The following is a 72,089-nucleotide window of genomic DNA, read 5'->3' as shown; positions in this document are numbered from 1 at the left end:
ACATGATTTGTGATTTCAAAATAATTTTGACGGCTCACGTGTTCTTGTCAATTTTGGATGAAGCTGGACCTGTTGCAAAATCCTTGCAAACCAAGAATTTGGATTTTCTTACTGCGTGGAATATGGTTGAGCACCTAAAAACCCAAATAACTTAGCTTGATTTTCAAAAAATTGTTGAAAAGGCTACGAAATTTGCGAATATTTCTAACTATAACCTCAACTACTATGAGTTGCCAGATTAAATTTTAGTGGCAAATGAGCTAAAGGTTCGACGTATTTAACAGAAGAAAAAAACAACATGATGAAATATGCTATGATGAGAAGCTTGACAACTCAATTGATCTCTACAGGGTAGAAGTATTTCGCGATATACAATATCAGCTTCAAATGAGCTTAAAAGAGAGTTTCGCAAATAATAGAAAATTAATCACTACTTGGACCCTCGATACTTTTCGCACATACAAGTTTCAGGTATAGCACATGAAGCACTTTCGAAAATTGATAAAGTTCTTTTAGAAAAAGAGCTTCTTTCCTTTACAGCTATATATCAAGATTTAAAAGGCACCGTTAATTCTAGAGTTCAAGTGGTTTACGCAGAACACGGTGAAGGTGACTGGGACGGTGATAACAGTTCCGTGGTTTACCTGGACCTTGAAGATGAACAGTTATCTAAAACACCAACTTTTAAACGGCAACCTGTGCTTTTGGTAGCTACTTCTACAACATTGGCTTATATGCTGCTACCACTTACTTTACCAGTACAATTGAATTGACTCTTGGGATTATGAATTAAAAGAACTTATAACTAAGTGAATAAAAATCAATATTTATTTACCAACTTAACAGGTTAATATTGAGAACGAATTTTTCGCGCTCATACTCCGATCGTTCTTGTAAACGTTCTGTTTTACTCTCCTATTGCAAAACCCTTATATTTTTTCCACGAAAAAGGGGAGCCCAAGATAGCACAGTTACTACGCCATTCCTAAGGAGGGGCTCCTTTTATAGGTAGGTCCGTACAATGGGCCGTTTCTAGGTCAACAGCTCATCCCTTCTCAGAAATTTTCCTTCGAAATTTCCACGGCTAATTTTATCTGCCTTGGACATTCTTTCCCGGTTCCAAGTATTTGTAAAGGAAAAAAAATTATAACAAAATCTCCAAATACAAAACCGTACCAACCTATAAAATTAGATGTAACACCATGTGGACATTGTTTACTATGACGCAATCAACATTCACTGCAATGGACATAACTGGGTAGGGCCTTGAATTAGCCATCCAAATATACTTTCCGTGGCTCCAACAGCGTCGTGTAAATGCTGAAAGTTTCCCGTAACTACTTGGCAGTAGAAGTCCAATCCAATTAGAACTGATACCTGCATGTCCTGGAATTTATCGGGGGACGTGTCGTCCGCTAACCTTAAGCCTTTTTCACCCATTATTTGGCGAATTTCTCTTAAAGGGACGCACATGATTCCTTGATTAATATCTTCGACTTAGAAAGCGTCGCACGTGAAGTAACTTCCGTCTTGCGCAAGTAACTTGAGATTGATCGAAAGGATTCCTCCGAATTGGTGGATCCTCCTGAGAGTGTCCTTCTTCGTAACGCAATGGTTTTCTTTAGTAGACGTTGAGCTTTGGTCTTGACTTCAATAATACGGTCCATATAATCCTCCGCTTCTTTGATAGTCTTTGAAACTTCCTTTAGGGGTACGACCTCTTCGATCTCTTTATCCACTTCACTTAATGAACTTTCTTTTCGTTCTTATAGCGCCAATAACCTCTCAATTTCCCTTCTATCAACCGGTAATTTATAAAATTAGGATTTTAATTTCGTAATAAATTCATCCCCTATTTCCCGCAACGCGTCCCTTTTCTCCGTCTTCCTTTGTAAAGCCTCCATTCCGATTTTATTCGCTCCTTCGTTTACTATCGCGAGTCTTTCCAATTCAGATGCAACTTGATTGTTTTTAACTCATTTTTGAAATTGCGTTTGAGAATCTGAAGTAAGCTAGGTTAAAAAGAAATTTCACTTGCTTCACCAGAACTGTTAGAATTGAATACAGTTATTTAATCGACTTAGCTTTAAAAATTATTCAATCGAATTAAAGTGAAACTATTAAATGTAATTAAAAAATTAATTGCATGAGGATCAAAAGATGATTAAGTTTAAAAAATTTCATAAATGTATATTTTCGCAAAAACAGTTTAAAAAATAAACGGTTTTCTTTTGGAATATTTCGATCCTATTTTGAACACACTTATTCGATCCTAAAATGTTCGGTCTTTTCTAGATATGACTTTTCCAATTCCGATTCAAATTATTTGTCGTAAAAAAATCCAATCTTAATGCAATCTCTAAAAATTACTCTTAACTTGATTTTATGTTAACCGTTTCTATTTTCCGAAATGACGGGTTTTTCGGCATTTATCTCCAACAGCCCCTGTGGGGAAGAACGTCAAAGCTCTAATCAAGGCGGCACATTTTCCATCGCAATTGAATCGTTGTCTTTTAAATGCTAAGCTATAATCATTTTACTCGTTTATTTTTCTGAACATTTAAAATACTTAAACCCCGAATTCTTTTCCATTTTGGATCGTCTTCACATTCCCAAGGTGAAACATCTTAAGTGATATAAAAAAGTAGGAATTATTCCATGTTTGCTACGCTTGTTGCCATTTTAACTAAGAAAAATAATTATCCCTTAATAAAATCTAGGAATATGAAAACTCGGTACCCTGGAATAGAAAAGTGTATTCCCCCCATACGAGCTCCCCTCTCTCTCTACGGCGAGCCAGAATCGCGGACATACGAGTTTAGCACCACCTTTTCTACATGTTTTAAAAAATTCGTCTGCTAGTTTTCGAATATTAAAATTCATTGTCTATTCTTACTAAAAACACGGGACTAGAAAAACTAGCAGACGAAAAGCCGATTAAAAGTGTAAAGCTTCTACGATAGATGGCGATACTTGTTATGTCCGTGAATTTTTTACTGACCCGCCTAAAACGGGAGACGACCACTCCAGGTTTACTTGAATCGTCCTAGATAAAATGACCTATTTTATCCACATATGATTTTTGACGTAGTTGATCAAGAAATACCTGTAATTTGGCCAGAAACTTCAAGTTAAAATTCTCAAGTTCCTCCGCAATGAAACAAAGATATGTCGTCCGCCCAGTCACAACGTCTTAATGTTTCAGCCCATGACCGTCGTGAAATCAAATTATGGGCAAGGTCTAAATTTTTCCGCCAATCAAATCAGAAATATGGACAAGTTCCATATAGGGGCGGCACCAGGAGATTTTTAGGTGTAGGCTAATAATGTTTCTCAATTGTGGGCCCCTGTTCCTCAATTGCGGGCCCCTGTTCCTCAATTGTACCCCTTCCAATATATTGACTAAATATATAAAAACTTCGAACTAATTTCACGAAAATCATAATTTTTGATCCGTTGTTGTTAACAGAATTTACAAAAATAAAACCTGCCTACTTACTCGCCACATTAAAATCTTAAGGATTTGTACAACTAATTTTGCGACAGTTGTGCATGGCAATCAGCCAATGTTAATAAGTTCGAAAGCGGTACGCTGTCTTCTAACTTGAAACTGACGACGGAAGAATTCTAAATTTAGAAAGCTCCGGATTTGTGAAATCAAAAAGGTAATTTAAAGATTGTAGGTTTAATCGATTAGAATTTTTAGTATTTCGTTTTTTGTCGGGTAATTTCTTATTACAGTACTAACTATCATTTTAATTTGGGGCCCTAAAAATCGACTTGAGTTCGGGGCCCCCTCAAGTAGATTCTTGGGCCCCTAAGTGAAAACAAACGTAGCCTCTAGCCTGTCTCGCATACCCCTGGTTCTATATGGGTCTGTCCATAAACGTTGTTCAAAAAAAGCCCGCATATCACGCCACTTGACCTCAAATAAGCTAGACATTGCATGGCTTATATTTTAATGAGACGTAATTTTAAATTCTAACAAAGATCTTAAACAAATAAAATAGCACTTACAACTCATTAGTTTCAATGCGGAGGACCTTGAGAATAATAACCCTAAAGTTCTAAGCCAGATTTCATATTTTTCCTGAATACTCAATAAAATAGACTTTAAAATATTGCAAAGTGTTCCAGGGGTCTCAGTGCTTTCATTATTATATTATAATACATTGTATGGTGTATTGAGCCATGATTTGTAAAAATATTTCCACATATTTTCTTTGAGTTTATTCTAAAATTTTGGGTCTCTAGAACACATTGATGGGGTAAATAGATTCAAAATACGGCATCGCCACTCAATGTCAAAATAAAGTTTAATGAGAATTATTATCATTCTTTAAACATAATTACATTATTGAGTTTTAGAAAAATATATTTTACAAAATGTGTATAATGTAATAAATGTAAGTAACGGGGCCCTTATTGTCTACTTACATCCACAAAAATAAAATGTTCGAAAATATTTTAATGGAAAAGTTATATTCAACAAGTTGGCAAGCCAAAATATACCTCTCCTCGGAAGAATTGTCCCTAGTGGCATTAATTTATCGAGATAACCCTTAAAGATATATCTCCGCAATTTAGAGTTACTTGTTAAAAATGTTAAAAATGTTGTCCCAGTTCTATCCCGCCCGGTATAAATTTTTAATTATAATAATTGAGACGAAACGACCAATTTTAATTTATTCAGAATATCATAAGTTAAGTAGTTACAACAGTGAGTTAGACGTACTATAACAATGCACAATTGAATTAAACCCTTTTTACAGTACACGTTTGTCAGGTGAATATAATACAAAGCTTTTAATGAAAGAAATAGCTACAGAGGGTATTATAACGACCGTTCGCTTTTTGGTTTATAATTTTAACGGAATAGGGCCGATTTTAATTAAACGATAGTTTATCGAAATTTTGTTAAAAGAATATTCCCTAAGGTCGCGCGATAAATTTACGAGAATAATTTCCCGTCGCCATTATATCGAAAATTTAGTTGATTCGGGATTGCCAGAATATTGTTGGCGAGTGATTAGAAATAAAATGGCAACCAGAATTATGCAAAATTATGTTTATTTTTATTCAGAACAGTCCAGATTTAACTTTCATCGATAACCCAACAATATATATCCCTCCTACGTAATTGTGCAGAACTGGTACTCAAGTGTCCAAGAGTAGATCGTGATTGAAAAATAAACCAAAACACACTTACACTTAAGTAAATATCATAAATTATACTGGGTAATTTTAACTTTATTCAAACTACCTTACTATAAACTCTTGTCTTAATTAACAGCTAAGAGCTGTTCGCTACTAATATCTTCCAATCTACTTAATTAGCCTCACAGGTTGAGTTGATAATTTCAAGGGTATAATTAGGTTATTCCAAATCAAAAAATAAAAACAATAAATTTTATCTTACAGCTGACTGGAGTTAGTTCACAATTACTTTAACACTTTCAGTCTTAAACACGCACTGTTCATACACTTAGTCCATACGCTCACGTTCCAAACGCAAAACACTATTTAACTCTTTCCTTGACCGAAGACCGAACATACTAATTAAAACCGCAAAGTTACCTCATGACTTTTGACCGACACCAGGACCCCGTCCTGTAGTAGTTCGTCTGACCGCCAAGAACTAAGAAAGACTAATCTTTCATTTTGACGGCAACGGCTTTATATACGTTTATTGGATGTTTTTTAGAACCGTCAAGATTTTACTAAAGTTCGAAAAATTGAAAAGATTATATTTTTTACCCGGTTTGATTGATAGTTCTCCACACGGTGGCGCTATATTATTACTTTTATATAGTTTCCGCGGGAGTTTTGAATAATTATCCTTTTTCTAAGTGTTATTAAAAGGTAAAAAACCCGCCTTATCATGATGGTTTCTTTACTTTTTACATTCCTAAAGGAAGTCAATGGCTCGGCGGTAAACTATCTGCATTGTGACAATGCGACCCGAGTTCAATTCCTGAACACGATTAAATAAAGTAAAATACTCAGATATTTAATTAAATATAATGTTAATATAATTTTTAAATATTTAATTAAATATTAGATTAATATAATTTATAAATATTTCATTAAATATAAGATTAATATAATTTATAAATATTTAATTAAATCTAAGATTAATATAATATATAACTATTTAATTAAATATAAGATTAATATAATTTATAAATATTTCATTAAATATAAGATTAACATAATTTATAAATATTTCATTAAATATAAGATTAATATAATTTATAAATATTTCATTAAATATAAGATTAATATAATTTATAAATATTTAAAATGATGTAGAATAAATTATAGTACCTAACGTTATAACTTTGTAAATGTCATTCGCGAAAGCTGTTTTTTAGAAAAACACCGTAACTTAACAAGCGTTGGTGGCTGAGTGGTTAGAGTAAATCGAACCCGGGTTCGATTCCCGGCCGGCGTCAATAATTCGCAACTTGATACTAAGACGAATACCGTGAACAATTGGTGGAAACCCTGCCATTGGACGTTGAGAGGTTGCATAACACTCAGCATGCGGTCCGTCCCAAAGTCAGTTAGAAAAAGTTGGAGAGAAAACGCCCATACAAACATAACAGACTCAACATCCACAACCATCATAACACGAACTCAACATGTGCAACCATCAAAACACAAACACGACAAACTCAACATTCACAACCGTAATAACACGAACTCAACATTCACAACCTACGCATAAACATTACAAAAACGTAATACACCAAACCGTCACGACGGTGAGCGAAAAAACACCATCCAAACCGAACCGCAAATGTATCCGTTAACGCTCACCGTCACACGGTGGTTTTGCCAACCCTTCGAGAAGCTGCGCACGCAATGATTAACCTTTGCACGAATAAAGCGAACGCGTTCGCAGGACAGACACACAGACGGACAGACAGACAGACGGACAGACACGGTGATTGTATAACCCCTCCTAGGGGACTTTGTACGGAAACTGGTGACAGTGCGAGGGTTTGAGGGGTAGTGAGGATTGGTAGAAATTTAGTTCAATTAATATGGTTAAGTGCCTCTTTCAGCAAATTAATCAAACTCTGGGTTTTGCTAAATGGTTCAAAGCTTTGATAAAATATCGAGGTGGGGCTAATGAGTTTCTTTGTTTTATTAGATACTGAGGCTAATACTTTGATACGCCACAATTGGAGACCAAGATGAAGGTACACACCAATTTCCACGCAAATCGAATAAGTAGTTTTTGATCTATAGTGGTGTGCAAGAATAAGAAAGAAGACGATGCATTTTTTTTTTACATTTGGCTTTCTTTGACTGTTTCCTACTATTAGCATATAGATCCCAGAATGATAGTGTTTATAAATGTTAGTCGTGTGCGTGTCGCCTTTCCATTGGTATATCACCTGTCTCGCTACTATGAGCAGTTGAGGAGTTACCAGGGGCGGTTGTAAGTATGGTCTTTATGGGCTGCAGCCCAGATCCACGATTAATCAAAAGGGCCCCTTCGCAGTCAAAAATAATAAAAGTTTAAATTTAAAATTAAAAAAGTAAAAAAAAAAACAGTTTTTACACAAAATGGCGAAAGAGTTGCCCCAACACCCCCAAACTTGGGACTTGGAGTAGGCCCCATACAGTTTAAGCCCCGGCCTCCAAAGTTAATGGTCCGCTCCTGGGAGTTCCAATGGGGTGAATCGGCCGTTAGTTGCTTCGGGTAAGTAAAGTTCTTTCTCGGAAGCTAGTCACCTTCCCGGACCTTGCTATAGGGACCATCGTTTCCTTTGATTCCTAAATCTTATTATGCTTTAGTTTTAGTTTTCAAACATGTTTATTAATTATTATGATTAAAATGCTGAAAGAATAATGCCGTTTTTGAAAATATTTAGCATTTAATATAGTTTTAATGTATGCGACAATTTTGATTTAAAAAAACCTTGTTTAATATACATTAGAAATGTTAAATATAGAGTGGTTTAAGACATTATCAAATGCTTCCGGTTCAGAATTTTTTTATTTAATTTGATTGGATAATATGATACCATACTTTTGTTTTAGAAAATGTTTAAATGGAAATGGACTTTTAATAAGTCGACTATTTTGTATAATTCAATATAAGCTTCGTTGCATCAGTTTAAAAAATGTGTAGATATTACGTAGTTTTGACGTACAGTAGGTGTCCAAATTGAAATCTTTAGGATTTTCCACGTGCTTTAAATGTGTTACAAATATTCTTTCTCAGAAAATGTAAAGTAATTAAAACAATTTTTAAACACGCAACAATATTTCAGGTTCATGCTTTTACATAACTCAATAAAATCATATACCAATTTAAGCATAATTTTTGGGGAGTTCGTATAAAAGCGACAAATCACTTTACAACAACATAATAAAATAGGTACGTAAAATTGTGCCTATGCGGCGTCAAAAGAAGATTGCAAATATGCTCATAGTCGGACTAGTTTTATTAAACACATTTATCTGCAATCCATGAAAAACATTCGAACACTAGCGCTGGGTATCTGTTTGGTGCGTACTTCCCTCTTGTTGATTTCAATGGAATATCGATGTGCAATTTCTACGAACAAGACGATGATTGAGAGCGCCGTTCCGCAGAACCAGACTTGGAAAATGGGCATCAGGAAGGACATTTCGATGGGTTCCGAAACAACATTCGAGCCCATTCGATTCTTTCGGTTGAATTGAAATTCAAAGTGTATGTCACAAGGTCTTCTTTGTTGGGTTTCTACAAATCTCAAAGCCCTGAAAAACACAAAGACATTCTAGGCAATAGTGGACTTATGGCTAAAGTTATAAGTTATAGGCCTTTTTTATCGTATTTTCCGGCAAAAAATAATGAGAAGGTTTTCATTCCGCTCTGAAATATTTCCGTTTTAAAACACTTTTCCGTTCCGAAACTATTTAAAACTATGCCTATTTTGCTCCGACATTTAGCCTTTTAAATACACCCTACCGATCCCGTCCCAATATTTAACCCTTTTTCTACACCCTTACGGGAATGTAATTGTGCTTTGATAAATGCTTAATCAGTTTATAAATCATTCTTACAATATCTATATCCTAATGTATAAAAGGTTATGTCAAATTTCCTTTTTTGGTTTCCGATTTGCTTCCTGTTTTAAAACCTATTAAACATAAATTAGTAAGTTATTACATAAACTGAGGGGCTCGACTATATCTAGTTCTCAGACTTAATAACTACAATTTCAACTAAGACGAATTATAATTATAAATTATTTATAAAAAAACCTTATTGTAGATTACATGGTGAAGGAAGCGAACTGATTTGAAATTCCCACGACAAAGCGTTTTGTACATCACAACAATAAAACTGTACGTTCATAAAAACCATTTCAGAAAAGAAATTTATTTCGTAAAATAAATAGATAAAATGTCTAATGACGTTTGTAAACAATGAGTTTTAATTCGCAACATTGCGAGACCTTTACATAGTTGAAATTGACAAGAAAATGACTTTCTTAAACGCGCATGTAACTTTTTTTATAACACGTACTCTTTCAGCGGTACAAAGCCGTTGAGCTAAATCCCGGTAATTGAATTTTGTAAAATGGTCAGAGAGTTTAGGACCCGAAGTTTTGAAAAGCGTTCTGAAGTTTGGGTTACTTAATTTACACAAATTAATGCAGGAAATAATATACTTAAAAAATGTAGGGGTCGATTGGCTACTGCAAATATTTTTGTGTCTTAGGTCTTATTATAAATTTTCAAATAAAAACGATTTGAATAAACTTGTCCGTCTGGCGTTTCACGTGACCTTTGATAACTCTTCGCTAGAGGGAGATTTTCTTTATCTGATGACGTCACTCGGTGAAAAACTTCCTGTAAATCACCTCTTAAAGAGCCTTCAAATTCGGAATAAAAAATCCCGGTACTTTTGTAATTTCCGCGTAGATTAAAAAACAGAAACTTCACAGTAATTTAGATTTACACCAAATTTTGTGCTATTGGAAAAACTTTTCTTGAAAACAAGAAGGCGACAACGATGCCAAAACGTGGTTCCAATATTTTCCCCTTTAGCAAATTAGAGTCGGGCCAACGTCGGCAAAAGGTACTAGGAATTAGGATCGAAATGTCCTAGGGGTAAAAGGGTCAGCCGACCGTCGGCCGCCTACAAAACGTCGACTCTTTACCGTCTTTTTATAGACCTAAGAACCGACTCCGAAACGACGTCATCCCGACTTAGAATGTACTGTATAATTACGTCGAAACGAGTTACTTTTTGACATTTTAAGTGACTGAAAATGACGAAATAAAACCGTAAATATAGCTATATAAAAAGCTATATACATGTATGTAGTTGGTCAAGTCCCATGAACGGGAGTGAAACAATGAGTTTATTTCCGTCAATCGGAAAGCTCTTGAATCTAGAGTACAGAGTTCTAGAATTTCTTGAGGCTTAGTCAAAGTAACCAATAAATCTTAGCCTAACATATTTAGCTATACGAATGTTACCTACTTGCGCTGAAAATTTATAATAAGGAACCAATCTCAGATTGAATATATAATCTTTTTCGAAAAAATATAATACAGAAAGGAACATCAAAAGTCAAAATTTCAGCCAGAGATTCCAACAGTAGACCGGTTTTGCCCTTTTGGGGCTCATCAGTACTGCGTAGGAACTCTTGCTATCCTCGGAAAGCTGCCGATATCAGTAAAACTAATAAACAATCAGAGTGCCCTATATGTGAGCAGTCCAGTGCAATTTATAGTGAAATTCTTCACCAATTATTGCATGGCGGTCGCTATTCAGCAGACATCTTTTACGCTCGGGCTTCCGTTGAAATCCAACGTTAAGATAGTTATATCAAAAGTCAACGGAAGCCCGAGCTCTAAAAAACATAAAAAAACTCAAAAGCTCAACAATGCTTTAATGTTAAAAAGGACAGATCCGAAATGCTTGATTGCACTATGCTCTAAAAGAGGCTAATACTTAATCAAGCTCTAACCTTTCAAACAAGTGGGTTAGGAACTATACTGCGCTGCAAGTAGAAAGGCTTAAGTGCTAGCTTTGTTGTGCTTCTTGATATGACAAGGATACAATTCAAACTTTGCTAGTAATCGAAACGAGGAGCTCAAGGTTTTTTATTTTGCGGTTATAAAACTTTGCTTCGCTTTATTTTATAGGGAACTAATAATCAATTTCAATAACCCAACAGCCACATATTAAGAAGCTTGATTTTCATCTGTTAAGCAGGTGATTTTATTTTATTAAACACTAAGCACCAACTAAGCAGAAGATAATTTAGCAGGTAAGTAAATTTCTCGTTATGACCGCTAGGTGACACTCTGTTAACTGAAAATTATAATTTCAATTCCATAGCAAAAGAATCCGCGGAATTGTTGTACTCGATGAAAAACATAACAAGTTGGCAAGCCAAAATATACCTCTCCTCGGAAGAATTGTCCCTAGCGGTATTAATTTTTCGAGATGACTTTTAAAGATATATCTCCGCAATTCCGAGTTATTTACTAAAAACGTAAATCCGGTTCAATCCCGCCCAGTATAAAATTTTAATTATAATTAAAATAATTGAGACGAAACAACCGAGTATAATTTATTCAGAATATTATAAATTAAGTAGTTACAACAGCGAGTTAGACGTACTAAATCAATGCACAATTGAATTTAACCCTATTTACGGTACAAGTTTATCAGTTAAATATAATACGAAGCCAATTTTAATGAAATAAATATCTACAGAGGGTATTTGTATTTTTCTCGCTTACGAAATACTTGCCGCATCTTTAACGCTCATTTTATTTCAAATTAAACATCTTAATCAGTCGAGAAAACGTTTAAAATAAATAACGAAGTAATGACGACCCAGTTAAAAACCAGACCAACATAAGTGTAAGCGCACGATGTATACAACTCGATAAAAATATACGACTGAAAAAACTAAATAAAATTCAAATAAAACGAAATATATTTAAAATTAAAAAAACTGATCTTAATAAAACGTAAAAATACCCTCCACATCATGCACATTCGAAATACGCAGAATTAACGTTATACTATATCCAGTTTAAAATATTAGAGTATCAAAAAATAAAAATAACGAATATAAAAATACACAATAACAACCCAATCAATCAGACTTCAGAAACAAAACTCATAGAAAAATATTATAACGCAGTCAAGCAATCAGACTTCAGAATCAAAATAATTCATAGAAAATTATTATAACGCAGTCAAGCAATAAATTAGTTCAAATATTTAGAAATCAAGCAATAGAAAATATAATATCAAGAAGCGCAACACCTTACCATTCACAAGTAGGATTTTTCACGTTATTATAATGAAACCGGATAAGCTTTTGGGCATGACTTATGCTCTGAAAGGTTCCTCTAAGACTGGACGATTTTGCGGGAAAAAGGAAATAAACTTAAAAAATAGTAGATACAAATATAAGACAGAAAAAACCAACAATACCAAAGATTAGACAAAAAAGAGCGTAATCAGGATCAGTTAAAAAACACAACAAAAAAGCGTATCCGAAAAAAGATTTCTTTTTAAAATTTCATACGTAAAAAATGTAGACTTTAAAAACCATTAATATACTCTTCCGAGAAGCTGAGTTTATATTTTTCGAAGAAGAGTAACATGTATCAGTGGTTCTGTGGTAGAACAATCGCCTGTCACGCAGGAGGGCTCGGGTTCGAAACCTGGGCTGCGCTTTCGTTTTTAATCAACAGAGAATACGCTACATTAGCATTACTTCGATGCAATAATTCAAATGGAACAAAAATTTCGTTCTATTTAGTAACAACCAAAATTTAATACTCTGTTAATTTGTAATGAACGCTTCCGATAAAGCTGAGGGTCTAATTTTCGATTAAACGTAATAAGTGTCGGTGGTTCTGTGGTAGAACGTCCGCCTGTCAAACAGGAGGTCTCGGGTTCAAATCCCGCCTGATGCGATCGCAAATTGATACTAAAACGAATACCGTAAACAATTGGTGGAAACCCTGCCATTTGGACGTTGAGACGTTTATCGTAACCCTCAGCACTCGTTTCGTCCCTAAAAGTCAATAAGAAGAATTTGGAGAGCAAAGACGCATATGCAAATTCAACATACACAACCGCCATTACACAAACTCAACACTCACAACCGCCATAACAAACAAACTCCACATTCCTACACTACACATAAACATTGCAACAAATTCCCATTACCACTGAGCCGAAACCGAAACGACTAAACCGCACCCTACGCAACCGCAACTTTACCCGTTAACGCTCACCGTCAGACCGTGGTTTTGCCAACCTTTAACAACGATTTCACGACTATGGGACTTTGCCTCCGGTAACGCGTTCGCACACACACACAGACAAACAGACACACACACAGACACGATGATTGTAAAACCCCTCCTAGGGGACTTTGTCCCCTCGGAGAGGTACAAATTACGTTTTGCCGTTGGTATGTCCAGGATATTCTTATACTACACTTGATTTTTGAATCCTATTTCAGCAAATGGTAAAGTTTTTTAAGACCAACATAGACTAACATAAAACATGATAATGAATTAAAGGTATCAGATAGCCAGATAGTTTTAATGTTATCATTTGCATCCGTTCACCACAGCGAAATCCCAACCAAAACTATTCTCTCTACGCGCCACGGTCAATGGCTCTTTTTTCAGAGCCCTCAGAAATAATTAAAAATAGGAACCTGTCCGAGCAAATCGTTTAAAGCTTACTATTTAAGTCGGTTTTCAATAAAATTCGCTAGAATAATTTTGTGTTTAAATGGAGCTATAACCAACGAAGTAAGAAAAAACATTTTTTTTCTGTACTTAGTGTTCGACTTTCGAAAGCGGTTTACATATTCATTGTGTTTTTTAAATTGATAATAATCAGTTAAGAAACCAATTTTATTGATAATTTGAGCCTATCGCCACGGTGTTTTAACCAGACATCGCTTACCTTTGAATTATGAGTTTCACCGGTTTTTTCAGTTTATCGAAGCTGAAGGGTGGACGTGGATTTTGTGGAGAGTGTAGCAAGACCTTTGTTCGTGATATTCTGAGAATCCGAATATTTCACTGTTACGCTCTAATTTTAACTTAATTTCCTCTTTCATTATTAAATCACATTTTGAATAGTCCAAATTTATACAAAAGTGTCATACTCAAGATAATTACGTTTAAAGTGCCACACCGGCATTTAAAAAAATCTATAGTGAAGGTGTCTATTTCAAACCCTGGTGGAACGCTTTAACATTAGGCTCTATAACACTTTCAATCTGATAAATGGAAGTCGGCCAAGCTTTTAATGACATTTCGTCAAGTTCTCTGGATAGTTCTGTATGTAACAAATTACCTTTTACTTCCATTTGCACTTAAATAGGCTCAACCGTAAAACTTTGTCCATTAGAAAGTGAAAGAAATTAGATACACTCGGGTTATTCGGTTTAAATGCCAATCTCGCCCAACCTTTTCTAGTCGCTTCAGTAACGATGCTAAATGCTAAAACGAATAAGTTTTCAGATTTAATATAGCCGAAAAATAACTTTCCACATTGAAACCAACACATTTTAGGCAGAGCTTCCATCGCGACTAAATCCTCGATATTTAATAATCAATTTAAAAATTATTTTGAGTGATCGCTTCATCATCAGAGTTTAAGTTGGTAAAATAAAATGTTAGAAATAGACGTGTCAAACAACGTTAGTATCGTAATATTAACTCAGAACGGTTTGACAAGTACGGTTGAAAGTGAATACAATGCTCCTTAACTAAATGATTCTTAAACATATTCTAAATTTAGTAATTCTAAGTTTTCAAATACCATTGAAATTGTGATCAGGCCAAATTAAAATTAATTTTCTTGATAACGATTTATTAAATTAATATATGTAATAGTATCACAAATGCCATTGTAGTAACTTGTTAAACAGCTCAACCTCTGTTGGGATTGGATAAGAAAATAGAGTTGATCCAAACTGATTTGGTAAAGTGAAGAGGTTTCAACAGAAGTCGTATAATCGTATAAATTGTATTTTTTTTTTACCATAGTTAAAACTCTACTAAAACTATTAGACATAATTTATGACAGATACTTTACAATAAGTTTTTTTAAATCATTGGAAAATATTTTATATTTTCGCAAGTGTTCGGGTCGGAACCCCTTTTTAAGTGGCTAGTCAGATGGTACATTTCTTCTGCACCTTAGGCGCCTTGTGATTATGGAGCCCAATTTGCATCCCTCTTAATATCTAATCCAAAATATTTTTCTCCGCACTTATTTTTTCCGGAAAATTAACAACTCTAGTTCCTACACTCACCGGATATTTTACCATTATGAAATAAAAAGTCTAGCCCAAGCAATTCCACCTAGCCGAGGTTCACTCGCAACGTGGATTCCTTATCTTCGTATTCTATAACTTTATAGCATGAAGGCATAAAGTAGCTTTGTTTCAAATTTTTTAATTTGGGTATTGTTGAAATGTTAAAATTAGGCTTTATTTCTTATCTATAGGTATGATTTATCACGAAAGTATGGTTACTTTTTTTTAAATTGCAATTACGCAAAAATATATAAATTTTAAATTTAATGAGATGATTTGTTTGGAGGTTAACATAAAACATAGAAGCGGAAACTTCATACTAATCATTTCATTAAAATTTACAAATTAATACACGTTATTGTGTTATATAAATAAATCTTGGGACTATGAAATTAACAAAATTATTTTTCAAAATTTATCGAAACAAGTACGTAGTTTAATTTTCGGGAGACAAGGTTCTATGATTTAAAAGCTGTGTGTTTAATTATACATAAAACTCGCCTCGATACTCCTAACGTCCCCGGTTAAAGTACCAGTGACTGCTATTCTCTTTAACTTTACAATAATTCTTCCTTAACAATTTCGTACCCTTCCACAACCCCTTTTCCTTTACAACCACATTAGCTTCGTTCTCGGCTGCCAACTGCTCTAAATCCCCCCCGAGGCTTTCGCCTTCCAGTTCGTCTATGCGCGATTCCAGTTTCTCGATGTGACGGTAAGTTTCCTTGAGGAGCCTATTGCGCTTGGTTTCCACGTACCACATAGCCTTACGCGACTCCTGCTCCAACTCCTCTTGGTGATCCCTTTTCATCTCTTTAATTTGGGCGTTCGGCTGAGTCTTGGCGCCTTCAAGACGGTCCACTTCTCGAGCGATCTCATCTCGTTCTTCACTCAGAACCCCGATGTTTTTTTGCATCTCGCCGATTCTTTTACGAAGTTGTTCCACTTCTTCCTCCTTTTCCCGTAGTTTCCTCAAGAACTTCTCCTTCAACTATTCCAGATTACGGTTCTTCTCATTAACGCTTTGGCACAGTTTCGTCTGGATTTTTGAAATAAAGTGAAACGTCGCCCGAAACTTTCTTTCAATTTTCTCCACGTCCTTTCGCTTTTCTTCAGAATTCAGTCCAACGGCTTCTTCGATTAAACACTGAAATTCCGCAAAATGTCCTTCGTTCGATGCTTTCCATACAGCCGCGTGAATGTCCGCTCCATTTTCTTTCAGGAGTTTTACTATATCCAAATTTCCCTCTCTCTGGGCGACGTATAACGGAGTGGTTTTGTTAACGTCCGCCCCGTGTTTAATTAGTAGCTTTACAATTCGCGAATTTCCGTTCTTAGTCGCGACCCACAACGAGGTAAAATCACCTTCTTTTACAGTCCCATTAACGTCCGCTCCTTTTTCGAGTAGTAGTTTGACCAACCTAAAATACCCATTACTAGAAGCAAATAATAACGGCGTGAATTCTTTTTGAAACCTGGGCAGTCTTAGGTGCATTTCTGGGAAACATCTAGTTCGAACAGGCGATACTCGTGGTTTACTTTCAAACGATGACCTATTTACGTCAGCCCCATTTTGAATCAGTAGCCTGACCACTTGCGTTTTGACAAGGCACGTATTAACGGCATCTCGCCCCATTCCGTAGGCTGATTCACGTCGGCAACGTGTTCAATTAAAAGCTTTAGGATTTCGAATTCGGGATATAAAACTTCAAGGTACAAATTCGAGATAATATGAATTTGAGGGAAAAATCTTGTTGACGTCGACTCCGTCGTCGATCACACACAGATAAATATTGCACTAAAATATACAGCAAGTCGCGGTCAGCATAGATGCCAGCAACCAAATGTTAATTTTACTAATGGCTCTGGCTGTTAAATATAAAACCGACTTTACTGTGTGTATATAGCACTTGTTGTTATTCATATTGCATGAGCTGTTGCTCCCTCCATATGAGCATCCTCCTTGATCTCGTCGATATCTGACAAGTCAATAGCCTTAAGGTCCTCTGCGAGAGTTTCCTCTCCAGATTCCCCAATGGCTAGAATCTCGTCTTCCATCTTCGAGAACTCAGATTGTTCCATAATCGGCTAAGAGCCCTCCAGGTTGGTCGGGCCCTTCGAGCTGCCCGTGCTTGGATCAAAGAGTATCTTAAAGAAACCCCTGTCCAAGTCGGTTTCAGCTCTAAAACCTGCTTCCCTGAAAGTAATGACCCACCAGCAAAAAATTACTTCTGGTTAAACTGCTTCCCCAACCACTCTGCAGTAGACACATCCTTACACAGGTAGTGTACTGCGCCTCCATCCAGCTTAAAACTCCAGAATCGAGGTAGACGATCCCCCAAGGGTATGCCATCTATCCTCTCTAGAATCCTTCGCTGGATGGTGCCCATCTCTTCTTCAGAGATGGTTTTCATGGCCATCAATAGTGATGGCCATCTTTATAGAGTTTAAGGTCTCACTATAGGTCTGGTCTTGGACCTTAGACCTTTTGGAGACCTGAGACTGGGAGTCCGGAGTTTCGTCCCCCCTTGGTCTCTTGCCTTGCGTAGGAGGGAGGTCTTCCTTATTGGAGACCTCCCCTGACCTTTGCTTTTCACGGCGGCGTCGATTCCGCTTTTGGTTTTTATTGAGGGACGCTTCCCCATCGATCCCTTGCTTCGCCAGCTGGGTCTTGCCAGAGGCAGACCCTTGAAGGCTAGGCCGGGTTCTTTTTGGGGACAGTCCCTCTTGCTTAAGGGTGGGTTCTTTCGAGCACTCCCCTTGTTTTGGGTTGGGTCCTTTCGAACCCTCCCCCTGCTTTGGGTTGGGTCCTTTCGACGACAACGACACGTTCATTAGCTGCACCTTACTGTTATCGCCACAGTTTCTTTGGACGTTCGTTAAACGCAACGATACTTGAAGAACGTGTGTCTAACTGTAATTGCAACGGTTGCATTACAAATTGTCTTGACGACAACGACACGTTCATTAGCTGCACCTTACTGTTATCGCCACAGCTTCGTAAGGTGTTCGTTAAACGACAACCACAGGGTTATGGAACCGACGACTCCGGTTAGTGCGCCGAAACGGCCGTAGCGTTTTAATAAACAAAAAGGTTTTACTGTGCAATAGTGGTTTTATTTATTTCATTAAATAATGAATATATAATAAATTCCATGCGTCGAAAAAATCATCCCTCGGAAATTCACACTTTAATCGGGGAAGAAACTACTTTTGTCTTAAAAAAACTCTACGTCTACAAATCTTATCATTATTGAAATGGGCAATATTCATGTTGACATAAGTAACCCGTGCCACAGTACCTTTTCTCCATAAAATATTCTTCAATTAAGGTCTCTTTCACCAGTGAGTAAAAAAGAGACAGTAAACCTTTTGCGGCGTATTTTCAGTCCTAATAATGTTTTGCTCGCGCAATTCTGCCACCGTTGCAGGATTCCGTGAGCGACTTCCGTTTCTTGATGACGTCATAAATACACTATGTCGCAATTGCCAAGAAACATACAATTAAACAATTACACCCAGAGGCATACTTATACGTTTTATGTTACTTATGATGTTAACCATTAATTTTGTTAAGTCGAAAATTAGATAAATGTATGTACGGTCTAAAATTTGTAATTGGGGAAATGACAAATACAGGTTATATCGCGCCGTTACTAACTCGATGGAAATAGAAATACCAAGCCCACACCAAAAACAGACTTTCGTACTTTGTATTTATTAATCCTGCCGCGATCTTCTATGTCTTCGAGGGAACTATGTTGTAGTCTATCCGAATTAAAAAGTTACGGGCTACTCAAAGGTAAAATAAGTACAGTTTAATGAAATTTAACGTCACGTATTTCGACGTCGCGTCAACGCCTTCTAGCTGTTCATTTTTCCGAACTTTCATTTCTGAACCTACCAAAAAAAAACGAAGTGTCACCGCTATAAGACGAAGTTCTAAGAAAACCGAGCGTTAACTATTTACTGTACCCGGAACTAGGTTTATTATACACTAAATACTCCCAAATGAATTAAAGTGTAACGAAAGTAAACAAAATTAGCCTGACCTAAATTTAGGCGAAGATTATTCCCGCAAAATTTGTTAAATAAATTTACGCGTCTTCAAATACTGAAGGACGACAGATACACTACAAACTGCGCGATTACACTATAATTCTACGGGTATTCGCCGGAAAACGAAACATTTGAGGCAATTGGAGTTCGCCCTCTTACCTTACACGTAAATGTTTACATGGGGTTTCACCCTCTTATCTTTTGTCCGTTTACTTTTTTATCACGTCGAATCGGTCGGAGCGAAGATCAGTCTGCACTGTGAGAATTAAGGAGGCGGAGGTGCGGTCCGAAACGCCACACTCACGCGACGAGGTCGTAATTAGAACAAGTTCGCAAAGCCAACTATCTTACCTCTCCTCGGTTCGTGTGATAGTACGGTGGGGGGGGGGGGGGGTGGGTCAGTGGTAGGACGCGCGTCTACTACCCGGGTATCAATACCCAGATCATTCCATAATTTTAAATTAAAATATTTAAATTGAAATTAATTGTTCTTCAATTTAAAATATAACGCTAACTTTAATTACTAAATAAGTGCCATTTTGAAAGCTAATAACTCTGAACAAGGTCGCCAAGGCGACAATATTACCTTTCCTCGGACCCATCTCTATGATTTCTTTTAAACTCGTTATGTTCAGCGGCATTTGCCTACTGTATCAAGGATTGTGGGTCCGAATACCGGCTGAGCCATCAACTTTTTATGAACTGAATCATGCCAATTACTTCTACAAGATTATACTAACGAAACGCTATTTATATTTACTCCTTAAAATACGAAGATAAGTTCAGCAAGGCGAAAATATGACCTCTCTTCAGACCTATCTTTTTGTTTCAGTACCTGTACACTGTTAAAAAAAATTGTTCTTATTTGAACAAATCGCCGTTCAGAAGGTTGTCCCTGTAACAGAACGCCATTTTGTTCTAATATGAACAAAAATATTAGTTCGATAAAGAACGATGGTTGATGGTTCAATATAATATAATTATAAAAATTAAACACAATTTACATAAAATATCTAAAAAACATCCAACCTGTCATAATATTGCCACCTATAATTCGTATCGCAACTACTGTAACAATCAAGTTCGTAATGCCAGAAGTGCATATATCTTCAAGAAATTTTCAGAAGCAAATAATCTCAAAGCCAAATAGAAAATTATTAATCAAGTGACCTCTAGAAAACAAACCCCTTCCACCACCATTACTATCTCTCCAACTGACTTTAACAAACAATTCACCTCATTGTCTAGCTCTGCGAACACACTAGATTGCCCGATCGAATGCACTAAAAATGATTCAACATTTGCTTTATATGATGTAACACCGTCAGAAATAAACGAAATTATAAAATCTCTCCCCCTAAACTCAGCTCCCGGCTCCGATGATATACACCCAAAACCCATAAAATATGTCGCCGAATTCCTATTACTGCCTTTAGTTTTTCTTATAAATCTATCCTTTTCATGCGGAATATATCCAGATAACCGAAAAAAGCATGCATTACTCCCATTTATAAAAAGGGGGATCCCAATCTCCCGGGTAACTACAGACCGATTTCCGTGTTGTCCGTAATAGCCAAAATTTTCGATAAATGTTTCTTTAAACGACTTAATTCATTTTCTGATAAACACTCTCTTTTATCGACTAATCAATTTGGATTTAAAGCGGGCATTGGAACGGACTCGGCTATCGTCACGACCTACAAAAAGGTACTTAGCGCTTTAGATAACGGTTTGCTCTGTCTGGGTCTATTTTAAGACCTAGAGATAGCTTTTGATAGCGTCCCACACAATCGTTTAGACCGTATGGGGATCAGGGGGCTAGGATTAAAATGGGTTAGAAGTTATTTAACTAATCGGACCTGTGGCACTAAAGTAAATGATATCAAGTCGGGATATGACGTAATAACGATAGGCGTACCCCAGGGATCTATACTATCACCACTTTTTTTAATCTTTATATAAACGATCTCACTAGTAAAATTCTAAAAGATTTATATTTATACGCCGACGACATGGTCATTTAAATTTAAAAACTCTCATCGAAAATGCAAACAAAGCCCTTTCCACAATCAATTTATGGCTGGAGAATAACTCACTAAAACTAAACGCTTCTAAAACAGAGTATATTATATTTAAAAACACTAACAAATTTGTCGATGACAAATTATGCACTTTAAAACTTGGCAGCACTATTATTAAACGCGTCTTCTGCTACAAATAACTCGGCGTTTGGTTTGACCACAAACTCTCCTTTGACAACCATATAAACGAGATCGCGAGGAAACTCAACTCGGCTAGCTTTAAAATTTATCAATGTAAGATCATTTTCCCTAGAAAAACACTAATCCAAATTTATTACGCGTTACTTTACCCCTATATCATTTATGGTATCCAGGCCTGGGGAAACAGCACACAAAACAATTTAAAAATAATAAAAACTATACAAAAAAGGGCGATTCGGCATATATTCAATGTTCCGTGGCTGGCCCCTACTAAACCGCTATTTAAAAAATGTTCACTTCTAAACATTTACCAAATCATGGACTATTTCTCTTTAAAATTCATTCATTTCAAAATCAATGGTCCAAATGAATACAATCTGTTTGAAAGCGTTAAAAAAATATATTCCTACGCGATGTGTCAAGGTCCTAAATGAGCCCTTTTGTCTAAAAAACTTAATTCTATTTTTTACAATGGTTGTAAGAAATACAACATTATCTATAGCAGTATAAAAGACTGTAAAACTAAATCAGCCCTAAAAAATAAATTAAAAAATATCATTCTAAAACAGGAAATTTAAAATAGCTGACTAAAGCACACCGTATTTTATATTATTTTTTGTTTTTTTTTTATTCACTCCAATTTTATATTTTATAAACCTTAATTTTATCCTTCTAAAAAATGTTTGCTGTTCTGCTTAAATTTACACATTTTTCTTTTTATACAAAGTGTTGATAATGTTAACGAATGTATGTTTTCCAATTGTATAAGTCGCAAGATGACTTGGCCCCTCAAGACAAAAAATAACATAAAATGATACAACTAGTTTTAATAAATTAAATTGAATTGAATTGAATATTGAACTTTGATGGTTTATATTGAACAGACCTTCTTTGTTCAAATTAGAACGTTTGGTCGTTCTCGGTGGAACACTTTGTCGTTCGCCGCGGAACGCTTTGCCGTTCGCGGTAGAACGCTTTGTCGTTCGCCGTTGATGATTTTCTCGTTCGACTTGGAATGCTTTATCGTTATTGCTTTCTAAATTATAGCTCATGTCTCCTGCCGGCAGTTCATCATGCTAAATTAATAAAAATAACCTAACCTAACCCATTGCCCACCGAATTGGAAAACCAGGCCTAAAACTAGTTTATTTGAATTTAGTTCCAACCTCAAGTTTCCTCAACTACAACCATCTTATTAAGCTTAAAATATCTACCACGTAAGTGATATGCGTAAAATAAATAAAACCTTTTTCATAGCGCAAAAGTTACTACTTTCTATTCTCAGCCTAAAGGCCGAGAACTGGGAACAATCGATATTAGAATTTATTTCTATGCTGAAAACGTCAAACCAAATTGCAGTATATTACGAAATATTTTCTGTAAATTTTTATTCTGGAACTTGGGCAATTACATTTACGAACGAATTTCGTCTACCTCGCCAATCAAATAAAAATATACTTAAAAAAACGGTGCGTGTCCTATAAATTCGGACCTTTCACAACCCTTTTTCGTTTTCCACTTCGTTAGGACACGGAGGTTATTTATATCGTTATGTGTGTGAAGTTTCCTTTCAATAGGTGGGGTAGCGTCTGAGAAACAGCGTTACAGACATAACGCCATTTGAGGCGCTAGTGAAGGAGCTACGCTCGCCGGGAGTAGTGGCGTACTCCGGTAATATTAAGCGATTGAGGAAGACCACCAATCCCCCAACGGGTGGTCGGAATACTTCCGCCACGGGTGTCCTCACCCCTGTCCCCGCGTATCCCCCCGTTGGCGTGGCCGTTACACGTATCTCGTCCTGATTAATCAAATGGACGAGAGGTCTGAATTGTCCCACACGTCACAATCAACTAAAAAAAAGGAGCTACGGTCTAACAATGAAATTGAATTTTCGGTAAATTTCCAAACACACTGTACATACAACTACAAAAACAACTTCATTACAACATGTTCTTACTCACCCTGTAAATAAATAACTACGAGTAATAGTTTAATCAACCAGTACACTAACTTAAAACAACATAATAACAAGAATGTATTTATTTATACTCAGGGAGAATGAATATGTCGAGATTATTTTTAGCGTTTCTCCAATTCCACCCGTTGGGCCCACCGGTATGCTCCTCCGCTTTAATAAAATCAAATAATACTGCAATCTCATTGGTTCTTAAAAATTACGTTTTTCGACGCGATTAACGCTGCTGCGAGGACGCAAAAAATAAGACCGCCTCCTTTTTCCCTCCCCCCCCCCCTTAGCGTGACGGGGTTAGGGGCTCAACGTGTCAGTGGATAGTATAAATAAATACATTCTTGATAATAATGTACGAAAAAACTACCTATAACAAAGCGCACTCTAAACCACTCATTTATTACTATATGGATGTTATACTTGTTTGTTACTTTTGGCCATACGAAGTTTTCCGCAAAATAGTGTCACACTTATTCTTTACTTTTGGCCTTACGACGTTTTCCGCAAAATAGTGTCACACTTATTTGTTACTTTTGGTCATACGTTGAAAGTATCACGCTTATATGCTAGTACATGTACATGGAGACAATACAAAGAAATCCATATAGGCTTGTGTGTAAAACCTGTTCTAAGGGGAACGATCTTCTAGCTATTGGAACGAATCTATTCTGTTGTGTAGTTTACAAGCCTTCCTCCAGAGGGCGAAAGAGCATTCGTTCTGATTTGAACGAAATATAATATCTTGAACACACCGTTCTCTGTTACATACCTTTAGAACGTTATCGTTCATTTTTGAACAGACTGTTCTAAGTTGAACGTCTTCTGAACGAATTTTTTTAACAGTGTACGCTTAAAATTCATCTAGTAGGGTGAACGTCGTTAGCAATGAGAGTAGAGCACTCGTCTAACATGCAAGTGAGCACGTGTTTTAATCCCGCCCGGTAATATACTTTAATTTAGAAAAAAACTTAAATAATGAAAATTGAAATATTTAAATTGTCGTTAAAATTAAACGTAATTAATAAGAAATGTTTTTCAAATTATTGTGCGAAGTGAGCGTAGCTCTCTAAGCATTGACTTCAATGGGAAAGTTTTGTCGGTGGCTGTGTCAGATCACTCAGGTGTGTCAGGATAAAGCCTCGCGTCACACATAAAATACAGACACGTCACAAAAACACTAATTCGCCAAAAAAACCTAATCGAATTGAAATCCTTTTCGCAATTTGAACAAGTTCCCAAGGCGAAAATATCACCTTGTTTGAAAACCCGTGTTCTACTGTAGCGACACGGGTTCGATCCCCGGATCGTACCATATGTTTCAATAATTAAATTTGTAAATTGAAATTAATTTTAAACTAATACATTACTTTAAATTTTAGCTTTCAGTATTAAATAACTCCCGCTGTTAAAGCTAATAACCCAAAAAAAGCATGGTTCAACAAGCGTCGGTGGCACGGTGGTAGAGAAATCGACTATTATATGCAGGTGGGATCGGGTTCGAAACCCACCCGATAAAATTTTATTATAAAACTTATTCCATGACCTTTTGGTAGCAGCCCTTCCATTTTGGTTATAGGCGTTTAACGTAACCCTCAGCGCGCGGTCCGTCCCAAAAGTCAAGCAATAGACGCCGGGGTTTGGGAATTTCGCACGCACAAACAAACACCGATCGGTGTTGAACCACTTAACTTCCGATTCGGTTCGTTTATGTGCAGTTCGTAAAGGTTATATTAAGGAGCCGAGCGTGCAACCGCAGAATACTTCCTTCACTCTTAGAAAAATAAAGTGGACTTAGAACAAAATGTTGTTCTAAGTGCTTGTCCCGTATGAGGTACAAAAATTTGTTCTTTTTAAAACATAACTCTCGCTGTTCCACGTAGAACAGCAATGCTCTGTTCGAATTAGAACTTAATATCGTTTTTAGAATAGAACTTGGGTTTATTATATATTGAACCGCTTGTCGTTCTCATTTTAAAGCTGTATAGTTCAATATAGAATGAGATATTACTCTCTATGGATATAAATTAAGTTCTTAAACGTAGCGAAATGCGGTTCTATCTGAAATTAAATGGTATTCCCGGACCGAACTACATACTAATCAAACTAGAATTAAATGGCGTTCTCGAACTAAACTATACTATGTTTTACTTAGAACTTAATAACGCTCTTGGCCAGAAGTTTATACTGTTCCATTGTAAATTTGATACTGTTCTCTGGCTTTACTATACTATGTTTTACTTAAAACGAAACAACGTTCTGCGGAAGAACTTTATATTGTTCCATTTGGAACGAAACCAAGTTCTCGGGCGGAACTTTATATCGTTCTATTTGGAGTGAAATGCCGTTCTCGGTCGGAACTTTATGACGTTCCAAACAGATTGTAATACTGTTCTCTAGTTAAACTATACTAAGTTTAACTTAAAATGAAATGGCGTTCTCGGGCGGAACCTAATACGGTTCCATTTGGATCGAAACAAAGTTCTCGGTCGGCACTTAATATTGTTCCATTTGGATCGAAACAAAGTTATCGGTCGGAACTTTATATCGTTCTATTTGGGATGAAATGACGTTCTCGGACGGATTTTTATACCGTTCCATTTGGAATGAAATGACGTTCTCGTAAGGAACTTCATACTGTTCTATTCAAATTTGTATACAGCTCCCGATCTACACTATACTTTGTTCGAGTTAGAATTTAATATTGTTCTTTGCTTGCACTTTTAATTACAAAAAAACCATTTGAAAATGAATAAATGAAAATTTATTTAAGCAATCCTGTTGACAAAACTTGTTACAGAAATTGACACTTTTTGGACTTCAAGTCCGAAAATAATTTTTTGTACATATTCCATAGTTTTGTTTAATTTGAGAGGATATTGAAGATGAAAAGCATTATATGCGCTAAACAAACAAATAATCGCTCGTTTTGAATTCGTGCAAAAAATGATTTGATCTTCGAACGTCACAGTGACGTTCGTTGACAAAACGTTCTTCGATTCAAAAACCATTAACGGTGTTACTGGCAAATTATCATCCTGAATTAAATAAATAATTACATTAAATTGCGAAAAGTATTTAAAATATTTTTGAGGCATGCTTACATCTTGAATAGTGTACAACAACTTGTGGTTTTCATTCAAAGCGATTGGCAATAAGAGGAATGATACAAGAGCTTCACAATCTAAATATGATAAACCCATGTATAAAAACACTTTTTGTCAGGGAGCAAATGCAATAACCGCTTCAATATAATATTTATCCTTCTCTTCAGTGATCACGCGCTTTCATTTAGTTTTAATTAAAAAAGATACACATTTTAATAAGTGCCTATAGAGGGGAAAATAGTTTATGATAGTGAATTATAATCCCACCCCAGAAATGACATCTTGGATACGCCCTTGGTGATTGCCTTCAAATCTATCTTCTGGTTCAATTTCCATGGCATCATCCAAATCTTTTATTAGTTCAGAAGCCTTTCGTAATTTTCTAGCGATATTGATTAACGGTTTTGATATTTTTTGTAGATGACCCCACAACAAATGTTCCAATTCGAAAGCAGATTTTCCTAATAATGTGGCAAACTCATCGATCAACTATAACGATAACACAATTTAAAAATTTACTAAAAATATAAGGATGTCCCCAGTTCCGTGCAGATAAGGGCAGGTGGCAAATAATCTATTGATTAGGGGACCCACAAATATTTAAACTGAGAACAAATACAAACATTTCTTTGAGGTATTTCAAATGGGATTCAAATCGTTAAGGCTCATACAATGAAAATGGTTCGCGAATACAGTGCCGTAGAGATAGAAGGGGTTACCGTGTCATAAATTAAGCATTACTAAATTTTAACCCCTTCTCGAACGTCCCCTCCGAGAGGCAGGTCACTTCCTTGATTAACGACGCACCCCTCAAAAGATTAAAACCGATTTAATCGTGATTATTTTGATTAAATTCAAATTAATCATGTTTAATTAATCAATATAATGTTTAAATCTGATTTAATCATGATTAAATGATGAAATCGTCATTAAATGATTAAATCGTCATTAAATGATTAAATCTAATTAAAATTTTTAAATCGTGATTAAAATGATTAAATCTAATGAAAATGATTAAATCTAATGAAAATGATTAAATCTAATGAAAATGATTAAATCTAATGAAAATGTTTAAATCTGATTAAAAAGATTAAATCTCGTTTAAACCGTGATTAGATTTTCTAATCTTGATTACCCTGATTTAATCACGATTACCTTGATTTAATCATTTTACTATGATTAAGACGCACCCAAAATGGAAGTGACCTGCCCCTCGGTCCCCTCTTAACATTCTACAACTTTAATTTCTCCTCGACGAGATTCTCGCTACACCACTACGCAAATAGAATTTAAAATCGTTAAGGAAAACCTCTGCACGGTAATAACTATCCCTTTAAAATAACATATGCCTTGTTCGGTTTTCAGTGGAGGAAATTTTTCCACCAGTGTGGCTATATTCATTTCTTTCATAGTTGCCAAACGTTGACGCATTACAAATGTTTTAGACATCTTTTCCTTTACAACTGCAGCATTTGGTTTTTGTTTGTGTAATTCTTTTCTTAGGGCCAACATGTGTTCCCACTTTTTCTGTAATTTTCTTGCGTATAATTAGTTGGATACAATTAAGTTGCCCAATTCATTGTATAGTCTGAACTCGGCTGTATATATGAATATATATATATAAGTATTTATAGCGTTGGGACGGTAACCCAAAGATCGCAGATTCAGTTCCTGCCTGTCCGAGGAACTATGTTCCCTAGGAGAAGTCGTACAATCACCGTGTCTTTCTGTCTTTACTTCTTCGAGGAAGGATGTTCCAGGGAGAGGTCTTACAACACCATTTCTTTCTGTCTGTCTGTCCGTCGGTCTGTGGAAACGCGTTCGCAGTACCGGGGCAAAGTCCAAAAACTGCGTTTTTGCAGTTTTAATTTAATTATTATAGATTGTTCGTTTGAAACCATAAATAAAACAGTGTTATATTTACATATAAACTGAGCTATAAACTATTACCCGGGTTCGAATCCCAGCCGACCCAACTTTTCTGTTTCCTTAAATTCTGTAGCTTCATATTCCAGATTTTTCCCCCGCTATGGAGTAATCTACGGTGGTTAAATAGTGTCATACAAGTGAGCCGGGTTCAAATATTAGCAGATGCCAATGAACTTTTTATATACACAAATTTATGAAATTATTATTCTTGCATTGTACTCAATAAACTTCGGTGGTTTAATGGTTGAAAATTCGCCTGCCACTTAAGAGACCTGGGTTCGAATCTCAGCTGACCCTAAAGAAATAAATAACTTGGCGGATAAAATATTGTTAATTAAAATAACAAAATACTAAATTTTCTTAAAAAAAATTCAATTTTAATTTATTATAATACATAAATAATATAGAACAAAACTACTATGGAAACCATTGTCACTAGCATGAATAAAAAAGTATTAAGTATGACACATAAATTTGCTAAGTGTCGGTGGTTGTATGGTAGAGCGCTCGCATGCCGTGCAGAGCGTCGTGGGTTCGATTCACGGTCATTATTTATTAAATTGACGAATCACAAAATTTTAGTTTCTTCTGCGCAGTAATTTAAATCGAACACGAAATCTCGTTATATTTAAATAAGAAGCCAAACATAAAACACCATTAATCTACGCTTTCGATTATATTGAATTTCAACTAATAAATGTCGGTGGCTCTGTGGTAGAACACTCGCCTCTCAAGCAGGAGGGCCCTGGTTCAATTACAGCGCGACCATATTTCAAATTAGCGATATGAAAGCGTACTCTGAACATTTGTTGGAAACCCGGGCTTTTGGATTATAAGACGCTTAGCGCGCGGTTCGTCCTGAAAGTCAATGACTGTGCACAAAAACACTGCAGAAATCGTCACTTTGCGTCAAAAAAAATACTATACCCAATGAAAAAAGAAGAACTCTTGGAAAAATAATTTTCTTTAGTTTAAAAACCTGCGCACACAGTTATTACACTTTGCCACGAAATTGCGAAATGCGTTCGCAGCCCAGACATAAGCCACGTACCCTCGGAAACGTTTTGCCTCGTTTCGATCTCGCTGCGGTTCTTAGCGTTTGGAAATCTTATTGTTCACACGTTGGATTTCCCGTGAGTTTTGAAGAAAATTGGGCATGCGTAGTATAGAAATATAATTAGAAGTTCGTGTACTCACGCATTTGAGTCACGTTTTAAAAATTAAAAATACGCCCACACAGAAGAAATTTTCATTTTTTTAAACAAATAGACCAAAAGTTGAAAGACTATGGCTTCACGAATCGCTGCCAAACTGGTCGACGAAGCGGTTCAGCCGAAGCGATCTGCAACGGTCACTGTTCACACGACGGCATCCAAACGTTGCGGGAGCGCTTGCATCGGTTCAGAGGATAGGTGTGAACGCGGCTATATGGACACGGTGATTGTAAAACCTCTCCTAGGGAACAAATTGCACTCGGGGAGTCGGAGAGGTAAAAATGACGTACGGAACATCAACGTGATCTTCATAGAACATAGTACAGTTGTCAATGAGTCCCAAGTTCTTTGTAGAACTATTTTCGACCAAGATAGAACGGAAATTGTTCTATTTAAAACTGGCTAGTTTCAAATAGAACTGTTTCGGAACTGCGATTTCTAAGAGTGTTGAAGAGATAGTATTTTAGTTTACCAACTGTGAGTTTAACTATTGATTTACCAAAATGCGAGTCTAGGATTCTAATCCTGGTTCTCCCACACGATAAACAAATGTTCTACCACGTCACCACCAACGCTAGCTAGCCAAAACAGTTTGTATTTCAGCCTTTATTAAATTAAAATACATATTTAGTGTAAAATGAAAGTTTGCCCATGTACCGAGCCTGGATCGCTAAGTTGTTAAGCAACCGCAATCTACCACTGAACCACCGCGCCTTAACGTCAAATCATGGTTCATTCTAATATTCCGTACTTTATAGTTTATAACCGGGGCCGCTACCTTATCATTGACCGCGTGCTAATATCAATTGAATCGTTCCTTGTCATCAAACCACAAGCAGTTGTTGTTGCTGTTTCTAGAACAACAAGCAATGCTTTTTGTTTAACATATTTATGCTGTTTCTTAATAAATGATATATTTATTCATACTGTTATTTTACAAAAAGATGCTATTATTAAAACAGCTTCCCTATATATAACTACAGCAAGACGCTGATATCTCGACTAACCACAGTAAACTGGAAATTGCACTGCAAATTGCTGTCACCCACAATAAACGGCAGGCTACGTTTTTTTTAATCCGAAAATTGTCGTTCTTTTTACGTTATATTCCGAGTGTGAAGCGAAAGAACAAGATTTTTTTCTTATCCCTCACGGCGTGGTGCAAGAGCAATTGTTCAGCGCCCATTTGTCAAATTGTTTGTTCTCTCTAAAATCAATAAAAGGAGAAAAATGAAGGCTTGAGTCGAAACAGATTCCCTGAGACCAGGTCTACTAAGCTCATGTTTACAATTAAATTAACAAGTTTGCCAAGCAGGCGGTAATATTATTATTAATATTATTATTCCATTTCAGCAGGTAAAATAAAATCACAAATAAGTAAAAAACTTTTGTCCATACACGGCTTAGATAAGTAAGTGCCATACTTATTTATTACTTGTGGACATTCACGGCTTCTATAAGTAAAAGCCACATTTATTTATAACGTCTGGATAAATACGGCTTCGATAAGCAAGTGCCACACGGCTTCGATAAGTAAGTGCCACAAGGCATCGATAAGTAAGTGCTACACGGCTTCGATAAGTAAGCGCCACAAGGCTTCGATAAGTAAGTACCACACGGCTTCGACAAGTAAGTGCCACACGGCTTTTATAAGTAAGTGCCATACTTATTTATTACTTGTGGACATTCACGGCTTCTATAAGTAAATGGCACACTTATTTAATACTTCTGGACATTCACGGCTTCGATAAGTAAAAGCCACATTTATTTATAACGTCTGGATAAATACGGCTTCAATAATCAAGTGCCACACGGCTTCGATAAGTAAGTGCCACAAGGCATCGATAAGTAAGTGCCACACGGCTTCGATAAGTAAGCGCCACAAGGCTTCGATAAGTAAGTGCCACACGGCTTCGACAAGTAAGTGCCACACGGCTTTTATAAGTAAGTGCCATACTTATTTATTACTTGTGGACATTCACGGCTTCTATAAGTAAATGGCACACTTATTTAATACTTCTGGACATACACGGCTTCGATAAGTAAAAGCCACATTTATTTATAACGTCTGGATAAATACGGCTTCGATAAGCAAGTGCCACACGGCTTCGATAAGTAAGTGCTACAAGGCATCGATAAGTAAGTGCCACACGGCTTCGACAAGTAAGTGCCACACGGCTTTCATAAGTAAGTGCCATACTTATTTATTACTTGTGGACATTCACGGCTTCTATAAGTAAATAGCACACTTCTTTAATACTTCTGGACATACACGGCTTCGATAAGTAAAAGCCACATTTATTTATAACTTCTGGATAAATACGGCTTCGATAATCAAGTGCCACACGGCTTCGATAAGAAAGTGCCACAAGGCATCGATAAGTAAGTGCCACACGGCTTCGATAAGTAAGCGCCACAAGGCTTCGATAAGTAAGTGCCACACGGCTTCGACAAGTAAGTGCCACACGGCTTTCATAAGTTAGTGCCATACTTATTTATTACTTGTGGACATTCACCTCTTCTATAAGTAAATGGCACACTTATTTAATACTTCTGGACATACACGGCTTCGATAAGTAAAAGCCACATTTATTTATAACTTCTGGATAAATACGGCTTCGATAAGCAAGTGCCACACGGCTTCTTTAAGTAAGTGCCACAAGGCATCGATAAGTAAGTGCCACACGGCTTCGATAAGTAAGCGCCACAAGGCTGCGATAAGTAAGTGCCACACGGCTTCGACAAGTAAGTGCCACACGGCTTTCATAAGTAAGTGCCATACTTATTTATTACTTGTGGACATTCACGGCTTCTATAAGTAAATGGCACACTTATTTAATACTTCTGGACATACACGGCTTCGATAAGTAAAAGCCACATTTATTTATAACTTCTGGATAAATACGGCTTCGATAAGCAAGTGCCACACGGCTTCGATAAGTAAGTGCCACAAGGAATCGATAAGTAAGTGCCACACGGCTTTGATAAGTAAGCGCCACAGGGCTTCGATAAGTAAGTGCCACACGGCTTCGACAAGTAAGTGCCACACGGCTTTTATAAGTAAGTGCCATACTTATTTATTACTTGTGGACATTCACGGCTTCTATAATTAAATGGCACACTTATTTAATACTTCTGGACATACACGGCTTCGATAAGTAAAAGCCACATTTATTTATAACGTCTGGATAAATACGGCTTCGATAAGCAAGTGTCACACGGCTTCGATAAGTAAGTGCCACAAGGCATCGATAAGTAAGTGCCACACGGCTTCGATAAGTAAGCGCCACAAGGCTTCGATAAGTAAGTGCCACACGGCTTCGACAAGTAAGTGCCACACGGCTTTTATAAGTAAGTGCCATACTTATTTATTACTTGTGGACATTCACGGCTTCTATAAGTAAATGGCACACTTATTTAATACTTCTAAACATTCACGGCTTCGATAAGTAAAAGCCACATTTATTTATAACGTCTGGATAAATACGGCTTCAATAATCAAGTGCCACACGGCTTCGATAAGTAAGTGCCACAAGGCATCGATAAGAAAGTGCCACACGGCTTCGATAAGTAAGCGCCACAAGGCTTCGATAAGTAAGTGCCACACGGCTTTGATAAGTAAGCGCCACAAGGCTTCGATAAGTAAGTGCCACACGGCTTCGACAAGTAAGTGCCACACGGCTTTTATAAGTAAGTGCCATACTTATTTATTACTTAAGGACATTCACGGCTTCTATAAGTAAATGGCACACTTATTTAATACTTCTGGACATACACGGCTTCGATAAATAAAAGCCACATTTATTTATAACGTCTGGATAAATACGGCTTCGATAAGCAAGTGCCACACGGCTTCGATAAGTAAGTGCCACAAGGCATCGATAAGTAAGTGCCACACGGCTTCGATAAGTAAGCGCCACAAGGCTTCGATAAGTAAGTGCCACACGGCTTCGACAAGTAAGTGCCACACGGCTTTTATAAGTAAGTGCCATACTTATTTATTACTTGTGGACATTCACGGCTTCTATAAGTAAATGGCACACTTATTTAATACTTCTGGACATTCACGGCTTCGTTAAGTAAAAGCCACATTTATTTATAACGTCTGGATAAATACGGCTTCAATAAGCAAGTGCCACACGGCTTCGATAAGTAAGTGCCACAAGGCATCGATAAGTAAGTGCCACACGGCTTCGATAAGTAAGCGCCACAAGGCTTCGATAAGTAAGTGCCACACGGCTTCGACAAGTAAGTGCCACACGGCTTTCATAAGTAAGTGCCATACTTATTATTACTTGTGGACATTCACGGCTTCTATAAGTAAATGGCACACTTATTTAATACTTCTGGACATACACGGCTTCGATAAGTAAAAGCCACATTTATTTATAACTTCTGGATAAATACGGCTTCGATAAGCAAGTGCCACACGGCTTCGATAAGTAAGTGCCACAAGGCATCGATAAGTAAGTGGCACACGGCTTCGATAAGTAAGCGCCACAAGGCTTCGATAAGTAAGTGCCACACGGCTTCGACAAGTAAGTGCCACACGGCTTTTATAAGAAAGTGCCATACTTATTTATTACTTGTGGACATTCACGGCTTCTATAAGTAAATGGCACACTTATTTAATACTTCTGGACATTCACGGCTTCGTTAAGTAAAAGCCACATTTATTTATAACGTCTGGATAAATACGGCTTCAATAAGCAAGTGCCACACGGCTTCGATAAGTAAGTGCCACAAGGCATCGATAAGTAAGTGCCACACGGCTTCGATAAGTAAGCGCCACAAGGCTTCGATAAGTAAGTGCCACACGGCTTCGACAAGTAAGTGCCACACGGTTTTCATAAGTAAGTGCCATACTTATTATTACTTGTGGACATTCACGGCTTCTATAAGTAAATGGCACACTTATTTAATACTTCTGGACATACACGGCTTCGATAAGTAAAAGCCACATTTATTTATAACGTCTGGATAAATACGGCTTCGATAAGCAAGTGCCACACGGCTTCGATAAGTAAGTGCCACAAGGCATCGATAAGTAAGTGCCACACGGCTTCGATAAGTAAGCGCCACAAGGCTTCGATAAGTAAGTGCCACACGGCTTCGACAAGTAAGTGCCACACGGCTTTTATAAGTAAGTGCCATACTTATTTATTACTTGTGGACATTCACGGCTTCTATAAGTAAATGGCACACTTATTTAATACTTCTAAACATTCACGGCTTCGATAAGTAAAAGCCACATTTATTTATAACGTCTGGATAAATACGGCTTCAATAATCAAGTGCCACACGGCTTCGATAAGTAAGTGCCACAAGGCATCGATAAGTAAGTGCCACACGGCTTCGATAAGTAAGCGCCACAAGGCTTCGATAAGTAAGTGCCACACGGCTTTGATAAGTAAGCGCCACAAGGCTTCGATAAGTAAGTGCCACACGGCTTCGACAAGTAAGTGCCACACGGCTTTTATAAGTAAGTGCCATACTTATTTATTACTTAAGGACATTCACGGCTTCTATAAGTAAATGGCACACTTATTTAATACTTCTGGACATACACGGCTTCGATAAGTAAAAGCCACATTTATTTATAACTTCTGGATAAATACGGCTTCGATAAGCAAGTGCCACACGGCTTCGATAAGTAAGTGCCACAAGGCATCGATAAGTAAGTGCCACACGGCTTTGATAAGTAAGCGCCACAAGGCTTCGATAAGTAAGTGCCACACGGCTTCGACAAGTAAGTGCCACACGGCTTTTATAAGTAAGTGCCATACTTATTTATTACTTGTGGACATTCACGGCTTCTATAAGTAAATGGCACACTTATTTAATACTTCTGGACATACACGGCTTCGATAAGTAAAAGCCACATTTATTTATAACGTCTGGATAAATACGGCTTCGATAAGCAAGTGCCACACGGCTTCGATAAGTAAGTGCCACAAGGCATCGATAAGTAAGTGCCACACGGCTTCGACAAGTAAGTGCCACACGGCTTTCATAAGTAAGTGCCATACTTATTTATTACTTGTGGACATTCACGGCTTCTATAAGTAAATAGCACACTTCTTTAATACTTCTGGACATACACGGCTTCGATAAGTAAAAGCCACATTTATTTATAACTTCTGGATAAATACGGCTTCGATAATCAAGTGCCACACGGCTTCGATAAGAAAGTGCCACAAGGCATCGATAAGTAAGTGCCACACGGCTTCGATAAGTAAGCGCCACAAGGCTTCGATAAGTAAGTGCCACACGGCTTCGACAAGTAAGTGCCACACGGCTTTCATAAGTTAGTGCCATACTTATTTATTACTTGTGGACATTCACCTCTTCTATAAGTAAATGGCACACTTATTTAATACTTCTGGACATACACGGCTTCGATAAGTAAAAGCCACATTTATTTATAACTTCTGGATAAATACGGCTTCGATAAGCAAGTGACACACGGCTTCTTTAAGTAAGTGCCACAAGGCATCGATAAGTAAGTGCCACACGGCTTCGATAAGTAAGCGCCACAAGGCTGCGATAAGTAAGTGCCACACGGCTTCGACAAGTAAGTGCCACACGGCTTTCATAAGTAAGTGCCATACTTATTTATTACTTGTGGACATTCACGGCTTCTATAAGTAAATGGCACACTTATTTAATACTTCTGGACATACACGGCTTCGATAAGTAAAAGCCACATTTATTTATAACGTCTGGATAAATACGGCTTCGATAAGCAAGTGCCACACGGCTTCGATAAGTAAGTGCCACAAGGCATCGATAAGTAAGTGCCACACGGCTTCGATAAGTAAGCGCCACAAGGCTTCGATAAGTAAGTGCCACACGGCTTCGACAAGTAAGTGCCACACGGCTTTTATAAGTAAGTGCCATACTTATTTATTACTTGTGGACATTCACGGCTTCTATAAGTAAATGGCACACTTATTTAATACTTCTAAACATTCACGGCTTCGATAAGTAAAAGCCACATTTATTTATAACGTCTGGATAAATACGGCTTCAATAATCAAGTGCCACACGGCTTCGATAAGTAAGTGCCACAAGGCATCGATAAGAAAGTGCCACACGGCTTCGATAAGTAAGCGCCACAAGGCTTCGATAAGTAAGTGCCACACGGCTTTGATAAGTAAGCGCCACAAGGCTTCGATAAGTAAGTGCCACACGGCTTCGACAAGTAAGTGCCACACGGCTTTTATAAGTAAGTGCCATACTTATTTATTACTTAAGGACATTCACGGCTTCTATAAGTAAATGGCACACTTATTTAACACTTCTGGACATACACGGCTTCGATAAGTAAAAGCCACATTTATTTATAACGTCTGGATAAATACGGCTTCGATAAGCAAGTGCCACACGGCTTCGATAAGTAAGTGCCACAAGGCATCGATAAGTAAGTGCCACACGGCTTCGATAAGTAAGCGCCACAAGGCTTCGATAAGTAAGTGCCACACGGCTTCGACAAGTAAGTGCCACACGGCTTTTATAAGTAAGTGCCATACTTATTTATTACTTGTGGACATTCACGGCTTCTATAAGTAAATGGCACACTTATTTAATACTTCTGGACATTCACGGCTTCGTTAAGTAAAAGCCACATTTATTTATAACGTCTGGATAAATACGGCTTCAATAAGCAAGTGCCACACGGCTTCGATAAGTAAGTGCCACAAGGCATCGATAAGTAAGTGCCACACGGCTTCGATAAGTAAGCGCCACAAGGCTTCGATAAGTAAGTGCCACACGGCTTCGACAAGTAAGTGCCACACGGCTTTCATAAGTAAGTGCCATACTTATTATTACTTGTGGACATTCACGGCTTCTATAAGTAAATGGCACACTTATTTAATACTTCTGGACATACACGGCTTCGATAAGTAAAAGCCACATTTATTTATAACTTCTGGATAAATACGGCTTCGATAAGCAAGTGCCACACGGCTTCGATAAGTAAGTGCCACAAGGCATCGATAAGTAAGTGGCACACGGCTTCGATAAGTAAGCGCCACAAGGCTTCGATAAGTAAGTGCCACACGGCTTCGACAAGTAAGTGCCACACGGCTTTTATAAGTAAGTGCCATACTTATTTATTACTTGTGGACATTCACGGCTTCTATAAGTAAATGGCACACTTATTTAATACTTCTGGACATTCACGGCTTCGTTAAGTAAAAGCCACATTTATTTATAACGTCTGGATAAATACGGCTTCAATAAGCAAGTGCCACACGGCTTCGATAAGTAAGTGCCACAAGGCATCGATAAGTAAGTGCCACACGGCTTCGATAAGTAAGCGCCACAAGGCTTCGATAAGTAAGTGCCACACGGCTTCGACAAGTAAGTGCCACACGGCTTTCATAAGTAAGTGCCATACTTATTATTACTTGTGGACATTCACGGCTTCTATAAGTAAATGGCACACTTATTTAATACTTCTGGACATACACGGCTTCGATAAGTAAAAGCCACATTTATTTATAACGTCTGGATAAATACGGCTTCGATAAGCAAGTGCCACACGGCTTCGATAAGTAAGTGCCACAAGGCATCGATAAGTAAGTGCCACACGGCTTCGATAAGTAAGCGCCACAAGGCTTCGATAAGTAAGTGCCACACGGCTTCGACAAGTAAGTGCCACACGGCTTTTATAAGTAAGTGCCATACTTATTTATTACTTGTGGACATTCACGGCTTCTATAAGTAAATGGCACACTTATTTAATACTTCTAAACATTCACGGCTTCGATAAGTAAAAGCCACATTTATTTATAACGTCTGGATAAATACGGCTTCAATAATCAAGTGCCACACGGCTTCGATAAGTAAGTGCCACAAGGCATCGATAAGAAAGTGCCACACGGCTTCGATAAGTAAGCGCCACAAGGCTTCGATAAGTAAGTGCCACACGGCTTTGATAAGTAAGCGCCACAAGGCTTCGATAAGTAAGTGCCACACGGCTTCGACAAGTAAGTGCCACACGGCTTTTATAAGTAAGTGCCATACTTATTTATTACTTAAGGACATTCACGGCTTCTATAAGTAAATGGCACACTTATTTAATACTTCTGGACATACACGGCTTCGATAAGTAAAAGCCACATTTATTTATAACGTCTGGATAAATACGGCTTCGATAAGCAAGTGCCACACGGCTTCGATAAGTAAGTGCCACAAGGCATCGATAAGTAAGTGCCACACGGCTTCGATAAGTAAGCGCCACAAGGCTTCGATAAGTAAGTGCTACACGGCTTCGACAAGTAAGTGCCACACGGCTTTTATAAGTAAGTGCCATACTTATTTATTACTTGTGGACATTCACGGCTTCTATAAGTAAATGGCACACTTATTTAATACTTCTGGACATTCACGGCTTCGTTAAGTAAAAGCCACATTTATTTATAACGTCTGGATAAATACGGCTTCAATAAGCAAGTGCCACACGGCGTCGATAAGTAAGTGCCACAAGGCATCGATAAGTAAGTGCCACACGGCTTCGATAAGTAAGCGCCACAAGGCTTCGATAAGTAAGTGCCACACGGCTTCGACAAGTAAGTGCCACACGGCTTTCATAAGTAATTGCCATACTTATTATTACTTGTGGACATTCACGGCTTCTATAAGTAAATGGCACACTTATTTAATACTTCTGGACATACACGGCTTCGATAAGTAAAAGCCACATTTATTTATAACTTCTGGATAAATACGGCTTCGATAAGCAAGTGCCACACGGCTTCGATAAGTTAGTGCCACAAGGCATCGATAAGTAAGTGGCACACGGCTTCGATAAGTAAGCGCCACAAGGCTTCGATAAGTAAGTGCCACACGGCTTCGACAAGTAAGTGCCACACGGCTTTGATAAGTAAGTGCCATACTTATTTATTACTTGTGGACATTCACGGCTTCTATAAGTAAATGGCACAGTTATTTAATACTTCTGGACATACACGGCTTCGATAAGTAAAAGCCACATTTATTTATAACTTCTGGATAAATACGGCTTCGATAAGCAAGTGCCACACGGCTTCGATAAGTAAGTGCCACAAGGCATCGATAAGTAAGTGGCACACGGCTTCGATAAGTAAGCGCCACAAGGCTTCGATAAGTAAGTGCCACACGGCTTCGACAAGTAAGTGCCACACGGCTTTGATAAGTAAGTGCCATACTTATTTATTACTTGTGGACATTCACGGCTTCTATAAGTAAATGGCACAGTTATTTAATACTTCTGGACATACACGGCTTCGATAAGTAAAAGCCACATTTATTTATAACGTCTGGATAAATACGGCTTCGATAAGCAAGTGCCACACGGCTTCGATAAGTAAGTGCCACAAGGCATCGATAAGTAAGTGCCACACGGCTTCGATAAGTAAGCGCCACAAGGCTTCGATAAGTAAGTGCCACACGGCTTCGACAAGTAAGTGCCACACGGCTTTTATAAGTAAGTGCCATACTTATTTATTACTTGTGGACATTCACGGCTTCTATAAGTAAATGGCACACTTATTTAATACTTCTAAACATTCACGGCTTCGATAAGTAAAAGCCACATTTATTTATAACGTCTGGATAAATACGGCTTCAATAATCAAGTGCCACACGGCTTCGATAAGTAAGTGCCACAAGGCATCGATAAGTAAGTGCCACACGGCTTCGATAAGTAAGCGGCACAAGGCTTCGATAAGTAAGTGCCACACGGCTTTGATAAGTAAGCGCCACAAGGCTTCGATAAGTAAGTGGCACACGGCTTCGATAAGTAAGCGCCACAAGGCTTCGATAAGTAAGTGCCACACGGCTTCGACAAGTAAGTGCCACACGGCTTTTATAAGTAAGTGCCATACTTATTTATTACTTGTGGACATTCACGGCTTCTATAAGTAAATGGCACACTTATTTAATACTTCTGGACATTCACGGCTTCGTTAAGTAAAAGCCACATTTATTTATAACGTCTGGATAAATACGGCTTCAATAAGCAAGTGCCACACGGCTTCGATAAGTAAGTGCCACAAGGCATCGATAAGTAAGTGCCACACGGCTTCGATAAGTAAGCGCCACAAGGCTTCGATAAGTAAGTGCCACACGGCTTCGACAAGTAAGTGCCACACGGCTTTCATAAGTAAGTGCCATACTTATTATTACTTGTGGACATTCACGGCTTCTATAAGTAAATGGCACACTTATTTAATACTTCTGGACATACACGGCTTCGATAAGTAAAAGCCACATTTATTTATAACGTCTGGATAAATACGGCTTCGATAAGCAAGTGCCACACGGCTTCGATAAGTAAGTGCCACAAGGCATCGATAAGTAAGTGCCACACGGCTTCGATAAGTAAGCGCCACAAGGCTTCGATAAGTAAGTGCCACACGGCTTCGACAAGTAAGTGCCACACGGCTTTTATAAGTAAGTGCCATACTTATTTATTACTTGTGGACATTCACGGCTTCTATAAGTAAATGGCACACTTATTTAATACTTCTAAACATTCACGGCTTCGATAAGTAAAAGCCACATTTATTTATAACGTCTGGATAAATACGGCTTCAATAATCAAGTGCCACACGGCTTCGATAAGTAAGTGCCACAAGGCATCGATAAGAAAGTGCCACACGGCTTCGATAAGTAAGCGCCACAAGGCTTCGATAAGTAAGTGCCACACGGCTTTGATAAGTAAGCGCCACAAGGCTTCGATAAGTAAGTGCCACACGGCTTCGACAAGTAAGTGCCACACGGCTTTTATAAGTAAGTGCCATACTTATTTATTACTTAAGGACATTCACGGCTTCTATAAGTAAATGGCACACTTATTTAATACTTCTGGACATACACGGCTTCGATAAGTAAGTGCCACAAGGCATCGATAAGTAAGTGGCACACGGCTTCGATAAGTAAGCGCCACAAGGCTTCGATAAGTAAGTGCCACACGGCTTCGACAAGTAAGTGCCACACGGCTTTGATAAGTAAGTGCCATACTTATTTATTACTTGTGGACATTCACGGCTTCTATAAGTAAATGGCACAGTTATTTAATACTTCTGGACATACACGGCTTCGATAAGTAAAAGCCACATTTATTTATAACGTCTGGATAAATACGGCTTCGATAAGCAAGTGCCACACGGCTTCGATAAGTAAGTGCCACAAGGCATCGATAAGTAAGTGCCACACGGCTTCGATAAGTAAGCGCCACAAGGCTTCGATAAGTAAGTGCCACACGGCTTCGACAAGTAAGTGCCACACGGCTTTTATAAGTAAGTGCCATACTTATTTATTACTTGTGGACATTCACGGCTTCTATAAGTAAATGGCACACTTATTTAATACTTCTAAACATTCACGGCTTCGATAAGTAAAAGCCACATTTATTTATAACGTCTGGATAAATACGGCTTCAATAATCAAGTGCCACACGGCTTCGATAAGTAAGTGCCACAAGGCATCGATAAGTAAGTGCCACACGGCTTCGATAAGTAAGCGGCACAAGGCTTCGATAAGTAAGTGCCACACGGCTTTGATAAGTAAGCGCCACAAGGCTTCGATAAGTAAGTGGCACACGGCTTCGATAAGTAAGCGCCACAAGGCTTCGATAAGTAAGTGCCACACGGCTTCGACAAGTAAGTGCCACACGGCTTTTATAAGTAAGTGCCATACTTATTTATTACTTGTGGACATTCACGGCTTCTATAAGTAAATGGCACACTTATTTAATACTTCTGGACATTCACGGCTTCGTTAAGTAAAAGCCACATTTATTTATAACGTCTGGATAAATACGGCTTCAATAAGCAAGTGCCACACGGCTTCGATAAGTAAGTGCCACAAGGCATCGATAAGTAAGTGCCACACGGCTTCGATAAGTAAGCGCCACAAGGCTTCGATAAGTAAGTGCCACACGGCTTCGACAAGTAAGTGCCACACGGCTTTCATAAGTAAGTGCCATACTTATTATTACTTGTGGACATTCACGGCTTCTATAAGTAAATGGCACACTTATTTAATACTTCTGGACATACACGGCTTCGATAAGTAAAAGCCACATTTATTTATAACGTCTGGATAAATACGGCTTCGATAAGCAAGTGCCACACGGCTTCGATAAGTAAGTGCCACAAGGCATCGATAAGTAAGTGCCACACGGCTTCGATAAGTAAGCGCCACAAGGCTTCGATAAGTAAGTGCCACACGGCTTCGACAAGTAAGTGCCACACGGCTTTTATAAGTAAGTGCCATACTTATTTATTACTTGTGGACATTCACGGCTTCTATAAGTAAATGGCACACTTATTTAATACTTCTAAACATTCACGGCTTCGATAAGTAAAAGCCACATTTATTTATAACGTCTGGATAAATACGGCTTCAATAATCAAGTGCCACACGGCTTCGATAAGTAAGTGCCACAAGGCATCGATAAGAAAGTGCCACACGGCTTCGATAAGTAAGCGCCACAAGGCTTCGATAAGTAAGTGCCACACGGCTTTGATAAGTAAGCGCCACAAGGCTTCGATAAGTAAGTGCCACACGGCTTCGACAAGTAAGTGCCACACGGCTTTTATAAGTAAGTGCCATACTTATTTATTACTTAAGGACATTCACGGCTTCTATAAGTAAATGGCACACTTATTTAATACTTCTGGACATACACGGCTTCGATAAGTAAAAGCCACATTTATTTATAACGTCTGGATAAATACGGCTTCGATAAGCAAGTGCCACACGGCTTCGATAAGTAAGTGCCACAAGGCATCGATAAGTAAGTGCCACACGGCTTCGATAAGTAAGCGCCACAAGGCTTCGATAAGTAAGTGCTACACGGCTTCGACAAGTAAGTGCCACACGGCTTTTATAAGTAAGTGCCATACTTATTTATTACTTGTGGACATTCACGGCTTCTATAAGTAAATGGCACACTTATTTAATACTTCTGGACATTCACGGCTTCGTTAAGTAAAAGCCACATTTATTTATAACGTCTGGATAAATACGGCTTCAATAAGCAAGTGCCACACGGCGTCGATAAGTAAGTGCCACAAGGCATCGATAAGTAAGTGCCACACGGCTTCGATAAGTAAGCGCCACAAGGCTTCGATAAGTAAGTGCCACACGGCTTCGACAAGTAAGTGCCACACGGCTTTCATAAGTAATTGCCATACTTATTATTACTTGTGGACATTCACGGCTTCTATAAGTAAATGGCACACTTATTTAATACTTCTGGACATACACGGCTTCGATAAGTAAAAGCCACATTTATTTATAACTTCTGGATAAATACGGCTTCGATAAGCAAGTGCCACACGGCTTCGATAAGTTAGTGCCACAAGGCATCGATAAGTAAGTGGCACACGGCTTCGATAAGTAAGCGCCACAAGGCTTCGATAAGTAAGTGCCACACGGCTTCGACAAGTAAGTGCCACACGGCTTTGATAAGTAAGTGCCATACTTATTTATTACTTGTGGACATTCACGGCTTCTATAAGTAAATGGCACAGTTATTTAATACTTCTGGACATACACGGCTTCGATAAGTAAAAGCCACATTTATTTATAACTTCTGGATAAATACGGCTTCGATAAGCAAGTGCCACACGGCTTCGATAAGTAAGCGCCACAAGGCTTCGATAAGTAAGTGCTACACGGTTTCGACAAGTAAGTGCCACACGGCTTTCATAAGTAAGTGCCATACTTATTATTACTTGTGGACATTCACGGCTTCTATAAGTAAATGGCACACTTATTTAATACTTCTGGACATACACGGCTTCGATAAGTAAAAGCCACATTTATTTATAACTTCTGGATAAATACGGCTTCGATAAGCAAGTGCCACACGGCTTCGATAAGTAAGTGCCACAAGGCATCGATAAGTAAGTGGCACACGGCTTCGATAAGTAAGCGCCACAAGGCTTCGATAAGTAAGTGCCACACGGCTTCGACAAGTAAGTGCCACACGGCTTTGATAAGTAAGTGCCATACTTATTTATTACTTGTGGACATTCACGGCTTCTATAAGTAAATGGCACAGTTATTTAATACTTCTGGACATACACGGCTTCGATAAGTAAAAGCCACATTTATTTATAACGTCTGGATAAATACGGCTTCGATAAGCAAGTGCCACACGGCTTCGATAAGTAAGTGCCACAAGGCATCGATAAGTAAGTGCCACACGGCTTCGATAAGTAAGCGCCACAAGGCTTCGATAAGTAAGTGCCACACGGCTTCGACAAGTAAGTGCCACACGGCTTTTATAAGTAAGTGCCATACTTATTTATTACTTGTGGACATTCACGGCTTCTATAAGTAAATGGCACACTTATTTAATACTTCTAAACATTCACGGCTTCGATAAGTAAAAGCCACATTTATTTATAACGTCTGGATAAATACGGCTTCAATAATCAAGTGCCACACGGCTTCGATAAGTAAGTGCCACAAGGCATCGAAAAGTAAGTGCCACACGGCTTCGATAAGTAAGCGGCACAAGGCTTCGATAAGTAAGTGCCACACGGCTTTGATAAGTAAGCGCCACAAGGCTTCGATAAGTAAGTGCCACACGGCTTCGACAAGTAAGTGCCACACGGCTTTTATAAGTAAGTGCCATACTTATTTATTACTTAAGGACATTCACGGCTTCTATAAGTAAATGGCACACTTATTTAATACTTCTGGACATACACGGCTTCGATAAGTAAAAGCCACATTTATTTATAACTTCTGGATAAATACGGCTTCGATAAGCAAGTGCCACACGGCTTCGATAAGTAAGTGCCACAAGGCATCGATAAGTAAGTGCCACACGACTTTGATAAGTAAGCGCCACAAGGCTTCGATAAGTAAGTGCCACACGGCTTCGACAAGTAAGTGCCACACGGCTTTTATAAGTAAGTGCCATACTTATTTATTACTTGTGGACATTCACGGCTTCTATAAGTAAATGGCACACTTATTTAATACTTCTGGACATACACGGCTTCGATAAGTAAAAGCCACATTTATTTATAACGTCTGGATAAATACGGCTTCGATAAGCAAGTGCCACACGGCTTCGATAAGTAAGTGCCACAAGGCATCGATAAGTAAGTGCCACACGGCTTCGACAAGTAAGTGCCACACGGCTTTCATAAGTAAGTGCCATACTTATTTATTACTTGTGGACATTCACGGCTTCTATAAGTAAATAGCACACTTCTTTAATACTTCTGGACATACACGGCTTCGATAAGTAAAAGCCACATTTATTTATAACTTCTGGATAAATACGGCTTCGATAATCAAGTGCCACACGGCTTCGATAAGAAAGTGCCACAAGGCATCGATAAGTAAGTGCCACACGGCTTCGATAAGTAAGCGCCACAAGGCTTCGATAAGTAAGTGCCACACGGCTTCGACAAGTAAGTGCCACACGGCTTTCATAAGTTAGTGCCATACTTATTTATTACTTGTGGACATTCACCTCTTCTATAAGTAAATGGCACACTTATTTAATACTTCTGGACATACACGGCTTCGATAAGTAAAAGCCACATTTATTTATAACTTCTGGATAAATACGGCTTCGATAAGCAAGTGCCACACGGCTTCTTTAAGTAAGTGCCACAAGGCATCGATAAGTAAGTGCCACACGGCTTCGATAAGTAAGCGCCACAAGGCTGCGATAAGTAAGTGCCACACGGCTTCGACAAGTAAGTGCCACACGGCTTTCATAAGTAAGTGCCATACTTATTTATTACTTGTGGACATTCACGGCTTCTATAAGTAAATGGCACACTTATTTAATACTTCTGGACATACACGGCTTCGATAAGTAAAAGCCACATTTATTTATAACGTCTGGATAAATACGGCTTCGATAAGCAAGTGCCACACGGCTTCGATAAGTAAGTGCCACAAGGCATCGATAAGTAAGTGCCACACGGCTTCGATAAGTAAGCGCCACAAGGCTTCGATAAGTAAGTGCCACACGGCTTCGACAAGTAAGTGCCACACGGCTTTTATAAGTAAGTGCCATACTTATTTATTACTTGTGGACATTCACGGCTTCTATAAGTAAATGGCACACTTATTTAATACTTCTAAACATTCACGGCTTCGATAAGTAAAAGCCACATTTATTTATAACGTCTGGATAAATACGGCTTCAATAATCAAGTGCCACACGGCTTCGATAAGTAAGTGCCACAAGGCATCGATAAGAAAGTGCCACACGGCTTCGATAAGTAAGCGCCACAAAGCTTCGATAAGTAAGTGCCACACGGCTTTGATAAGTAAGCGCCACAAGGCTTCGATAAGTAAGTGCCACACGGCTTCGACAAGTAAGTGCCACACGGCTTTTATAAGTAAGTGCCATACTTATTTATTACTTAAGGACATTCACGGCTTCTATAAGTAAATGGCACACTTATTTAACACTTCTGGACATACACGGCTTCGATAAGTAAAAGCCAATTTATTTATAACGTCTGGATAAATACGGCTTCGATAAGCAAGTGCCACACGGCTTCGATAAGTAAGTGCCACAAGGCATCGATAAGTAAGTGCCACACGGCTTCGATAAGTAAGCGCCACAAGGCTTCGATAAGTAAGTGCCACACGGCTTCGACAAGTAAGTGCCACACGGCTTTTATAAGTAAGTGCCATACTTATTTATTACTTGTGGACATTCACGGCTTCTATAAGTAAATGGCACACTTATTTAATACTTCTGGACATTCACGGCTTCGTTAAGTAAAAGCCACATTTATTTATAACGTCTGGATAAATACGGCTTCAATAAGCAAGTGCCACACGGCTTCGATAAGTAAGTGCCACAAGGCATCGATAAGTAAGTGCCACACGGCTTCGATAAGTAAGCGCCACAAGGCTTCGATAAGTAAGTGCCACACGGCTTCGACAAGTAAGTGCCACACGGCTTTCATAAGTAAGTGCCATACTTATTATTACTTGTGGACATTCACGGCTTCTATAAGTAAATGGCACACTTATTTAATACTTCTGGACATACACGGCTTCGATAAGTAAAAGCCACATTTATTTATAACTTCTGGATAAATACGGCTTCGATAAGCAAGTGCCACACGGCTTCGATAAGTAAGTGCCACAAGGCATCGATAAGTAAGTGCCACACGACTTTGATAAGTAAGCGCCACAAGGCTTCGATAAGTAAGTGCCACACGGCTTCGACAAGTAAGTGCCACACGGCTTTTATAAGTAAGTGCCATACTTATTTATTACTTGTGGACATTCACGGCTTCTATAAGTAAATGGCACACTTATTTAATACTTCTGGACATACACGGCTTCGATAAGTAAAAGCCACATTTATTTATAACGTCTGGATAAATACGGCTTCGATAAGCAAGTGCCACACGGCTTCGATAAGTAAGTGCCACAAGGCATCGATAAGTAAGTGCCACACGGCTTCGACAAGTAAGTGCCACACGGCTTTCATAAGTAAGTGCCATACTTATTTATTACTTGTGGACATTCACGGCTTCTATAAGTAAATAGCACACTTCTTTAATACTTCTGGACATACACGGCTTCGATAAGTAAAAGCCACATTTATTTATAACTTCTGGATAAATACGGCTTCGATAATCAAGTGCCACACGGCTTCGATAAGAAAGTGCCACAAGGCATCGATAAGTAAGTGCCACACGGCTTCGATAAGTAAGCGCCACAAGGCTTCGATAAGTAAGTGCCACACGGCTTCGACAAGTAAGTGCCACACGGCTTTCATAAGTTAGTGCCATACTTATTTATTACTTGTGGACATTCACCTCTTCTATAAGTAAATGGCACACTTATTTAATACTTCTGGACATACACGGCTTCGATAAGTAAAAGCCACATTTATTTATAACTTCTGGATAAATACGGCTTCGATAAGCAAGTGCCACACGGCTTCTTTAAGTAAGTGCCACAAGGCATCGATAAGTAAGTGCCACACGGCTTCGATAAGTAAGCGCCACAAGGCTGCGATAAGTAAGTGCCACACGGCTTCGACAAGTAAGTGCCACACGGCTTTCATAAGTAAGTGCCATACTTATTTATTACTTGTGGACATTCACGGCTTCTATAAGTAAATGGCACACTTATTTAATACTTCTGGACATACACGGCTTCGATAAGTAAAAGCCACATTTATTTATAACGTCTGGATAAATACGGCTTCGATAAGCAAGTGCCACACGGCTTCGATAAGTAAGTGCCACAAGGCATCGATAAGTAAGTGCCACACGGCTTCGATAAGTAAGCGCCACAAGGCTTCGATAAGTAAGTGCCACACGGCTTCGACAAGTAAGTGCCACACGGCTTTTATAAGTAAGTGCCATACTTATTTATTACTTGTGGACATTCACGGCTTCTATAAGTAAATGGCACACTTATTTAATACTTCTAAACATTCACGGCTTCGATAAGTAAAAGCCACATTTATTTATAACGTCTGGATAAATACGGCTTCAATAATCAAGTGCCACACGGCTTCGATAAGTAAGTGCCACAAGGCATCGATAAGAAAGTGCCACACGGCTTCGATAAGTAAGCGCCACAAAGCTTCGATAAGTAAGTGCCACACGGCTTTGATAAGTAAGCGCCACAAGGCTTCGATAAGTAAGTGCCACACGGCTTCGACAAGTAAGTGCCACACGGCTTTTATAAGTAAGTGCCATACTTATTTATTACTTAAGGACATTCACGGCTTCTATAAGTAAATGGCACACTTATTTAACACTTCTGGACATACACGGCTTCGATAAGTAAAAGCCAATTTATTTATAACGTCTGGATAAATACGGCTTCGATAAGCAAGTGCCACACGGCTTCGATAAGTAAGTGCCACAAGGCATCGATAAGTAAGTGCCACACGGCTTCGATAAGTAAGCGCCACAAGGCTTCGATAAGTAAGTGCCACACGGCTTCGACAAGTAAGTGCCACACGGCTTTTATAAGTAAGTGCCATACTTATTTATTACTTGTGGACATTCACGGCTTCTATAAGTAAATGGCACACTTATTTAATACTTCTGGACATTCACGGCTTCGTTAAGTAAAAGCCACATTTATTTATAACGTCTGGATAAATACGGCTTCAATAAGCAAGTGCCACACGGCTTCGATAAGTAAGTGCCACAAGGCATCGATAAGTAAGTGCCACACGGCTTCGATAAGTAAGCGCCACAAGGCTTCGATAAGTAAGTGCCACACGGCTTCGACAAGTAAGTGCCACACGGCTTTCATAAGTAAGTGCCATACTTATTATTACTTGTGGACATTCACGGCTTCTATAAGTAAATGGCACACTTATTTAATACTTCTGGACATACACGGCTTCGATAAGTAAAAGCCACATTTATTTATAACTTCTGGATAAATACGGCTTCGATAAGCAAGTGCCACACGGCTTCGATAAGTAAGTGCCACAAGGCATCGATAAGTAAGTGGCACACGGCTTCGATAAGTAAGCGCCACAAGGCTTCGATAAGTAAGTGCCACACGGCTTCGACAAGTAAGTGCCACACGGCTTTTATAAGTAAGTGCCATACTTATTTATTACTTGTGGACATTCACGGCTTCTATAAGTAAATGGCACACTTATTTAATACTTCTGGACATTCACGGCTTCGTTAAGTAAAAGCCACATTTATTTATAACGTCTGGATAAATACGGCTTCAATAAGCAAGTGCCACACGGCTTCGATAAGTAAGTGCCACAAGGCATCGATAAGTAAGTGCCACACGGCTTCGATAAGTAAGCGCCACAAGGCTTCGATAAGTAAGTGCCACACGGCTTCGACAAGTAAGTGCCACACGGCTTTCATAAGTAAGTGCCATACTTATTATTACTTGTGGACATTCACGGCTTCTATAAGTAAATGGCACACTTATTTAATACTTCTGGACATACACGGCTTCGATAAGTAAAAGCCACATTTATTTATAACGTCTGGATAAATACGGCTTCGATAAGCAAGTGCCACACGGCTTCGATAAGTAAGTGCCACAAGGCATCGATAAGTAAGTGCCACACGGCTTCGATAAGTAAGCGCCACAAGGCTTCGATAAGTAAGTGCCACACGGCTTCGACAAGTAAGTGCCACACGGCTTTTATAAGTAAGTGCCATACTTATTTATTACTTGTGGACATTCACGGCTTCTATAAGTAAATGGCACACTTATTTAATACTTCTAAACATTCACGGCTTCGATAAGTAAAAGCCACATTTATTTATAACGTCTGGATAAATACGGCTTCAATAATCAAGTGCCACACGGCTTCGATAAGTAAGTGCCACAAGGCATCGATAAGAAAGTGCCACACGGCTTCGATAAGTAAGCGCCACAAGGCTTCGATAAGTAAGTGCCACACGGCTTTGATAAGTAAGCGCCACAAGGCTTCGATAAGTAAGTGCCACACGGCTTCGACAAGTAAGTGCCACACGGCTTTTATAAGTAAGTGCCATACTTATTTATTACTTAAGGACATTCACGGCTTCTATAAGTAAATGGCACACTTATTTAATACTTCTGGACATACACGGCTTCGATAAGTAAAAGCCACATTTATTTATAACGTCTGGATAAATACGGCTTCGATAAGCAAGTGCCACACGGCTTCGATAAGTAAGTGCCACAAGGCATCGATAAGTAAGTGCCACACGGCTTCGATAAGTAAGCGCCACAAGGCTTCGATAAGTAAGTGCTACACGGCTTCGACAAGTAAGTGCCACACGGCTTTTATAAGTAAGTGCCATACTTATTTATTACTTGTGGACATTCACGGCTTCTATAAGTAAATGGCACACTTATTTAATACTTCTGGACATTCACGGCTTCGTTAAGTAAAAGCCACATTTATTTATAACGTCTGGATAAATACGGCTTCAATAAGCAAGTGCCACACGGCGTCGATAAGTAAGTGCCACAAGGCATCGATAAGTAAGTGCCACACGGCTTCGATAAGTAAGCGCCACAAGGCTTCGATAAGTAAGTGCCACACGGCTTCGACAAGTAAGTGCCACACGGCTTTCATAAGTAATTGCCATACTTATTATTACTTGTGGACATTCACGGCTTCTATAAGTAAATGGCACACTTATTTAATACTTCTGGACATACACGGCTTCGATAAGTAAAAGCCACATTTATTTATAACTTCTGGATAAATACGGCTTCGATAAGCAAGTGCCACACGGCTTCGATAAGTAAGTGCCACAAGGCATCGATAAGTAAGTGGCACACGGCTTCGATAAGTAAGCGCCACAAGGCTTCGATAAGTAAGTGCCACACGGCTTCGACAAGTAAGTGCCACACGGCTTTGATAAGTAAGTGCCATACTTATTTATTACTTGTGGACATTCACGGCTTCTATAAGTAAATGGCACAGTTATTTAATACTTCTGGACATACACGGCTTCGATAAGTAAAAGCCACATTTATTTATAACTTCTGGATAAATACGGCTTCGATAAGCAAGTGCCACACGGCTTCGATAAGTAAGCGCCACAAGGCTTCGATAAGTAAGTGCTACACGGTTTCGACAAGTAAGTGCCACACGGCTTTCATAAGTAAGTGCCATACTTATTATTACTTGTGGACATTCACGGCTTCTATAAGTAAATGGCACACTTATTTAATACTTCTGGACATACACGGCTTCGATAAGTAAAAGCCACATTTATTTATAACTTCTGGGTAAATACGGCTTCGATAAGCAAGTGCCACACGGCTTCGATAAGTAAGTGCCACAAGGCATCGATAAGTAAGTGGCACACGGCTTCGATAAGTAAGCGCCACAAGGCTTCGATAAGTAAGTGCCACACGGCTTCGACAAGTAAGTGCCACACGGCTTTGATAAGTAAGTGCCATACTTATTTATTACTTGTGGACATTCACGGCTTCTATAAGTAAATGGCACAGTTATTTAATACTTCTGGACATACACGGCTAAGATAAGTAAAAGCCACATTTATTTATAACTTCTGGATAAATACGGCTTCGATAAGCAAGTGCCACACGGCTTCGATAAGTAAGCGCCACAAGGCTTCGATAAGTAAGTGCTACACGGTTTCGACAAGTAAGTGCCACACGGCTTTCATAAGTAAGTGCCATACTTATTATTACTTGTGGACATTCACGGGTTCTATAAGTAAATGGCACACTTATTTAATACTTCTGGACATACACGGCTTCGATAAGTAAAAGCCACATTTATTTATAACTTCTGGATAAATACGGCTTCGATAAGCAAGTGCCACACGGCTTCGATAAGTAAGTGCCACAAGGCATCGATAAGTAAGTGGCACACGGCTTCGATAAGTAAGCGCCACAAGGCTTCGATAAGTAAGTGCCACACGGCTTCGACAAGTAAGTGCCACACGGCTTTGATAAGTAAGTGCCATACTTATTTATTACTTGTGGACATTCACGGCTTCTATAAGTAAATGGCACAGTTATTTAATACTTCTGGACATACACGGCTTCGATAAGTAAAAGCCACATTTATTTATAACTTCTGGATAAATACGGCTTCAATAATCAAGTGCCACACGGCTTCGATAAGTAAGTGCCACAAGGCATCGATAAGTAAGTGCCACACGGCTTCGATAAGTAAGCGCCACAAGGCTTCGATAAGTAAGTGCCACACGGCTTCGACAAGTAAGTGCCACACGGCTTTTATAAGTAAGTGCCATACTTATGTATTACTTGTGGACATTCACGGCTTCTATAAGTAAATGGCACACTTATTTAAACTTCTGGATATACACGGCTTCGATAAGTAAAAGCCACATTTATTTATAACTTCTGGATAAATACGGCTTCGATAAGCAAGTGCCATACGGCTTTGATAAGTAAGTGCCACAAGGCATCGATAAGTAAGTGCCACACGGCTTCGATAAGTAAGCGCCACAAGACTTCGATAAGTAAGTGCCACACGGCTTCGATAAGTAAGTGCCACACATTTTATATTATCGGGCCAAACATGGTTTCGAAAAGTAAGTGAGACACTTATTTATTACTTCTGGCAATACACGGCTTCGATAAGTAAGTGCCACACTTATTTATTACTTGTGGACATTCACGGCTTGTATAAGTAAAAGACACACTTATTGATTACTTGTGGACATTCACGGCTTGTATAAGTAAAAGCCACGCTAATTTATTACTTCTGGATATACACGGCTTTAATAAGCAAGTGCCACAAGGCTTCGATAAGTAAGTGCTACACGGTTTCGACAAGTAAGTGCCACACGGCTTTCATAAGTAAGTGCCATACTTATTATTACTTGTGGACATTCACGGCTTCTATAAGTAAATGGCACACTTATTTAATACTTCTGGACATACACGGCTTCGATAAGTAAAAGCCACATTTATTTATAACTTCTGGGTAAATACGGCTTCGATAAGCAAGTGCCACACGGCTTCGATAAGTAAGTGCCACAAGGCATCGATAAGTAAGTGGCACACGGCTTCGATAAGTAAGCGCCACAAGGCTTCGATAAGTAAGTGCCACACGGCTTCGACAAGTAAGTGCCACACGGCTTTGATAAGTAAGTGCCATACTTATTTATTACTTGTGGACATTCACGGCTTCTATAAGTAAATGGCACAGTTATTTAATACTTCTGGACATACACGGCTAAGATAAGTAAAAGCCACATTTATTTATAACTTCTGGATAAATACGGCTTCGATAAGCAAGTGCCACACGGCTTCGATAAGTAAGCGCCACAAGGCTTCGATAAGTAAGTGCTACACGGTTTCGACAAGTAAGTGCCACACGGCTTTCATAAGTAAGTGCCATACTTATTATTACTTGTGGACATTCACGGGTTCTATAAGTAAATGGCACACTTATTTAATACTTCTGGACATACACGGCTTCGATAAGTAAAAGCCACATTTATTTATAACTTCTGGATAAATACGGCTTCGATAAGCAAGTGCCACACGGCTTCGATAAGTAAGTGCCACAAGGCATCGATAAGTAAGTGGCACACGGCTTCGATAAGTAAGCGCCACAAGGCTTCGATAAGTAAGTGCCACACGGCTTCGACAAGTAAGTGCCACACGGCTTTGATAAGTAAGTGCCATACTTATTTATTACTTGTGGACATTCACGGCTTCTATAAGTAAATGGCACAGTTATTTAATACTTCTGGACATACACGGCTTCGATAAGTAAAAGCCACATTTATTTATAACTTCTGGATAAATACGGCTTCAATAATCAAGTGCCACACGGCTTCGATAAGTAAGTGCCACAAGGCATCGATAAGTAAGTGCCACACGGCTTCGATAAGTAAGCGCCACAAGGCTTCGATAAGTAAGTGCCACACGGCTTCGACAAGTAAGTGCCACACGGCTTTTATAAGTAAGTGCCATACTTATGTATTACTTGTGGACATTCACGGCTTCTATAAGTAAATGGCACACTTATTTAAACTTCTGGATATACACGGCTTCGATAAGTAAAAGCCACATTTATTTATAACTTCTGGATAAATACGGCTTCGATAAGCAAGTGCCATACGGCTTTGATAAGTAAGTGCCACAAGGCATCGATAAGTAAGTGCCACACGGCTTCGATAAGTAAGCGCCACAAGACTTCGATAAGTAAGTGCCACACGGCTTCGATAAGTAAGTGCCACACATTTTATATTATCGGGCCAAACATGGTTTCGAAAAGTAAGTGAGACACTTATTTATTACTTCTGGCAATACACGGCTTCGATAAGTAAGTGCCACACTTATTTATTACTTGTGGACATTCACGGCTTGTATAAGTAAAAGACACACTTATTGATTACTTGTGGACATTCACGGCTTGTATAAGTAAAAGCCACGCTAATTTATTACTTCTGGATATACACGGCTTTAATAAGCAAGTGCCACACGGCTTCGATAAGTTAGGGCCACACGGCTTCTATTAGTAAGAGCCACAAAGCTTCGATAAGTAAGTGCCCCAAGGCTTCCCCAAGTTAGTGCCACACATATTCATTATTTCTTGCCAAACACGGTTTCGATAAGTAAATGTTACACTAATATATTAGTTGTGGACATTCACGGTTTCAAGTAAATGCCACACTTATTTATTACTTGTGGACATTCACGGCTTGTATAAGTTAATGCCACACTTATTTATTACTTATGGACATTCACGGCTTCTAAAAGTAAATGCCACACTTCTTTATTACTTCTGGACATACACGGCTTCTAAAAGTAAATGCCACACTTCTTTATTACTTCTGGACATACACGGCTACGATAAGTAAATGCCACACTTCTTTATTATTTCTGGCCATACACTGCTTCGACAAGTAAGTGCCAAACTTATTTATTACTTCTGGGCAAACACGGCTTCGATAAGTAAGTGCCACACTTATTAATTACTTCTGGCCATACACGACTTCGATAAGTAAGTGGCAAACTTATTTATTTCTTCTGGCCACACACAGCTTCGATCAGTAAGTGCCACATGGTTTCGATAAGTAAGTGCCACACGGCTTCGATAAGCAAGTGAAACACGGCTTCGATAAGCAAGTGCCACACGGCTTCATTTAGTAATAAAATGGAAAACCGCGCAATTGCATGTGCGCAAATGATAACTGCGCAATCGGAACAATACCTGCCTCATAAAGTGGCTGCAAATCTTTTCCTTCCGCCACCACTGGTCAAGTTATTTATCTCTATGCCCAACTATTTCGTGAAACAAAACTTGCTGATCTAAGCGTTAAATTATATCCAATGTTTATTACATTTTCAAAATATTAAGATACATGTAATAATACTTTTCCCTAAGAGTATATTTAAATAAAAATCTAAGCGAAATCAAAATTATCGTGTTATTTAAGTGAAACGAGCGTACCTTCTACGTTGTCTTCTAAAATATGTCCATGGCAACTGAATGGTCACCTGCTTATCACAATGACATCCTGTGAAAATCGGAATTCAAGCTGTTGTTTCGAAACTTCTAAAAGATAAAGGAAGTGGCGTATGTGATAAATAAAATCACTAAGGTCACATTAACATCAACGTGTCAATTTGATCAGAAAGCTTGAATTTTTTCGCAAGATTGGTAAAAAATCCTACTTCATGCTTCTGCTTTTCAAGTTCTTCTAAGAATTCTGGCCAACTTAAGGCGCTGGATGTATTTCTCGAAAAGAAAGCGCATGTAAAGGCGTACTAAGTTTGTGGTTAGGAATAGGGCATTATTATAACTATCATAGCCACATAATAAGAATACGTATATAATTTCCTATTTTTCCGACGTTACGCCGTTATGAGTTTCCTCTTTCATACTTCCGATTCGTGTCATACTTTTGTTAATTCTGTTAATATGCTATAGCGGTCTTATAGTTAATTTGAATTTTATATTTCTTCATGTACGCATTCCAGCTGACGGGAAAACTACTACTATCGAAACACGAAACAATTATTGAACATAAATTGCATAAGAGAAAAGCAGAATTTTAAAAGGTTTATTAAATTAGAAGTCTAAGCAGTTGTAATGAAAATGGTGGAACTTTCTTACTCTTGAAAGTGTTTACACTTTAGATCTTTATACTTATCTTCTAATAATAATAATCAGCTAGGCTAATATCCAAGCCACCACCTTAGCACAAGTCATCTAGCGACTTTTAATGCCTAAAACAGGTGGCTGGTTACAATGCGTAGGAGAGTGGTGGAAAGCCCTTCATGCCACGAGAGCCTACAGCTGCCGACACTGACCATTACCAGACGAAGAAGGGCTTACCCGGCTTATTGCATCCGGATGTTCATTTTATCAATTTCTGCCCGAGAATTTTCGCTCAGTTCTCTGATGGCAGCCATAAAGTTTTAAAACCTACCAGACTCCTACTGTGGAAGTTTGAGAATTGATTACGGTCGCCTGACTAAGGTCAAGCGTTTCCTTAGCCTATGGTTTAGGCATCGTCATCTTAATTGGTAATAATTTGTATAAAAAACGTGTATTACAATTTTTATGAGCATTCTTATTGTAATTTTATTATTATTTTCAGCTCACCTTATCCATGCTGCGACATTGATCATCTGATAAACTTAGATATAGATCATTATTGGCTGGCGCCACTAGAAGGGGAAATCGCTACCAATTACTGGGGCCCGTGTACTCTTCTCCCGAAAACAAATTTTTAAAAAAGGCGACCCTACTCTACCTACAAACTACAGACCTATCTCGGTTCTCTCTATATTTGCAAAAATATTTGATAAATGTTTTAATCAACAACTATTAAAATTTACAAACAAATATAATCAGTTCGGCTTCCGAGAGAATTCAAACGTTGAACTAACCAATTTAATTGTATATAAAAAAATTATCGATTCTCTGGATAATAGCCAATATGCTATAGCCATTTTTTTGGACCTTAGAAAAGCGTTCGACTCTGTAAATCACGAACGCCTTCTTTTAAAACTCTGTAATATGGGTGTCAGAGGGATTTGTCACGGGTGGCTTCAATCGTACCTCACCAATCGCCGCTGTCAAACTAGGCTGAATGACTCTCTCTCAACAGAAAACACTATCAAAGCCGGGGTTCCCCAAGGCTCGATTCTCTCACCAATTTTATTCAATTTATATATTAATGACATCATTACAGCAAACATAAATGACTCCCTCACGCTCTACGCGGATGATACTGTGAGTGTGCTGGGTGGCCCTAATTTCGACCAACTGGTTAACATAGCGAATAAGACGCTAACAAATCTCAATATATGGGTTAAAAATAATCTCCTCGAAATTAACAGGGACAAAACCATCTACATGATATTTTCAAATATTAATAAACCCCGCCCCCGGCATGCGGATATTAAACTGGACGGTACCATAATCCACGAAGTTGACTCATATAAGTACTTGGGTATCTGGTATGACCCCCTTTTAAAATTTAACAAACACGTTGAAAATGTTGCAAATAGAGTCGCCTACACACTCATCCCTTACTGTCAAAACAAAAGTAAATGCAACGGTTTAAATAAAAGCATGCTGCTGTTTTGGAAAATATACAACCATCACAGTATTTTATACAACATTATGCTGTTTTTTGCATTCACAGTATGTAGCATTCAAAAGTACCTCTACATACTGTTAATTTAAATGTTATGGGTTCTCAAAAAACAATAGTTTGTTGTTTGCGATACTTTATTGCAACTTGCAGTTAATTTCACAATGCGTTAGTGTTTTTTGAGAGAGAAAATAGTTGCTGTAATAATAATAGTAAGCTTTTACGAAAATAACAATATAATGGTATAAAGAATAAACATTACACTACTCCCTTTGGAACAGTAAATTGCTACAAGATACACCAAACGTTGCCTTAAACGAAACAGTACGTTGCCTTAAACGAAACAGTATGTTGCCTCGAACGAAAAAGTATTTTGCCTCAAACGAAACAATATGTTGCCTCAAACGAAACATTATGTTGCCTCAAATGAAACAGTACGCTGCCTCAAACGAAACAGTACGTTGCCTCAAATTGAGCCTTAAAGGAAACAGTACGTTTCCTCAAATTGAGCATCAAACGGAACTGTATTTTGCCTCAAGCGAAACAGTACGTTGCCTCAAATTGAGCCTCAAACGAAACTGTATTTTGCCTCAAGTGAAACAGTACCTTGCAGTCAATAAAATAGACATACGATAAAATAAAAGGGCGATATTTAAAAACTATTTCAAATAAGTCACGAGCTTTATTGGCTAGTAAAAAATTACTATAACTATAACATTTCTCATAAAAACACCTAGCATTTAAAAAAATTCATTGATTTGTGAAGGATTTTGATATAGGTTTATTTACAGCTTATTATGACTTTAAAATTGTACCGCCTAATGGTGGAATTTCAAACCTGCGGAAATCTATAGCCAATCACAGGCACCTTAATATTTAAATCTCGACTAGACAAAATGACGAAATTTTAATGTCAGCGCGATATTTTTTAAATCTTGGCACAAGATTTATTAAATCACCACACGATATTTATTTATTTAAAGTTTTAGGTGCCCCTATAGATTTCCGTAGGTTCCAAAAATCACTACTAGGTGGCGCGAAAAGTTCATGGGAAATACCTAACAGCTAACCTTACTGCGCGGAATGATAGAAAAATCAGCACTAATTAAACAGATAGCTTAGATTAGGCTTCAAGAGACGGACAAGTTCTTGCTATATAAGTATTACAGTGTTGGTGTGGTTTGAATGAAAAACCTGTATTTAGTTTACACGATCCTTGTTTTTGGTAAGCGCAACTGTACAAAGTTTCTTTAAAACCAACCCCTCGCCAAAACCAAACCAATTGTGAGATGAAAACTCGAAAATAAACAGTAAAAGTACACAAAACATTCCACTAAACACGAAGATTTCAAAGCAGGGCTTCCATTCGGCGAAGATCAATAATCACTCTAGCGGATAAAACAATTCCATTTTACCCCTTTTTAAAACTGAACTTCCCCCAAAAAATCCCTAAAAAAGCGTAAAAATTCATTTTTATGTTTTATTCAATACGTTAAATTTCTTTATTATGTGCTATTTTCATTCACGACATATAATTTCTTTATTCAATACGTACAATTTTATCATCATTACGTTTAATTTCAACTGATTCACTATTAGTTACGTTTGCTTCAACTTTCTTTATAAGACTTGTTAGCTTTGGTTCAAATATTAAACATTAATATATGCCAAAAATATCTAAAATGATTTTCGTTTCATATATTTTCAAAATGTACTAAATGCGTATCAAAAACTTTACTATCATAAATTTACAAAATGTACTAAATACGTATTCAAAATCGAAAATGATTTAAAAATTACAAATGTACTTCCCGGAACATCAATGCAGTGACAACTTACATTAATTATCTTACTTTTGCCGTTGGATAGTTATTTTTTCAACCTGTTCCCTTGGAAGTGTTTTACGGGGTGCTTCATAGGCCTACAGCGTTATTTATAGTTTTGTTTTCGAGATATAGCTTTCCGGAAGTTGACATAGAAAATCGCGCTACTTTAGCATTGAACTTTGTTCACTGGACACTGTCAGACTGCTGTGTCGGGCTTTCGGTTTAGGTCGGATCATAAAAAGAAACATTTAAAGCAAAATAAATATCATTGCGCGATTTTAGACAAAATCCTAGATTGAAGACTAATAACATTTGGAACATCATTAACATTAAGTAAGTAACATTTTAATTATTTTATTAGACATTTAGAAAAGAGTACATTGTTTTAAATTTAAAAAAACTAACGGCGATTTTAGGATTGAGTATTTGTGTACTAAAAATATAATCAGTGTTTGTTGATTTTAAGTTAAATCTTATCGTTTAAAACTTCATTATAAATAAAATGTGTACTAGAACCTCTCTTAGAATAATCCGTGTCCTTAAGCGTGTTAGGAAAAAGTGTCGCGAACTATTTATATAATTACGGTTAAAGCCATTTCCTATTAAGATTTCATTAGCACTAATGCTAGTATCAATAACAATTACCCGAAAATAAATTCAACGCAACAAAAGTTAAAATGTATTAAATATTTCGGTTACTTCTTATTTTTAAGAGCAATCTGTCTTTCGGCCCAGTAACGTCCCAGTCCCGTAAGTCAAGATTTACGTGGTAGCTACGTTTGTCTTGATCTATGTCAGTCTTTCATTATCACGTGGTCGATAAATCAGCTGGTAGCTTAAAAACACGTGCATTCTATAGGTTGTGGTGTACTTTCTCCAGTTATTTTATAAATGTCTAATTATTGTAACTTGATAATATTTTCAACGTGTAATGAAATATTATCACTACTTAAATATATATTTTATAAATTTCTATCAAATAATAACTATATAAATATTTCATAAATTTCTATCATATAAAAATTATATAAATATCTATTTTAAAAATATATTTATATAGTTATTATATAAATATAAATTAATAAAATATATATTTATATAGTAATTGTCTAAATATAAATTTACAAAATATATATTTATATAGTTATTATATAAATAACTGTTTAATTATCATATTTAAAATTAATAATTTCGCCGACGCACCCTCGTACTAGTTTTCAAGAAATCACTGCTGATGACGCGTCACAGTAGGGAATTTCCAGAAAAACGTGGCCAAAAATAGTTATTTTTTAGTTTCAGCCTAAATTTATTGACCAAAAGGTTTTTTGGGCTACTGATATCGAATCCGATATAAAAAAATTCAAAATGCAGGACTCTCACCAAGTCTCTAAGATACCTAAAAGCCCTACTTTTACGTAATTGCATGAGTAACATAAAAATCATAGTCAGGACACTGAACGATATGGCGTGATTGCGTATTCGGATAATTCGAAACCGGAAATAAGTCAAAAAAATTCTTTATATCATCTTAAATAGGAGTCAAAACGCGTTTGTCTCAAAATGCGTTCCGATTCAACCCGCCGAAAGTTGTCAGTCTTTAGGAGGTATTGATTTATGCGGTCATTTCCGAGATAGACTATCATCATAAGTAAGATAATAACAAAAGTATGACAGTTAACCAGATGTATCATGAAACTGATTTTCAAAGGTTTTTTTCTTATGCGATTATTAAACTAGATTTTCCGTTGGGAGATTTTTAAGTGCCAAGAGTTATGTTTATTATGTTACTTATGTTTATTGTAATTTCTAAACATTCAATGAAATAATTTTGTTTTCGCTTCATTGCAAAACCCAATTAATGTAGATAAAATGGTCGGACTATTAGGGTAGCAAATAAAAGAAGCTATTTTTAACCAAAATTGGTCAAAAATATATGACACTAAAAGCTACGTATCAAAATTTAGGGGGACCTGTGGATACTTAAAACTTTTACTCACATTAAAAAGCTTAAATGCTTATTACAAACCCTAATTTTACAAAATGTTTTATTATGAAAAAATCACAAACAAAGTTGTTCAGTACGTCAAAATAAAGCTACAAACCTCCAGGAATAGAATACATTTTCAAAAATCAGACTAAAACCAAAATTAAGTTTTAGTTTACTGGAGACCCGTTTAAAACCAATCATTGCGCTAATTTGGCTTGTATATTTCGAATTTTTTTAAAAAAGCCTAAAATTCCTTAAAAATTGCCTGAAAATCTAATATAATCTTTAATAATTAACCTAATCTACCCATATACCCTTAAACTAGCTTTAGTATTTTTTATTAACCAAAGTTAATATTGTTAACCACAGTTGTTAGCTCTCACGGCATTAAAGTTTAGCTTAAAATAAATCGAACTTGGCTTATTTTATGATCGTGTGAAGAGATTAGTAGCTTATCTTACCTAAATTTGTTCCATTAAAACTAAGAATTAAATTATCAAAGATAAAATAATTATGGATTCATATTTTCAGATTTTCTGTTAAATCATCATATTATAACGAAGAATTAAATAGTTATCAGGTAAGACGAATTCGTAACTATTATCTTAAACAGGTTTAGGATAATTGCTTAAACGCGAATGCCTAGGCTTTCATCATGACGTTCACGTTAAAAATAATTTTGGTATAGATTGGTATTATTTCAAAACGTTTTTATTTTACTTTATAGATAATCTATACCAATTAAAATATTACTATTCACCATGGACAATGTAAACAAATGCTTTATTTGTGGATATAGCGCTCTTGTGACAACAGATTATATTAAGCATTACAAGCTGCATAATAATGTCCCGAATGTAGAATTCCCGTGTCTTTTTAAAACTTGTTTTTTCTCTACGTCAAACTACAACACATTTAAAAGTCATTTCCAAAGAAATCATAAAAAAAGACCCCACACTAATACAGAGATAGAAGGAACCGAAATAGCAAAGCAATCTAAATTAAGAAATCCATTTAAATGTTCAGTTCAAAATTGCTCTTTAACATTTATGGATATCAAAAGTTTCATAAAACATTTGAAAACACATATCACTGCTGGATTGGGGGTTGCGTGTCCTTTTAACTGTGAATCGGAAAATCTATACAGTGTTAAAAGTACTTTCGCATCGCATCTCAATAGAAACCACAAAGGACAAATTGAAAATTTTATTATTGAAAACCATCCGATTAGAGTTATTGAAAATTTTACTGGAAATATAACTGATGAAATAAACCAAATTAATAACTTGGATAGTAGTTACGCAACTTACATCCAAGATGACATTATTGCTACTGATTTCAAAACAACTGAAAACGAATACGCTAAAAACTTCGGTTTATTTTATCTTAAACTCGAAACCAAAAATAACATGCCAGTTACTACAGTTCAAGCGGTAGTCGAAGAGTTCCAAACAATGAAAGATCTTGAACGAACAATTTTAGAGGACAAGCTAAAAGAAAAACTAGCGCAATTGGATGTAGACGAAGCTACATCCAAGGAAATTTTCAATGTCGTTAGTGAATGTGACTTTTTGAGAACTGTTAACGAATCTAACTTCAAAAGCATAAACAAAAGAAAACATTATTACACAGAAAACCTAAACTTCGTTAGCCCTATTAGCATTTTATTAGGATATGAAGAGGGGGTCACTGTTTTTTATCACTATGTTCCAGTGAAGAAGTCTTTAAAAGCGTTTATACAGAATCGTGAAATTTCCAAAATTTTAACTTTTAAAAAACCTACCTACGAAAAAAATGCAAATAATATATTAGAAGATATAACAGACGGAAAGTCTTATAGTAAGCGTATTTCTTTCTCGGAAAAAGCTATAAACCTGCTCATTTTCCAAGATGGATTTGAAAGTGTAAATCCATTGGGTTCAGCCAAGTGTAGGCGTAAGATTGTTGGGGTTTATTATACATTGATAAATATTCCACCAGATAGACGTTCTACTATTGATCAGATGCAGTTAATTGCTTTATGTAAAGAAAAAGATATGAAAAAATTTGGAGCACCCAAAGTTTTCAGCAAGCTGTTAGACGATCTAAGAGAATTAGAGGTTGATGGTATAGAACTTTTAAGCGGTGAGAGAGTAGGCGTAAACCTCTTTGGACTGGTCGGAGACAATCTAGGCTCGCACGAGGCGGGTGGTTATCAAACTAATTTCTCAAATGGTTACATTTGTCGCTATTGTAATTTAAAATACGAGGACATAAAAACCGCCAAACATTTTCCCAAAAGAACCATTGAGTCTTATAATGAAGCGATTAAAAAACTGGCAACAAAACAGTATTTGGTATATGATGGTATTAAATTTGATTCGCCATTTAATACACTGAAAGACTTTCACGTTTGCCATCCGGCTTTACCCCCCTGTATTGCTCACGATGTATTTGAGGGTGTAATAGCCTACGACCTAATTCTATTTATTTCTTATTGGATTAAAACAAAGAAATGGTTTTCATTGGCTCATTTAAATTTGATGATAACTCAATTTAAAGTGAAAGGGGCAGATTCTAGCAGTAAACCATGCCCGCAGAAAGCAAACGCGAATAAATTGAGCGGCAACGCGTCTCAGAACTGGTGTTTAGTCAGATTTCTTTCTTTGATTTTGAGAAATACGTTCGATGTTTTAGATCCCGTTTGGTTGCTCTATTTGCAACTTAAACAAATCGTTGAAATAATTTGTTGTCCTAAAATATCAAAAGGGGAAATAGCTATCCTAATGGGTCTACTCGATAACTATAAAACTAATTTATTAATAGCTTTCCCTGATTACAACTTGAAACCAAAACACCACTATGTGTTTGACCATTACCCGGAGTTAATTTTAGAGTTTGGACCACTCATAAGAGTTTTTACGTTACGTTTCGAAAGTAAAAATGGGCAATTTAATGGGCGCGTCAAACTAAAAATTTTATAAACATAACAAAAAGTATCTCCGAAAAACACCAAAAACTTCAAGCTTATTTAGGTAGCGGGGCTTTTTTTCCTAAAGATTTACAATTTACACGAAGCAACTCCTTACCGTTTCAAAGTGAATTTTTTTCGAACACTAACTTATTTGAAGAGTCGTTGAAGTACAATTTCAATGTCTTAAATACAACAACTCTCACCAAATTATCGTATAAGGGCACACGATATGAAAAAGGACAGTTTATTGTGATTTTATGTAATGAGGACGAGAAAAAGTTTGGAAAAATAATGTTCCTTTTGGTAAAAGATAATATGACTTATTTAGTAATTGAACAGTTTAAGTCTAAGTTAAATTTGGGTATGTACGTATATGAACTAAATGAGGAAAACAAAACTTTAATCATTCCAATAGATATTATTTGGGATTACTACCCATTAAATGCGTACTACTTAGACGGGAAATGTTATATTACACTGAAGCACTCAGTATATCATCCTTGAAAATTTGTGAAATGAAGCAATAAATATATAAATCACTTAAAAATAGTCTATTTTGTAAACTCAATACAAACTTTGGATTTTGTGAAGTCAAATGCGTAAGTTGTTAATCCCAAAAGCACTATTTTGTAAAGCAAAAATTCATTAAACGCAAAGGTTACTTGAAATAGTTAAGTTTTACACATAAAATGAATAAACCTCAAAATTATTTTTATAATATATAATTTTCCTATTTCAGATGGCGGAATTGACTAACAAAACAATGGATAACAACATGAGTGTTTTGAAATCACTTATAACATCCGCTCTACCATCATTGGCCACTGATGAGTATGCTGTACAAAAAATAGCCGACTGGTTAATAGAGATGGGAGTGGAAACCGTTGAAGACTTAGAATTAGTGAAGGACGAAGATGTAGATAAAACAATTTTAAAGCCAATTCAGCTTCGGAAATTGATATGTTTTGCTAAAGCTACCAAATGTAGTGATAATCCATCGCCTGAGGCGTCTGGTTCAACTTCTAGTCAGGTTACTTCAACCCGTTATATAAATAATTCATTCAGATACCAAGAATAAGGAAACATAGCATTAGTCTCTGTTACCATCCTCGCAAACTTTACATCGAAAGTTCGTCTGATCATTATATGGCAATTGTCCGCGCTAAGAGGGGAGATAAATAATGGTAGCAGATGAAATTTCGCTACAAAGTTTGCGACGATAGATCTGGAATCGCTGCCCTCCAATGTTCTTGGTACCTGAATGCATTCTTAGTTATCTACACGGAACAGGTAACAGATATAAAAGTTAGAACTGAAGTATCTGTAATTTTAGAAAATTTAAAAATATTTTTTCAGTTTTTACTCTTTTTATAGGTTATGCCAAAATGAAGTCTTAATCCGAGTTGGTTGAATGATTTCATAATTCAACCAAGTATTTTTAGGACAACTGTAAAACATGCCCTAATTCAGCAAAAATCTTTAGACGCTAAACAACGACGCGACGCCGTGAAAGATATAATCAAAGAAGTACGAAAAGTGACCCCAAGACCAATAAAATGTCAACTGAAAGAGGTGGCGAGAAAATTGCATGAAATGTTTCCTCGCGCCATTGTCGACGAAATAGATGGAGAGATTTTAGGAATTGGTTATGAAAGGTTCACTCTCCAACTAAAAACCCACATGGACAATCTCACTAGAGACAAAGACAATGATATCGAAAAAATAAGGAAATAAAAAAATGTAAATATGTGTATAGAATACCAAGTACTGAAACAAGCGAAGGAAGTTTCGAAAAAGCAAGGAGCGCGCAGAATCTTTTAAAAGCTCTATTTCATGAAAAGGAACCATGTCTCGAAACAGTTAAAAAGAATTTAACCGACAGTTTCGTTTTGCAAAGACAAGACTTTGACAATCAACTGGATGGTCAAATGCTGAAACAAAACTGGCCCTTCCTCTTCGAAATATACGCCTTAAACCTCCACATCAGATTACTTCTCAAAAAAGACATCTTCTCCCTGTTTTCGGACTTTTTTAATCTTCGAGGGAGAAAAATATTACAATATTTTTCTCATTTGCAATCTATTTCTTCGTCTACAACTGATGAAGCACCAAAAAAGGGTAAAAAAGATGTGACGAAAGGGAAAACTAAAAAACAAAAAGACAAGCAAGAACCCCCTATAAACGCCTTTCAGTTCTACGAAGCAAATGCTGAGGTAACAAGTCAAACATCGGTAGCTACTATTATGTTATGTCTAATCGAACATTTTAGAGAAAAGCCCAGATTTCTATTTCCATGTTTTGAGGTATGAAAACAGTTTTCCGTCGTTATCACACGGCACTTGATGAATAATTTTCCTCTCGATTTTTTTAGTCTGGAACAGCTGTATCAGATGTTGAAAAAAGTCTTGAAGGACTAAATCATCCTTGCCTTGTCGTCGCAGGTTGGTGATTAAAGTTTATTTTAACGGTTAAGAACCAAGTCATATTGATTTTTTTATCAAATTTACTACAGTCCAGAATTAACAGATATATCCGAAATGCTTTGAAAATGAAACTATTTTCATTTTCTATACATTTATCAGTTTTATCTTCTCATGCTACAGCCCGCTAAACCTGGAAACAAGATTTAAAAAAAACTAAAAGCATATTGTCTTTTCTGTTTATTTACATACATTTTTTGAAAAAGTATTCATAATAATTTTGTGTAAAATAAATAAGTATTCATAATAATTTTGTTTAAAATAAATAAGTATTCATAATAATTTTGTTTAAAATAAATAAGTATTCATAATAATTTTGTTTAAAATAAATAAGTATTCATAATAATTTTGTTTAAAATAAATAAGTATTCATAATAATTTTGTTTAAAATAAATAAGTATTCATAATAATTTTGTTTAAAATAAATAAGTATTCATAATAATTTTGTTTAAAATAAATAAGTATTCATAATAATTTTGTTTAAAATAAATAAGTATTCATAATAATTTTGTTTAAAATAAATAAGTATTCATAATAATTTTGTTTAAAATATATAAGTATTCATAATAATTTTGTTTAAAATAAATAAGTATTCATAATAATTTTGTTTAAAATAAAAAAGTATTCATAATAATTTTGTTTAAAATAAATAAGTATTCATAATAATTTATGTTGAATAAATAAAATAGAACTTGAATAAGTATAAATGGGTAATTTTAAAGTTATTTTTTTTCTTTTCAGGAAACCTTGCTAATGCTAAGCTTCTCATGCTTACTTTAGATGGCCACGTGATTAATGATCACATAAATGGTTCAGATATACTTGGAGCTATCAGTGCTTTATTTTCACTGTATTACACGGCGAACATAGAGTACCCGGAAGAGTGCAAATGCACATTGGAATTCCTTCAGAGGTAAAGTTCTGTTTTAATTGTATACAGTATTTTTGGGAAGTGTTATAAACTTCTCACAATTTCATGTTGTTAATATATTTAAACTACGATTTAAAGATATGCGGCAAAAATAAATCCGAAAGAAAAATCCAAGGGATTTAAAAATCCACCTCCAACAAACCCAAAGGTAATTTCTCTAATTACGAAAATAGGGAACTACGACTGGACCAATGAAAAGTGAGTGTTAAACATAAACATGTCATAATTATCTGACAAAATCTCTAATATACTTAATTTTAATTTCCAGAAATTAAGAAGATTACGAAAATTTTGTAAGCAAATCAAATAAAATTTAAAAAAGACTGTTCTGTTTTTATTTTTTAATTTTAAAAATTTTATACTTTTTTAAAACCGCTATTTTTTTGTAATATTACTATTTAAAAGCAGCCCCTCTTAAACAGTCTGCTTACTGTTATGAGTAGTAAAAACGCGAACAAGTAAAGAGACCAAGAAGTGGGGGAGAAAACTAAGCTTACTGTAATGGTCAGTATAGTAACAAATTTGCATTAAACAGTTTCAAGAACGGTAGTTATCGTTAATTAGGCAATATAGTGTTTTGAAAAACGCAGATGCCATGCAATAAACATTGTTACTATTGTAACAAATTTGGCAAGCTACTGTTCTTAAAACAGCAAACAGCTACAAGAGAAAGTGAGCATTGTAAATAATGAAGCTCACGGTATTAAAAAAGACCGTAATTGACAGTTAACTAAACAGCAGCTAACACCATTGGAATAGTATATTAAACCGTTTATTATACTGCATTTGATGTTCAAAATGTACAAAAATGCTTTTAAAACAACAGCGAGGTATTTAAAAAAAACATTAATCGACAGTAACCAAACAAGAGCAAACCCCATTGGAACCGTATATGTAACAGTTTATTATACTGCATTTGATGTTACAAATGTACCAAAAAGCTGTTGTAACAACAGCGAGGTATTTATATAAAATAACAGTAACCGACAGTTAACCATACAGCAGCAAATACCATAGGAACAGTATATTAAACCGTTCATTATACTGCATTTGATGTTACAAATGTACCAAAAAGCTGTTGTAACAACAGCGAGGTATTTATATAAAAAAACAGTGACCGACAGTTAACCATACAGCAAAAAATACCATAGGAACAGTATATTAAACCGTTTATTATACGGCATTTGATGTTACAAATGTACCAAAAAGCTGTTGTAACAACAGCGAGGTATTTATTAAAAAAACAGTAACCGACAGTTAAACCAAGAGTCGAAAACCCCATTGGAACAGTATTTGTAACAGTTTATTTTACTGCATTTGATGTTACAAATGTACCAAAAAGCTGTTGTAACAACAGCGAGGTATTTATTAAAAAAACAGTAACCGACAGTTAACCATACAGCAGCAAATACCATTGGAACAGTATATGTAACCGTTTATTACACTGCATTTGATGTTAAAAATCGACCAAAATGCTGTTGCAAAAACAGCGAGTTAGTTTAAAAATAAACAGTAATATCCACTCTTATTTTAACAATGTCGATTCACTGTTATAAAAACAGCACATTACTGGCATCTACGGACGCCAGTACCTTGCTGTTAAAAAAACAGCGCTTTTCCTCTGTGTGTATAGTGTGTACCTACTAAATCAAAACAGAAATTTTTTCAATATGATATTCGCCGGCTTCTCTACTATTCTCTGCCAATAAGTCGCAAGATGACTTCAGCCCTATATCCTGGATGTAACCACTTAAAAAGAACTTTATAAAATGTTTCTGAATTTAAAATTTTTTTCTGAATTTGAATTATCCCCATTTAATTTTCTGCATTTCTATATGGGGAAATACCTCAAGAACAAATCGTAATCGGTTATTTCTACTTCAAAAGCGCGCGGTTAGAATTATAAATAACAAGCCTTTTTTTGGCACACACGGCACATATTTTTACCTCATTAGGCATTTTAACCATTAATCAAATATATGACTATTACTGTCTGATTTTAGTTTACAAAGTGTGGAAATCAGATTTTTTTAATCCATTTGAACTAAATCAATGCAGTCACTATGGGGTTCGCCACATTAAAACCTTAAAAATTGAATATGCCTCCACTACGCTTAAACTTAACTCTATTTTTTATAAAACGATTAACCTTTACAATGAACTTAAACTAGATCCAAACATATATATATGTAACTTTAAATCTCTCACTCGAAAATTGGCTATTACTCGTTCTATTGTAGAATATATATGCACTTATATACTCCTGGACGTATTGCAAACGAGGGGTCTATTCGGTTTTTTGCTTTTTTTATTTTTTATTTTTTATTTTTGCTGTGTATAACATTTGTTTTTACCGTCCGTCCGTTTCTTGCTATTAGAATTGTATGTTAATACAATGCTATTAGTGTGGGTGTTTGGATTGACTTTTGCTTAAATTGTAAGTTAATTTGTTGATTGCGTTGTTTATTTTTTCTATTGGTTACCTTTGTTTTGAAGCCTAATTGATTAAGTTAGTATTATATATTTTCCAATTCGTTTTTTTCTATGATGCCATATCGATAGGGCTAGTGTTATATATTTTTCAATTCGTTATTTTCACGCAGGCTAACCGATTCGATTATAATTATAATTATTTTTCAATTCGTTATTTTTACCTCTCCGAGGGGACTTTGTACCCTAGGAGGGGTTATACAACCACCGTGTCCGTCCGTCCTTCCGTTAGTCCATCCGTCCGTCCGACCGACCGACCGTCCGTCCGTCCATCGGTCGGTCGGTCGGCGTGTCGGCGTGTGTGTGTGCGTGTCGGTGCGTGTCGGTGCGTGTCGGTGCGTGTCGGTGCGTGTCGGTGCGTGCGTCTATATTCTGCGAACGCGTTACCGGGGCAAAGTCCAAAACGCGTTACCGGGGCAAAGTCGAAACACCGTTTTTGCAGAACTTTAAAGGTTGGCAAAACCACCGTCTGACGGTAGGCGTTAACGGTTGGTGCGGTTTTGTGCGGTTGCTTTTTTTTTTCG

The sequence above is a fragment of the Leiobunum rupestre genome, chromosome 1 (assembly GCF_980474605.1).
Source record: "Leiobunum rupestre chromosome 1, qqLeiRupe1.1.hap1, whole genome shotgun sequence".
Lineage (NCBI taxonomy): Eukaryota > Metazoa > Arthropoda > Arachnida > Opiliones > Sclerosomatidae > Leiobunum > Leiobunum rupestre.
This window is presented reverse-complemented; position numbering follows the sequence as displayed.